Source organism: Erpetoichthys calabaricus, chromosome 1 (assembly GCF_900747795.2).
Source record: "Erpetoichthys calabaricus chromosome 1, fErpCal1.3, whole genome shotgun sequence".
Lineage (NCBI taxonomy): Eukaryota > Metazoa > Chordata > Cladistia > Polypteriformes > Polypteridae > Erpetoichthys > Erpetoichthys calabaricus.
In genome coordinates, this window is record NC_041394.2 from 18,241,930 (window position 1) to 18,314,018 (window position 72,089).

A 72,089-nucleotide genomic window follows, 5' to 3' on the forward strand; every position below is an offset into this window, starting at 1 on the left:
TGCATCGTTTTTGACGGATTATTGTATTGTCATCGATACTGAACACGTATGCAAAATATGAAGAGATTCGCTTCACCAAAAGTGAGTTTAAAATCAGTTGCAAGATTTGACTCAGACAAACCATCAGACAGAGGAGTCAAGTTAAATAAAATCATTTCATAAACGTACCATCAGCTTTAGTGCCACCTACTGGGGAGTCTATAAAAATTTTCTGCCAGACTCAGGGAGAAGCAGAGCATTTTTTTAAGCAGGATGAAAAGACAAGAAGGAAACAAGAAAGAGGCAAGAATTGGAAACTGTGAAGTCAATCATACTGGATTGTTCAGAACCCAAACCTGACATCAAAGGTTTAATAACAGAGTCGATAACTGGAAAAAATCCCAATCTAAATAGCTGTATTTTCTCTGGAAACTCTGATAATAATAATTAAATTATTAAATAACTAGACATTAAGCCCGTAACAATAACGGGCGCTAGAACAGTAGTGCATAAACATTAGTAGGAACAGTCTATATTGAATGGCTGTATATTTACTGGCTTGTATGTGGCTGTAATATGCATCACTTTATTGTGTGCCTTTAATTTTCTCTCGCAGTAATACTGGTTTATATTTCCGTAAAATGCCTTTAATTTTCTCTGACAGTAATACTGGCTTTGATGTCCGTCATATGCGTTTAATTTTCTGTCACAACAGTGGGCAATTAGAGTCTCCCCAGCAACTGATGTAATGTGTGGCGTGCAGCTGATAATCGTGCCTGTGGCGTCTCTCCAGCAAGTACTGTGCAGTTCCCCAGCAAGTATTTTAATGTGTGCTGGCGTGCAGCTGATTATTGCATGTGTGGCGTCTCCCCAGCAACGGATTTTATGTGCACGAAAATAAATCTACTTTTAAAAGTCATCCTATTGTAATATCGTGAAAATTTGTATATTTAGGAAAACCCCTTCAATGACTGACACTTTACCGAGGAAAGCTGACCTCCTCAGAGTGAACACTTGCACAACAACAAACACTAATCCCACCTCTTTGGGGAGCTGGTCTCAGTACCCGATTGGATTTTTTGTGCCTTATGTTTTAGGTCTTACCTCATTTACCGAAATCCGATTGGATCGGCCTCGCGATGTTTTATAGGTCCCACCCTCTCTGTCATGTGTGACGCGTCAGGCGGCCTTTGAAGCATCGCACCGTTCCCCTGCGCATGCGTACTTCACCAGAAGACACACACCCACGGACACTGGACGCACACAGGGGTTTTATTAAAGAAGATAATAACAGCATGATGTGACGTTTATACCAGAGGTTTGGTGTCATCACACGTCACACAATTTTATTTTAAATACCAGCCGGGTAGTGACATCATGTGTGCACGTAGCAGATTAGGCTGCGCCGTAAAATGTGAGGTGGAGTGCGCTTGCAGTAAACACATGTGACATACACATTGGGCAGGTAGCGCAGATCGGGTACTGACCTCCCCATCCAACGTGGCTGCTAGACCTCTGTGATGTCACAATGGCCTCACAGACATTATAAAATATTTTGCACAGACATTAGGAAGTTTTACTTCACACAGATAACTAGTGACACCTGGAATAAGCGACCAAGTAGTGTGGTAGACAGTAGGACTTTAGGGACTTTCAAAACGTGACTTGATGTTTTTTTAGAAGAATTAAGTGGACAGGACTGGCGAGCTTTGTTGAATGGCCTCTTCTCGTTCAGATACTTTTAACGGAGTGCTGGAAAAAAAAGCTTCTGTAAGCTGGCCAGACGCCGAATTTTCGGGAAAAAATTGGACGACAAGATCAGCGGTGAACCCAGCAAATATGATGCCAAACTTCGCTGATCAACACGATTAACTTGTTTCTTGAAGTCAAGGTGATATTGCAGCTTGAGATGGGTCCAGCTGCAGACCTCCTCAGCTTCACGATTCAGTAGCTCTGCTGGACAGCCAATTGGATTGCAGGTTTATGTCACTTGCTTTCTTTGACTTGATTTCAGAAAACTCCACCCCCCAACCCTACTCTTAACCATAGGGTAACCGGGTGTCATTACTGACGTATAACATGAAGCGCCAACCTCCTCAATGGCATGGAGCCCTGGAGGTCCACAGCTGGCGTCTGTTGAGCAGCTCACCTACTGAATCACTGAGCCATTCGTTCTCCGTGGCTTGTGCTGCTCGGCTCCACTCTCGTTCAGGTTGGTGTTTTTTACCTTTGCTTTTACATCAAGACTGATGAACAGTTTCTACCCCAAAACGATTACTACACTAAATTCCATACTGAATAGCTTACCTCATAGAAATAATTGTGAAATGTCGTATTCATCATCGTTATTTATTTGTTATTTTTGCTTTGCGGCCTTCCCTACCATAACCGTCTATCGGGGAGAAGCGAAAGCCTTTGATTCGTCAAAGTTTCGATCTCCAGTTTTTGACGGATCTCAATGCTTTAGGGTCCTCCGATAACGAAAACATCGATAATCTCAATGACGTGTGTCTGTCTGTGTGTCACAGTTTCTTGAGGACGGTCTCGAGCTAAAATGGCTGGACGGAAAAATACCAAACTCAAAACTTATGAGATGACGATGTGCTGATTCGTTTCTGAGCTCTCTAGAGGAACCCTCAAATACCATAATTCTCCAATTAATTATGAATTCTTCTCGTCAATTGCTAACTTAATGATCTATTTTATGATCAGAAAGATCAGAGCGTAAAATAATTGCTGAAATGTTATAGAATAGTTCGGGTAACTTGGTACCTATGACTACAAAGCCTACTGATGCTCACGTCCAAATTTATTTTTTTGATTTATTGTGAAAGTTTTGCCATTTTATACCACATTTTACTTTTTTGAGAATCATTTGTAAAGTTTTGTGATTTGTAAGTGCGTTGTGCTGCACGGAAGTAAAAGTCGCCTTCAGCTGAACTGAAAGTTTACATTTTCAAAGGCTACTGAGCATCAAAGTTAATTCTTCTGTACCGCACTGATCCATATCACCGTTCTAATATGTTGTACGGTAAATAACAAGAAATAAGATATAAAGATAAGACTGTGCAGAGCGGCCCACTCACGTTAGCACACAGAACCCTGCAAATGCTGAAGCCGCATACACTCACTTTGTCAAAGCTTAACAAGGAGTCGGCCATCTGCTCTTTGAAATGCTTCACTACCTGCTACTGTCACACGTGTGCACGAAGTTTTCATTTTTTAGGAACGTCTGGCACTCTTCGGTGTCCTTTATGGTGGTGCAGAGAGAGGAGAGAGAGGGGTTAGGAGCAGACGCTGATACAACGCATTACCGCACCCACCACATGACCCCAGATTAGGACCCGAGTGCGGCCATGCAATGGGTGACACCTCAGCACCACACTAGTTCAGATGGAATGGAACAGTGTGAGGTCTTTAATGGTGGCTGGAGTGCCAATTCTGCCACCAAACCCTAAGTTTTTCCCAGCAGGTTGGAGGGCACTACATGAAGATTAACGTCATACCCAGGACAGAGCAATTACAGGTTAAGGGCCTTGCTCAAGGGCTCAACAGAGTAGAGTCACTTTGGGACTTGAACTGGCAACCTTCTGACTACCAGTGCAGATCCCTAACCTCAGAGCCACCACTCCGCCCTCACTCAGTAGTACAGAATACAATACAATTTATTTTTGTAGAGCCCAAAATCACACAAGAAGTGCCGCAATGGGCTTTAACAGACCCTGCCTCTTGACAGCCCCCCAGTCTTGACTCTCTAAGAAGACAAGGAAAACTCCCCCAAAAAATAGAAGAAATCTCAGGAAAGGCAGTTCAAAGAAAGACTCCTTTCCAGGTAGGATGGGCGTGCAGTGGGTGTCAAAGAGAAGGGGGTCAATACAATACAATACACAGAACAGAACAAATCCTCAATACAGTATAAAAATAAAAATTTTAGAAGTACGGAGTAGAATTTAGCAGTAGATGATATCACATAATAGGATTTGGATTTCAGAACAGAACAAATCCTCAATACAGTATAAAAATAAAAATTTTAGAAGTACGGAGTAGAATTTAGCAGTAGATGATATCACATAATAGGATTTGGATTTCAGAACAGAACAAATCCTCAATACAGTATAAAAATGAAAATTTTAGAAGTACGGAGTAGAATTTAGCAGTAGATGATATCACATAATAGGATTTGGAATTCAGAACAGAACAAATCCTCAATACAGTATAAAAATAAAAATTTTAGAAGTACGGAGTAGAATTTAGCAGTAGATGATATCACATAATATGATTTGGATTTCAGAACAGAACAAATCCTCAATACAGTATAAAAATAAAAATTTTAGAAGTACAGAGTAGAATTTAGCAGTAGATGATATCACATAATAGGATTTGGATTTCAGAACAGAACAAATCCTCAATACAGTATAAAAATAAAAATTTTAGAAGTGCGGAGTAGAATTTAGCAGTAGATGATATCACATAATAGGATTTGGATTTCAGAACAGAACAAATCCTCAATACAGTATAAAAATAAAAATTTTAGAAGTACGGAGTAGAATTTAGCAGTAGATGATATCACTTAATAGGATTTGGATTTCAGAACAGAACAAATCCTCAATACAGTATAAAAATAAAAATTTTAGAAGTACGGAGTAGAATTTAGCAGTAGATGATATCACTTAATAGGATTTGGATTTCAGAACAGAACAAATCCTCAATACAGTATAAAAATAAAAATTTTAGAAGTACGGAGTAGAATTTAGCAGTAGATGATATCACATAATATGATTTTGATTTCAGAACAGAACAAATCATCAATACAGTATAAAAATAAACATTTTAGAAGTACAGAGTAGAATTTAAGAGTAGATGATATCACATAATAGGATTTGGATTTCAGAACAGAACAAATCCTCAATACAGTATAAAAATAAAAATTTTAGAAGTACAGAGTAGAATTTAGCAGTAGGTGATATCACATAATAGGATTTAGAGTCCTGGAGACCTCCACCATCAAGCTACCGCCTCCCTATTGGCCAGTCCACAGCTGAAATAGCACTAATCCGATGAAAGGACCCCTCTTTCCCCACAATTCCTGCGATCCTCCATCAGGGATGACTTTACCTTAGGCAGGCAAAACAACTTGGCAGATGGGCCGTGGCATAAGAAATGCATAAGAAATATGAGGACATGACTTGCTGAGTACTTTGTGCCCACTTTATTATCATTACGAAATCTATGGAAAAGCAGAAAAATACATCAAGTGCAGGTGATTCTTGAGGTCTTCAGACCCCTTCACTATCTACACTCAGTAACCCACTAGGACAGGGGCGTCCAACTCTGGTCCTGGAGGGCCGCAGTGGCTGCAGGTTTTCATTCTAACCATCTTCTTAATTAGTGAGCCCTTTGTGCTGCTGATTGACTCGTTTTGCTTTCGTTTTAATTGACATGACTCAAGACACCACATGAGCAGCTAACCAGAAAATAAAGAAATGTCGGTCTGCTCAGGTCACAAAAACATCTTGACGGTGGTCTTAGAAAAAACAGAATGTGGCAGAATGAGAGCAGCAACAAGTCATGATATTCAATAACGGCTTTAAATAACAGCGAGAATTGGCTTCTCATTAAGAGACTGGTTGGAGTGAAATTGGTTGGAGTTTGTTATCCTAGTTTAGCTGGTCATCTGTCGGCTCGTTTCACGTCTCATTTCTGTTTGGCTGCCATTTAATGAAGAAACAAATCAATTCAGAGGACTGAATCCTTAAAAACAGGGCCATTAAAATGAAGGGAAAAGGAGTTAATTAGCAGTGAAAACTGATTAGGAAAATGGTTAGAATGAAAACCTGCGGCCACTGTGGCCCACCAGGACCGGAGTTGGACACCCCTGCACTAGGACAAAGTGATAACATGTTTTCAGAAAGGTTTGCAAATTTATTTGTATTTTATTGAACTTATTAAAAGCAAGTAACGTTCCATACAAACAAGTCAAACTTCAAACTAAATTCAATTCAATCCACACCCATGAGAAAGTGAGGAAGGCCAACAGCCCAAGTAAAACTTTAACAGCAGAAAAGAGGGAAGGGACTCCTTTTTCCCCAATTTAAATGATTATTCAAAGATATTATTGCAAATTTATCCATCCATCCATTATCCAACCCGCTGAATCCAAATATAGGGTCACGGGGGTCTGCTGGAGCCAATCCCAGCCAACACAGGGCACAAGGCAGGAACCAATCCCGGGCAGGGTGCCAACCCACCGCAGTGCAAATTTATTAAAAATCAAAAGCTGAAATCTCTCATTCCTTTAAGCACTCAGACCCATGTGGTGGGACCCTTCTCCGGCTGGGATGCCTCCATGCTGGAAGGACCCCGGTGAGGACGGGAAGCGTATCCAGAGCGCTGGGTTGCAGTGGTGCCTCAGACTCCTGCAGGGAGTTGGAGTTTGGTGCAGCCCTGTTGGGTTCCATGGGTGCCTATAATAAGTGTATATGTTTAATATGTCACTGTGCTCTGTACAAATATATTTTATAAATCTACTCACATGTACAGCTAGCACAATGCCAGATTTACAACACAGGGGCTCATCATTTGGAGCAAGCATTAGAAGACAAGAAAGGGACAATTGAGATATGGGCATTGTACTATTTCTGTGTGTCAGAGTCAGCATGAAACTGAATCCTCTCCTTGCCTTGTTTGGCATGGCTTGATTCACCTAAGTGGGGGTCTTCACATGAAGAAAGACGGATGGATGGAAGATAACACCATCTGATCCTGAAAATCTTTCCAATGCAGCAACGAAAATGGCAGACTGCACATCAGGCCCCCACTCCTGAAGGTCTTGTCATGGCTTCCTTCGTCTGTTATGCAGTGTAAGCCGTCATTAAGTTATTTCTCCCATGTGATTTCTTACTGCCGTGTCACTAAGGGAGGGGTATCGCCATTTTATATTATATCTATATAGTTTCAGGTTATGTAACATGCTGCAATTACAAAAGAACTCATTCCAGCAAGGGAGCTAACGCCACCTACTGAATACAAATGTGCCTCTGGGTTGATGCTGATAGAGTAATTCAAAAGGGGGAAAACCTGTAGAGGCCTGGGGTACCCCCCCCCCACCCCACCCCCACCCCCGATAGGCAAAAAAGGACGAGGGGGAGTAACTGATCGCAGTTTCTCCCATTGTCGCTGACCACCTTGCATGGTATTTGTTTTAGGGTTTACTTAAACTGCTCCATGAAACTGTCAGTCTGAGGATGGCACACTGCAGTCTGTAAGGGTTTGATCCCAAGTAATTTGGCAATTTCCATGAATGTCTCCGAGGTGAAAGGCATCCCCTGGTCCGTGAGGACTTCTAGATTTGCATTATGTAACACAATTACAAAAGAACTCATTCCAACAAGCTGCTGGATACATTGCTGCCAGAGGGTGCTGCAGCTGCTACTGAGCCCTTGGATGCCGTCACTCCTGGAAGTGCTGCTCGAAGAAGATCAACGAGAACCTGAAGCACTTCCAGGGTGCCTTAGAAAAGGAGCCAGCGGCGAGAACTCCGGGGGCCAGAGGACAAAGAAAGATGGGACAGAGCATTGTGTGCCGTTTGCTGCTGTACTGTACTGTGAGGAGCGAAGGGAGCGCCCCCATGTAAATAAACTCTGTGCTGTGCGGAAAACTTGTGTCCAGCCCGTCTGTGTCAGACATGGCACTCCAAATTGTGGTCCTAATATTGCCTAATCTTATTTTTTTTTCTTTCTTCATCTTGTAAAACACTTTAAGCTACATCAATTGTATGAAAGTGTGCTATAGAAAGAAATGCTGTTGTTGTTGTGGTCCTGTTGGAGGTGCGTTGTGGCCTGCCATCACATGACGATAGTGGACGACGATGCTGACGTCACGTACCTACACTTGAACACACACGCCACCCATTTTTTTGCTGGTATTGCAGCTTGTGCACGCATTCCTTTAATTTCTGACGACATACTCAGAGGATGCGTTGTAGCAGTGCTACCACTTGGTGGCCTCCATTTCCCAGCTGCCCCGAAGGGCATTCCTCCTCATTGGACATCTGAAACGGCTGTAGGGGCCAGGAAACTCCCCAGACCTTAATCCCATTGAGAACTTGTGGGTCAATCCTCAAGAGGCGGGTGGACAAACAAACACCAACCAATTCTGACAAACTCCAAACACTGATTCTGCAAGAATGGGCCGCCATCAGTCGGGATTTGGGACAGAAGTTGATTGACAGCAATGCCAGGGCGAATTGCAGAGGTCTTGAGAAAGAAAGAAGGGACTACTCTGCAAATACATAAACTTCATGTCATTGTCAAAAAAACCTTTGAAACTTATGAAATGTTTGTAATTTTACTTCAGTATACCAGAGAAACATCTGACAAAAAGATCTAAAAACACTGAAGCAGCAAACTTTGTGAAAATTAATATTTGTCAGTCAGTCAGTCAGTCAGTCAGTCAGTCATCATCCAACTCGCTATATCCAAACACAGGGTCACGGGGGCCTGCTGGAGCCAATACCAGCCAGCACAGGGCACAAGGCAGGAACAAACCCTGGGCAAGGTGCCAGCCCACCGCAGAATTAATATTTCTGTCATTCTCAAAAATTTTGGATACGACTGTATATTATACTTATGCCTTCGTTTGTTTATTTTTCATTATTTTTTTATTGTATTATTATTATTGTTATTTTATCATTTTATATAAAAATATGTTTATGTAGGATTTGTATATTAAATCATTGTACCATAAAATGACAATGAAAAGGAATTCAATTCAATTCAGTAGAAGAAAGCGCGTATTTACAGATGATGACGACTGGCTTCTAAGTCAATTTAGATTTCCAAGCGCTATCTTCTTGGAGCTGTGTGCTGTTAGAAGACTAGGATGCATACTTGGTATCATTTTTATGATGAAATTCATTAAAGTTTGCATATTACATTTTACAGATAAATCATTAACTTCTGTTAATGCAGCAGTAGCGATGAGCTGGCGCCCCGTCCAGGGATTGTTCCTGCCTTGCCCTGTATGCTTCCCAGGACTGGTGCGACTCTGCGTGGATGGAATAATTAAACATGTATGACAAAGATTTTTCAATGTTCCATAAAGGTTTTGAAGAATCGGCGTTCTAAGCTTATAGCTGGTTTTACATTTATTACAGAGCTGATTGTGTTGCGATTGGGTACGTGAGGAAAGAAAAGGAAGAACAGGAACTGGGGGTTGGTACGTTTGATAGAGACAGTGTTGATGTAATAAATTATTTCATCGAGGGTCATTTGTGCCACAGCAAGCATCTTGCAGGAGGAAGGAACAATCTCTGGACGGGGCACCAGCTCATTGCTACCACTGTGCCACTGTGTGCCACCATGTTTAATACAAGCATTAATGAAAATGATATCAAGTATACATCTTAGTTTTCTAAAATGTTCAGAGAGCTATAATATTATGAATGTAATGTATTCTGTGTGGAGATCAGTGCCTGTGTGCTCCTGTCGGTGTAAGAGACATTTAAGAAGAACATAGTGATTAATAACTGGGTCAGGGAACACACAGAATATGAAGCATTTAACATGCAACTTTAGTTCCGATGGGATTCGAGAAACTCTAGTCAATTAAACATTGATTTTAAAATGAAGTTGGCAATGTTCTACTTTAAAGACAAAATAAACTACGAAATTTCGAAATTACAGTCAACATTTCAACCTTTATTCTTCACTGAGTGCTACTCCACTGGTTCTCAAACTGTGGGGCGGGACCCCCTAGGGGGCGCGAAGATGTGAAAAAAAGAAAACAAGAATCGAAAATATGAAAAATACATCTATTGAAACCAAAACAAATTAACTTAAACTAGATTCTGATACTAGAAAAATAAATATACAGTTAGATAACTGTCGATAAAAATTAAGTAGGTATAATAAAATAGGCATCTATGATATATCATTAATTAATAAAATTGCTATTAGTGGGCTCCTTTTAAAAAAACGTTAGGGGGGCGCGATTAAAACTGTTATGAAAACTCAGCTCGCAAATACTTAAAGGTTGAGAAACGCTGAGCTACTCCATCAATATCCTTTTGTTGCTCACACCACTGCCTAAGCCACCCAACAGTATATTTTTCCTTGCCTCCACCTCACTGAGTAGGACCTCCTCTTCACATTCTCTGAAGTTTTAATTTCCCCGTGTTTTTCCCATTGTCTTTTCACAAAAGGCTGAATGTAACGGGCTATTTATATTGATTTGCATATTCAAAGGGGGTAATTCAGTGAGCAGTCAGGGTGGGGTGTCAAATATGTGCATGTGCGTTACATTTCACGCTGACCCAGATTTATAGAGCAGAAGTGCGTGTTTTGTGCATCTGTGTACACACATTTCTACTTTGGCCAGTATGCCATGTTTTAGAGTGAATTCTACGCATGGCGTTAGACATGAGACCCCAGGACGCTTCTTTCAGTTTACTCTGTGGCAAAACTGAGTCATCGGATAAAAAGGTGACCAAGAACTCAACGGTCAATCTAACAGAGCTTCTGAAGTCCTCTGCTGAGATGGGAGAACATGTCAGAAGGGCGAGCGTCTTAGCAGCTCTCCACTAATCAGATGGTTATGGCTGAGTGGCTAGATGGGGGACACTCTTGAGTAAAATGTATACAGAACGATGGCATTTAAAAAACTCTGGCAGCACAACGAAAAGATGCCCTGGTCTGATGAGACAAAAACTGAACTCTTTGGGCAGAACTCCAAGCATTAGGTCTGGCAAAGACCGGGCACTGCCCATCCCCTGCCCTAATCCCATCTCTACGGTGAAGTATGCTGGTGGTTTGTGGGTGCTTCTCAGTGGCAGGAGACTGGTCAGAATTGAGAGGAGGATGAAATGAAGCCAAATACAGTGAGGACCTTGAAGGAAACCCGCTGCTGAGTGCACCACCACCTCAGACTGGGACAAACGTTCACATTTCACCACAACAGCGACCTGAAGGCACAGTGTCAGGACAACGCTGGAGTGGCTTCAGGACGTGTCTCCAAGTGCCCTTGAGTGGCCCAGCCAGACTTAAACCCAATGGAGCATCTGAGGAGAGACCTGAAGATGGCTGCTTACAGATGCTAACCATCCAATCTAAGAAGCGCCTCCTGGGGTCTTTTCTGCCAGCTGCCATCAGACAATTCAATGATTCTTGCAGACCTCCCAAATTATAATGGTGATACTCTTTAAGTTTGTTTAGTTATTATTACACAATATACATGTATTATTTGTTAATTATCTATTTATTGATTGACTGGAAATCCTTGGGGGTGGCAGGATTGGCACTCCAGAAAGAGTAAAAACACCTCACACTGTTGTGAAGTAAATGACTGAACACACAAGGAAGGTTTGGGGCAGCCACCCGTATATTTTTTCTGGCTGCAAAAGGCTTTCAGTTGAGTACAATGTGTACAGATTCAAGTCCAAAGTAGAACTGATTGAGTATGAAGGATGAGGGGTTTTTATAGTTGGTTCCCAGGAAGTGACGTCCTCGTGACAGGCAGGATTTCTCGTATGTAGTTTGCGGAGAGAAAAGAGAGAGGTTTAGAGCAACCCGGCCTGGCGTGGGATTGACGTTTTCTGGTCCCTTTGTTTGACTCCCAAGCGCACGTGTGTGACACTCTTCAGTGTGGTGCTGAGGTGTCACCCATTGCACAGCTGCACTCAGATCTTAGTCTGGGTGGTTTGTTTGCCATGTGGTGGCCGTGGCAATGCGCTGGAATGCTTCCAACCTCTCCTCTCCTCCTCTCTGTATTATCTGTCCTGCGAGTCTGTATCCTTGTTTGTTACGTTTCTGTTGCTGTATGTATTGTGGACCACCAGGGGCCGCACCAGCCGCTACACACACACAGATGCAGGACACAAGTTCAGCACACACGTTTTTATTTTTCTTCTTTTCCATGTGGGAAACGCTTCCCCCTGTTTCCCACGTTCACAGCCCAGTCACAAGCACAGGAAACACAGCCTAATTCTCTCCTTTCTTTCTCCTTTCTCTCCATTCAGCTACACCCCTCCTGGTGAGCTTCGTTGCCCTTCCACCCGACTACTGGCTCCTCAAATAACAGCTGCTGGCTCTGTTTATATGGCACCCGGGTGCTTGATGTTCTTCTTCCAGCAGCACTTCTGGGTGCGGTGAAAGTGCTGCAACAAAGGGCCCAACAGTTCCTGCAGTGCCCCCTGGCGATGCCCAAACTCCAGTTCCCAAGGAGCCCTATGGGAGACCAAGGCACCACTGCAAACCGGGGGGGGTAATGTCCTGAGTAACTTCTCTCCCCTGGTCCTTCCACTGTCAAGGTGTCTCGGCCTTCCGCCACAGCATCTAATTATAATCTAATAATAATGAACAATCCAAAGTAGAACATAATGAAAGAAGCCTCATAATGGCTTCTTTGATTTTCATTGGCACAGCTCTTGTCCATAATGTTGAACAATGGCGACTCTAGACTCCAAAGGGTAGAAGCAGGTGGTGGTATCTTATGATGCCAAGAAACACAACTGAGGAAGCACAAACACCTGTGACGCCAATTGGTGCCCTGAAATGAGGGAGACGTGTATATGAAAAGAGTTGTCATTTCTACACGGTGGGCCCGAAAAGTCTGCAATGTGCACTTTGGAATTTTTCAATTTTTAATTTTAAACTGTGAAGCAGAGGGAGAAATCAAGGACCAATGTGTCTTTACCCCAGTCATGGGGGGGCACTGTATTGCGTGCTTGTCCTCAGCTGTCTTAATGATCTCTACGTGCCGTCAATCCCACCGATGACACCAGAAATACCAGCTTGCTTTAACATAACCTCAGGCAGAGAGACACAGTGACAAAATAAGGACACGAAACAGGAGGTCAAGAGTTGGGAATGTTTGGTGGATCCGATGCTCTCGAATCACAGAATGGTTTCTTTGTGCTTTTATGGATGTGTGACAGAAAATACAAATGACAGGGAGGAAATGAAATCAAAGGTGGATGTGACGTTGATGGAAGGAGAAGAGGGGATGGCATCATAATCGGGGGACAGAAATGAAGTCATCAAGATGAGACTGGAAGTGAGGTCATTCAGGGGAGTCCTCTGTATTAACCGGAATGGACGGGCGTCACGTGGGCGTCACGTCAGGTAGGTTTTAGTCTTCCATCTTTCTGTTGAGGAAGGGGAAAAAAAGGCGTTAATGCTCCATTCCAATCCCCTACCTTCCATTCTTTCGCTCTCTTCCGAGCCCTTTGGCTGTCCCCTATTCAAGCGTGTGTGACAACACGTAAATCTGCGTGTTTTACCTCACGCGTTGTAAGGATGTTTAAGATTATACAAGAAATGGTTGGTAGTGACACACCGAGACCATCGCTATTGTTAATCTGCATTATCCTTGTGGCCAAAAGATGTAACGTTATCGAGAGTTTAATCTCGACTGACAGCTCGTGGCTTCTTCATGGAGACGACGCGATCACGCAACGTACAAGACTTGTCACGAACGTTATTCCATCTCCATCATATCGATGTCTTTTTACGAGTTCACAGTGGTCCGGCATTTCCAAAACACCCCACCTTTCTCAAGCTGCGCGTGCCAATCTCTGCCTGAATGCTATCTTCTGGCAGCTCCTAGCGAGTGCTCTCCTCGATCAATAGGGAACTTAGACGTAGCTTTCAAAAATAGGAAAACTGATAAAAATGCTTTCACTCCCAAACAAGAGGACACGCTTTGCGTCGCTCTGAGATTTTTTGAGCCCATTAGGGCCGCCCTCCTTCTCTGAGATGAATGACAAAGGTGGGCACTGATTTAATTTTCATTTTTGAAGCCTGGCTGCGCTTTGTGTGTTGAGAACAGTGGGAGACGCTCACCTGTAAATGATGTACGATTTAATTTTTATTGTGAGCTCACTCTTAAGTGAAGGGGGCAATACAGCAATGAAGTGAACTGAATCGTGTATGGCAGGGGGCTTCAGATTGGCCTGTCTCCTTTTCCTGTGTCTCTCTCCGTTTATAGCTTTTGAGATGTTACTAAGTAAAGACATGTCAGACAGAAACCAGAAAGAATCTATCAAAACAGGAATGGGTGGGCCGGCCACCGACTCTCAGGTATGGCAGTCAGTGTCACTCATTAGGACAGCTGCCATAAGCAAGTGTCCGAGCTTGGCGTGGTGTAAGCGCTACGGCTGACACGTCTCTTCATCAAATGCCCAGTACTTTCAGAAATGCCACAGGGCTGCCATTTGGGGTCTGTGGGTGACCATGAAGAACAAAACACAGAAGCCAAAGCTGTACCCAAACCGAATAAAGTAAATGCACAACCTATTATTATGGCCGTTGTATTGTGTGAAACTATCAGCATTAAACAAATAACAACCCATCATGGCAGACGGCATGAGAACGCCCTCTTTGTTAAACTGGATGGAAGCCAACAGATAAGCCATTTATTGGAAAGCCCCCCGTCTGTCAGGCTTATAGAAGAGCAAGCTGAGGGACAAAATCCGACAGAGAAGAAGACAAAGTAATAAAAACAATTACAGTAGCCATGGAAACACAGATAACTGCCCGTCAATCAAGCTTTATTTGTTTATAGCACCTTTCACGATGAGCATTGACATTAAGCACACCGCACAATGAGCAGCAGTACAGGCCTGTCCAATGCAGTACCATGACAAGGTATTCCCCCCAAAACACCCCTGGGATTTTCCGGATCATTGAAATTCCATATGATCAGATCATGCCTTACAAGAGATAAACAACACCTTGTGGTGGCTGAGCGACACCAAATTCAGATTTTTCAATTGCAGGGACCGCCCTTGAATGGGAGTCCTTCTGTTCCTAGGCCGATGTAAAAATGGCAGACACAAAATATCTGAGCAGCCGAAAGAGAGAAAATGGGCTAAGGTCAAAAGCCAGGAAAGTCATTAAAACCAAAATACTCTTTACAAGAGGACAGGGTTCAAGGAAAAGTGCTGGGGATCAGGGGGATACCCTGCTTGAGGTCTGCTTTGAAATAAGGAACAAAAGAAAGAGGTACAAAAAGAAATTCTGATGTCCTCTGCTGATAGCTCCTCCAGGCTGGTATGAATAAGAAAGGTGCCTTTCAAATCGAATGTCGTCCTCTTAATAGCAACTCTTTAAAAGAACGTTGACTCTCGTGAAGGCAGCAGTTTAAAGACTATGGCAGCCAGGAACCAGAAGTGATGTCAGTCATCTTCGGGTGTTTTGTTCTCCACTCTAAAGGTGAACTAACTGCAGAGGAGACGTTTGGTAAGAATTTAATGAGAATGCCAGAGAGCAAGGCCAGATAAAGACCCCCACAGGCCCCTGGGTGACTTAATAAACAGGGCTCCTCAGCAGAGAGCTGATCATACTTTAAAAATGCAGCACCCTGCCATTTAGTTCACGCAGAGGCTCTAGCGGTAAAGAGGGGCAGGGGGTTTGGCGTGAGAACACCCGATCATTTTACCAAGCAGAGTGACCACCCTTGGTGATTTTGATGCACGGACACCTGATTGTTGACGGAGCCCACCCCCTCCCCCCCCCTTAGTGATTGTGAGTAATGAAAAGACCCCTTGCGGTCACAAGCCCCTGGCTGCACACCTAGACCTCCCTGATGGTAAACCCAGCCAAGCCTGAGAGCAAGGCTGGATGAAGACCCCCAAAGGCCCCTGGATGACTTAATAAACAGAGCTCCTCAGCAGAGAGCTGATCATACTTTAAACCCACGGTTTTCAAACTTTTTTGTACCACTCCGCGAGGACCAGTAAACTGAAGTACCACTGTCAATGAATCGTTAATTTACGCCCATGTTGTTTTGAAGAAAAAGTCACTATAATCACTATAATGACTATAATTATGACGTTAAAGTGATATTAAACTAATTAAGGAAATGGGTACCTGCGCTAGTAAAAGCCGGCTTGGAGTGTTCCACGCATTTACAGTAGTATACTTAAACTATGTATGATTATATGCAACATATTGGCATTCTACCAACATCGATTTGTGGAAAATAAAGGACCACACGAGTACCACTTGGCATGACTTGAAGTACCAGTGGTACGCGTACCACAGTTTGAAAACTGTGGCTTTAAACAATGCAGTTTGGTTTACACCTCACGTTCAGAACGCTTTCACGAACACATCATGGCTGCCACGCATTTCCAGCGTTCTTTTGATGTGTCCTCTGAGCACGTCCTCAGAAAGTACCGTGACACATCCGTGAGTTGCAGCAGCAGCAAAAATTTGGGTGGCGTGTGTGTTCAAGTTTTGGTAACGTGACGTCAGCATCGTTGTTTACTATCGACATGTGATGGCAGACTTGCAGCTCCAATGGGATCAACGTGTGTGCTATGATGTTTGATGAACGGTTCAATGAGGTGAAACAAATCATCAAACTTAACTGCTGACCTGTGAATGTCTTCATGGTGCTTTTCTTCATCCATTTCTCGCATAGGCAATACAAGCATCGCATATTCCCCATTGTAATGACGCAATACATTTAAAGGTCTCACATACCATCTTCTGTGTCGCTGTTGCCATCTTGTTTTTTGCACTTTCTCAACAGCATCAGAATGTAAAGAGTTTTGATTTTTAACATCTTCCTTCCCTGAACTCACATCACAGCTAAAAACAGACGTTGTTTTCTAACGATGATGATTTCTCGCACTGCCACCTGGTGGAATCCTCCAGATTTACTTAAAGTACGCATGCAAATGTAGTCCGTACACTGCTTGTGTAGCAGCAGGGTCCTCAAGCTCACGTGTCACATAGTGTTAAGTATTTCCCCAACCTAACAGTAAAGAGGCACCAAGGCTGTGGTGTGCCAACTCCAGCTGAGGGGTGGAGTCCCCCTTGGTGATTTTGCCACATTGGGGGAGGATTGTGAGTAGTGAAAAGGCCCCTTGCCATCAGACCCCTGGGTGCAAACCCTGGTAGATCAGCTCTTGCCTGAGAGACAAAAACAAAGCTTGGGTAAAAATTTGAAGATAAATCAATTACTAAAGCCAGAAACGCCCACCATAAATCAAGTCTTATTTTAAACCAGTGCTCGTATTGATTAAGTGTCTCCAAGCAGGAAAGCGACCCTAACTGGCTCAAAAGTCTCACAGTGACATACATGTGGTCCTGCAGGTCAATTCAAGTCAGATCAGGCCTGGGAGAGTGCACTGGTACAGAGCGTTGCCACACCCACCACATGACGAAACAGCTCGGGATCCTGGTTTGCAAAAAGCAGACACATGTTCCAGTCCAAGGAGAAATGACCCTCTATCTGCCACAGCCAGGTGTTACGTGGGAGACCCCTTGGCTTGGTCCAGCCACTTGGGTCCTCAACAATGAGGATCCTGTGAGTCACATCACCCTCTGGGAATCACACCACATTGCTGCAGTGCCGTAACGTAAGGTCATGTGCCTCATTCGGGACTCCATGAGCAACACAAAGTCAAACCAACGGTACCCAAGGAACTTCCGGAGAGACACAGTACTAAAGCAGTCCAGTCTTCATCTCAGGTCACTGGATAGCGTCCATGTCTCACAGCCATATAGCAAGACAGGAAGCACCAGGACTCTAAAGACTTGGACCTTCATCCTTTTACATAGATATCGGGAGCGCCACACACCCCTTTCCAGCGACCTCATGACCCCCCATGCTCTCCCAATCCATCTGCTGACTTCATAGGAAGAGTCACCAGAGACAGGGATGTCACTGCCGAGGTAAGTCCTACTCTTAGGAGTAAAAAGCATTTTATCACGTTTCCTAGTTTAGGAAACTACTCTTAACTTTACCAGAAGTTCCAAGGTGTCTAAGGGCAGCCAAGCTGAACTGGAAAGAAGGAAGACTTGTCTTTATGGGAATTAGATGAGGTTACCTTTAGTCCAAAACTTACTAAAGTAAGCAATTGCACAAGCAAGAGACAGACTATACATAAAAGCCACGTGTTTGTCACGCTGACAACGGGAGTTGACTGATCACCAGCGCCTAATAAATGATGACATGTTATGTAAAAATCTGGAAAAGAAAACTGTAGTACCAGAAGGTGTGACCAAGGCAATGACGGAGAGGAACTCCAGAACAAAGAAAGAAAAGCAGAAAAAGCTGACCAGGAAAAGAAGAAATCATCACCTACAGCAAACCATAAGTACACCTACTTTGATTCTGAGAACTATGACTTGTCACTTAATAGTTAGGATAAAGACAGCTAATGTCTTATGGTGTTGGTGCCACTGTAACTGAAATGTAATCACCTTTGTGAAGAACAAGGCTTTAGCTGTTTTATGTTTCCTCCTAAACCTCACACACAGAAACTGGGCGTGAGGGGGAATAAGGCAGTGTAGACCAGCTGGAAGTGAACCGACACCACCTTCACGGTGCACACACTGGGAACCTTATCACCAGCTAAAGAACCTGTCCATCTTGTGAATTTCCCCTTGGGATTAATAAAGTACCTCCCACAGTCCAAAGACATGCAGGTTAGGTGGATTGGCGATTCTAAATTGGCCCTAGTGTGTGCTTGGTGTGTTTGTGTGTGTCCTGCGGTGGGTTGGCACCCTGCCCAGGATTGGTTCCTGCCTTGTGCCCTGTGTTGGCTGGGATTGGCTCCAGCAGACCCCCGTGACCCTGTGTTTGGATTCAGCGGGTTGGATAATGGATGGATGGTTGGATTAATAAAGTATCTATCTATCTATCTATCTTGACCACATGAATTGAAAGATCAGAATTCATAAGTTATCTGCCTTTTCTACAGGAGAGGAAGGGTTCAGCTAAGCTAGCGTACTTTTGTGTTTGTGTTCTTGGTTTTTGTCCTTCATTTACAGTGTGTGTCTGTTGTCACGCATGCACATCTGTTGATCACCTTATCGGCTCAAATCAGGTATACGATTCCACTCTAGGACGAGAGAGGGGGCGCCGACACTAACAGTCTTGTCACTCCCCTCCACAGGCTCCAAGAAGACACCCCTTGAGGACGAATGAATCCAAACCTCCTTCCTCCGAGACACCTTGCCCCTATAATGGTGGCAATTCCCAGGATGTGGCAGGTTAGTCTTGTGGTTCATTGAATCAAGCATGTTCGAGTTATTCATTGAGAGACAATCGATCTCCATGTCCTGACCCCAGAGAAAATGAAAGGTACCATATATACTCACGTTTCATTTTTCCCATGTATAAGTTAGGCATTGATTTTACCTTATAATTTCCAGTATTTTATAATGTCTGTCGTATAAGTCGAATGCGGAAAACTCACGCTATTGGTCCAAGAGATTATGATATGCTAACACACACCTGAGACAGTAACCACGGAGCACACAGCCTTTTTATTCTCTGTGTTGTGCCTACTTGACCAGACGGTGATACCCGAACTATTCTAAAGTGAGTTTGCACTGTTTTGTGTTTTTTGTATCTCACACCCTCATACACCTTTATCGTAAGAGCATCCCTTATCTACGATGGAGCGTTCGATCAGAAGAAAATATGAAGCTTTAAATGAAGTGCGCTGCTGCAACAAAATTCGATGCGTCAGAGAAACTGATGTGAGATTGGAGGAGGCAAGAAGATTTTTGAACGGGCATATAAGTCGGGGTCTGATTTTATAATCTATTTTTTGGGTTTCAAGACCCGACTTATACACGAGTATATACGGCAGTTAATGTAGACTTTTGCCAATTTAGATTTGTAAACTGTAGAGATCTCTTTGTATTTCTGGTGCCCAGGCTGGAAGGTGAAAGCAGAGGATGACATCTCCTAAATGGGGAGATCATGGAAACTCCACACCAGATGAAGTTCAGACCTGGGCTCCTAAAAATGTGAGGCAGCAGGATTGATCACCTCAGGCGTATGGCCGTCTGTCCATTATCGACAGCTTCTTGGGTCACAGCGAACGAAGTTCAGTATGGCAGCACTGGGCGTATGGATGGAATGACAGTCCATCACAGGGTGCACCAGCCTACAATGCATGTCTTGCGAAAGTCCATATTGTCGTGAGTTTGTCAGAAATATCCATATTTTTATATACTGTAGTTTGCTTATCCACTGTAAGTGCCAGATTTTGGCTTCGATATTCACAGCTGCACCCATGTTGTTTACAGTAATGGCTGTCATATCTAAGCCAGGGTTCCTCCTCTGGCTGGGATTTAAGTTCATGTTTGATACGAGCGCTCTTGCTAATTTTTGATTATTTAACTTATACACATAATGTTCATTCGTTATTGTTAGTTTCCTGTTTTATGTACCACGTGTATTAGGGGTGGTTCCCCAAGAGGCGGGTCACCGGCCAATCACAGCCCGGGACTGCCCCACACCCTGTAAACTGGAGGGCCGTCCATCGTTCCTGGTGGTTCAACTTGCGTTTTTCTGTTCTTTGTGCTTTTTGTGATTCCCCGGATTTTTGAACCTGTGCTCTGTTTTTGGGACTGTGCTTGCTGTGGATTGCGTTGCCAAATGTTTTGTCATGCAGACTTTGGAAGGGATTGAATACTTTTGCAGGGCGCTGTAGGTAGATGTGAAAGGCGCTATATAACACATTCCTCTGTTCAGTTTCACGGCACCTCAGCTGCAACACTCCAGCCGCCCTGCCACCTGTTTGAAGTCCCCCACTGCTCTCATGGGGTCCGAGGTGACTCCCCATTTCTTTGCGCCAGTCCATAGCAGACCGGCTGTAGACGTCGCACCAAGACTGATGGATTTTTGCATCTTAACAAGTGTGGTCAGGCGGTGGAAGGACAGACTGGAAGCAGTCGAAAGTTAGGGACACCAAATGGGCCGTCCCTTTTAATCGTCACGAGATGAAAACAAAAAAATAAAAAGTAACGAAAAAATGCGCTAATGCACTGTTCCCGATTGGCGATTCCTCCTTCTTTGAGGTTTATGAGAGTCACGTGCTCCGCCGTGCAGTTTGTTCGGGTCTTTCGCCAAAAGATGCCTTTCTTAATCAGCGAAACTTCCGGAAGGGGCGGGGTTAAGTGCCCTTACTGGGCGGCTTCTCAGAGCTGTGAGGCAAGAAGAAAAACAGGACAAAGTCAGCGGTAGCCCCCCTCTCATCTCGGCGGGTTAGTACCTACCTTTCCCCGGCCCTTAGAGGAGTCCTCCGATGCCCATGCGTGACAGAAGTCTCACCACTTCTTTGCAGCTTCTCTGTCATTTTCTCAGGTCTGCTGCACCAACATTACAACATTTTTAGTTTTAGTAAACATCATTTCTAGAACAATTTTAGACATCCATCTATCCATTCTCCAACGTGCTATATCCTAACTACAGGGTCACGGGGGTCTGCTGGAGCCAATCCCAGCCAACACAGGGCACAAGGCAGGAACAAACCCCAGGCAGGGTGCCAGCCCACCACAGGGCACACACAAACACACACCAAGCACACACACGGGACAATTTAGGATCACCAATGCACCTAACCGGCATGTCTTTGGACTGTGGGAGGAAACCCATGCAGAAACGGGGAGAACATGCAACCTCCAAGCAGGGAGGACCCGAGAAGTGAACCCAGGTCTGCTAACTGTGAGGCAGCAGTGCTACCCACTGCGCCACCCAATTTTATGTGAATTTCCTCTTGGGATTAATAAAGTATCTATCTATCTATCTATTGTGGGAGATGGCCGGCTGTTCATCCCAGCCAATACCCCCAGGCTGCCAGATGGAGCCCTCCCTGTAGCATGGAAGTGCCCCGAAGACCAGCAGGGAATTATGGACAATGGAGTTTTTATTCCCAACCCTGTTGGACACCACGGGGCCCACCAGAGGACGCTGCAGGGAGGCTCAAGGACTTATACGTGCCCTATAACCCGAAAACACGTCATCATCATATGACCAGAGGGAACGACGTGTTTCCGGGTTGAAGAGAAGGACTTTTTATCTGACCCGGAAGTGATAAGAAATCACATGGACTGTAGGTTGGGAAACACTTCCGGGTCAGGGAATATAAAAGGACTGTGGGAAAGCCCAGACGCTGAGCTGAGCTGGGAGGTAGGGTGGCGAAGTGTCTGGGAGTGGAGGATTGTTATTGATTAGTGTACTTATATGTGTAGTGTGGAGTGGAGGGTGCTTTGTGCACATTGTTATTATAAAATAAATAATAATTATAATTTTACCCGGTGTTTGGAGTGGTACCTGAGGGTTCAAGAGGTAGATAAGAGCCTCTACTGCTACACTATCTAGACATTCGTAGACTAATACCGAAGAAGGACGAAGAGAAATGTTAATATTAAATGCCCACCCCACCCGCTACCTGTAGCTCCACCACCGACCCCAACATAAATTCCAAAGTTCTTTTCCATGCATAGCTCTCCATGTTTTATGATGGGATGCGTTTTACATCTTAAAGTAATGCAGGACTTGCATTTTAATGGCCATTTCCAAGTGTTCCTTTTCTCCTGAGTGACAGTCTTGACGTGCCCACCCCTGCCACTGTGCGTCTCACTCGATGTGCCCCCTCACCTGCCGGTCAATAAATGGGCTCTTTGAATTAAATTCTCCTCCACCATTTTGACTTTTTTTTTTAACATGGTGTATAAAAATCAAATGTCATCTCCCGAGATATTTTATTCATTTTTTTTTAAATTGTCATGAGTTGTTGTGAAAGGTGGCCTTGTTTTTATTTTAAGATCCTTTAACTGGGTCTAATGAAGAAAGGCACTATATAAAGCATCCTGACAACCTAAAACAAATAAAATGCGACCAGGAATATGGAAGTAGAATTTATGAAGAATATTTCGAATAGAATTTTATGAAGCCCAACACTTCCCCCCTGAATTTAGCAACTTCTGATCTGCAAAGGGGACATTTTACAGTCATCAGTCGGCCTCCTGGTTAGTTTTTTTTTTTTAATTCATATATGAGTTGACTTTTTTGCTTTCCCTTCATAAATGTTTCAGTTTCCTTTTCAGCGGCGTCTCATGTCAGGGGCACACGTGGGCCGTGTTTCGTTTTGATTCACTTACAGTGCTCACCTGTGTTTGGGGACAACACAGCAGACGGATCAGAGCATGACACAAGATGACATTCACAAAGCCACCTTGTGACCCAGTTTTGGGTGGCATATCAGTAACAGGACATGAGGCAGGAAACAACATGTTGTCACAAGTGTGCACATGGAAGGCAGCTGAAGGGCCTGAATGAGAGTAATTCCATGCCAGACCAGGGGGTGGCGGAGTGTGCGGACTCTTTTTCTTACTTTCTTCCAGACCGTTCACGGGAAATTCCGCCTGGCCCCGATGACACCACTTTCGGTTCTGGGGGCCTTTGATGATGTCACTTCCGGTCCCGAACCTATGGACGAAGGCCCTTCCAGTTCCGGCCCATTTGATGATGTCACGTCCAGGTCTGAGCCTATGAAGGAGAACCCTTCCAGTTCCGCCCTCAGATGACTTCATTTACTTTGCTGGCCTTTTACGCCTCCATCTTTCATCTATACCATCAGTTCTGTCTTGAACTCCGATCTGTGCACATCTGTGCCATAATTCATATCCTTTTGCAGCCAGGGAACAATATATGGGGGGCTCCCCCAAACCATTTTATAATGCTTTGGTCTACTTTGTGTGACAATGGCCAGGCACCAGACCACCACAGGGTCCATAGTCATTCTCACATGGGGGGCCATGTTGGAATAGCCAGTTAACTTAACCTGCATGTTTTTGTGATTGCAGGTGATTGTGGAAACATCCAGGGGCAGGATTTACACCCATGGTGCTGGATCAGTGGGTGGTCTGTGCTGCCCTGCATCATCATCATCATCACCCATCCATCCATTTTCCAACCCGTTGAATCCAAACACAGGGTCACGGGGGTCTGCTGGAGCCAATCCCAGCCAACACAGGGCACAAGGCAGCAACCAATCCTGGGCAGGGTGCCAACCCACCGCAGGACACACACAAACACACCCACACACCAAGCACACACTAGGGACAATTTAGAATCACCAATCCACCTAACCTGCATGTCTTTGGACTGTGGGAGGAAACCCACGCAGACACGGGGAGAACATGCAAACTCCACGCAGGGAGGACCCGGGAAGCGAACCCAGGTCCCCTGGTCTCCCAACGGCGAGGCAGCAGCGCTACCCACTGCGCCACCGTGCCTCCCACCATTATCATCTGCACCTTATTGAACTGATTCCAGGTTTACCAAGGCTTTCTGATTGCCCCCAATACTTTTTTTCCTCCACTCTCCTCAACATCTTTTGGGGTCAAACTCAATCTTTTCATATCATCTGACACCACCTGTAACCACATTGACAAAGCTGAGGAGGAGACCAAAACCAAAGTCATTTTCAGGATTGGCAGAATACGTTGATCAACACGCGTGTGGCACCACCACAGTACCATGATGGAGAAAACTGAATCACAGCAGTCAACAGCACTTCTGATATCCCCAGTTAATTAGGGCAGTACGTGATTAGTGCGCATTTCTCATGTCCTTGCAAGTTATTAATAAACAGACCTTTGGAGTCCGAATGTCTGCTACTTGGGCTTTAGAAGAGTGGGGTCACAAGTCAAAAGGCTTTTAATTAAAATACTTTCTAAGAGTGCTAAGGGCAAAAGCAAACAGTTAAAAGGATCAATATAATCATCAAAGAGAGCTCCATCCCCTCCACCTCCATCTTGGTGCACCTCTTCGACCAGCCATCCTCTGCCTTTTGCTCCACAAACACTAAACACCAACATCTGTTTCTCCTCGGCCGTCATCTTCCCGCGACTCCACGATGCGTCAAACCTCACCCTAATCATACTCTGGCCTCTGATCTTTCAAGATTAGCTTGATGCTCTTCTTTCAGTGGTTCCTCACACAACTTTCAGAACCTTTACTAGAGGTGCTCCTATCGATCATCCGCTGATCAGAATTGGACGATCTTCACTAAAAAAAGACTTGGATTGGTAAAAAGGCCGATCACCAAAAAAGCTTAATGGTAATTTAGTTGTAGTGACCACAGCCTTGTTGTTGCTAGTCTGAAGATCCAGCGTAGGTCCAGTAGGCTACCATCTACTAGGAGAATAAGGCTGGACCATGCCAGACTCCAAGATCAGGCTATTTCTAACAGGTTTGCACAGTTTGTGTGAGGAACTTGCGGATTTGGGTGCGACTGATGATCCTAATGTGATGTGGGAGACCTTCCGTGACAAGACTCTGAAGGTTGCTCAGGACTGTGTTGGTGTTACCGGTGTTCCCAGAAGGAGGTTTTCATCTCACAGGACACCCTGGATATCTTCAAGAATAGTCACAGCGCATGGCTTGATGGCAACTGTACCGGGAACTGAGAAGGACGGCTGCGAGGGCAGAAAAGGAGGTGTTTGTTAGAGGAATCTGTGAGCAAGTGACACACCATCTATGGCCTAGTGCCCCACATCTGGCTTACAGAGGAATCAAAGAATTACACACCTCCGAATCTGTTCTTTGGCTTGTTGCAGTCAGGGCTGGTAATGGAATGGTCCTTAAGGATGACACTGCAGTTGTGACCCACTGGGCTGGCTATTTTAAGCAACTGTTTCAGCTGATCCTCCAGCTAGGACGTTGGATATCTCTGGGACCACGGTTCTTGAGGCTGATCCTTCAGTTAGCTGTGAACCACCCAAATCTCACTGAGATTGCACAGGTGGTGAACCGTCTGAAGGTAGGAAAGGCTGCAGGGATCTGTGGTATCCGGGGTGAACATCTCCAGGTTGGTGTTCAGGCTGTCCTCCTGGCATTGCAAGCAATCTTTGCTTCCACTTGGGAGACTGGCATCATCCCAGCTGACTGGAAAATGGGACTTGTCGTCCCTATCTGGAAAATCTGGTGATCATATGGATTGCAACAACTACAGAGGGATAACACTGCTCTCGGTGGTGGGTAAGGTCCTTGCTAGGGCCATCTTCAATAGGATCCGTAATCGCGTGCTCACCTACCAGCAACTGGAGCAGTCTGGTTTTATGCCTAAGAAGTCTACTGTCAACCACATCCTGGCACTGAGGGTTCTCATGGAGCGCAAACGTGAATATCGGCAGAGTTTCTTTGCAGCCTTTGTCGATTTTCATAACACGTTCCACTCAGTTGATTGAGCTGCCCTGTGGGCCATTCGGAGACTTCCTTCGAGGTTGCTGGATGTCAATGGCCGGCCTGCACACTGGTACTGTGAGTGCTGTGCAGAGTAGAGGCAGAACCTCTGCAGTTTTACCAATTTATTCTGGGGTTTGTCAGGGGTGTGTTCTGTTCCTACTCTGTTCAATGCTTGCATGGACTGGGTTTTTGGCAGGGTTATGGGGTCCAGCAGCTGTGGGACTTTGGTGAAGAGAGATTCACTGATCTTGACTTTGCTGATGATGCTGTGATCTTCGAGGAGTCAATGGAAGCTCTGATCGGGGCGCTCGAGAGACTGAGTGAGGAGTCTGAGTGTCTGGGCTTGCGAGTGTCCTGATAAAAACGAAAGAGCCAGGCCTTTAATGACCTCTTGGGCACAGCCATCAGCAGTGTGTCTGTCTGCGGAGAGAGTGTCGACTTCGTCGAGAGGATTACTCGACTCAGCAGTGACATTCAAATCTCTGGTGACTCTTCCTATGAAGTCAGTAGACAGATTGGAAAAGCATGGGGGGGGGTCATGAGGTCGCTGGAAAGGGGTGTGTGGCGCTCCTGATATCTATGCAAAGGACAATGGTCCAAGTCTTTAGAGTCCTGGTGCTTCCTGTCTTGCTATATGGTTGTGAGACATGGATGCTATCCAGTGACCTGAAATGAAGACTGGACTCATTTGGTACTGTGTCTCTTCAGAGAGTCCTTGGGTACCGCTGGTTGACTTTGTGTCAAATGAGTGGTTGCTCATGGAGTTGCACTGTGAGGAAGCATCAGTTACAGCACTAAGGCCATGTGGTGCGATTGCCGAGGATGATCCAGCTCACAGGACCCTAATCGTTGAGGTCCCAAGTCGCTGGACCAGGCCAAAGGTGATGCTCACATAACATGTGGCTGTGGCAGATAGAGGGTCATTTCTAGAGGGGACGACTGGACCACATGTCTGCCTAGAGAGTTGCCAACCAGGATCCCAAGCTGTTTTGTTGTGTGGTGGGTGCAGCAACGTGCTGTACAAGTGCATGCTCCCCAACCTGGCCCGACCTGTCTCTCACCCATTCACCACTTCACTTCTCATGTGTGGTGAGCGTATTGATGGAATAATGGCTGCCATTGCATCATCCGGGTGAGTGCTACTCATTGGTGGGGATTGAAGTGGCTCCCCTCTATCTGTGTAAAGCATTTTGAGTAGTGAGAACAGTACTATATTAAGGCAATTATTAATACCATAAGCAACTTGACAAAAGACTAGGGAACATTACGTCCATTTGTAACTTGCTTGTTTAGATAATTGCTAAGCTAGGGGTCCTGAACTCCAGTCCTGGAGGGCCACAGTGGCTGCAAGTTTTCATTCTAACCCTTTTCTTAATTGGTGACCCATGGGAGTTAGGGAGACCCGAGCTAAACTATCCCAACATCTCATCCAAATTGTTCTTAAAGGTCCTAGAGGTTTCTGCTACACCTACTGCACTATACGGGTCTCTGCTGTTTGTTCCCAATTCCCATAACTAACTTTTGTGACAGAGGGCACCACCTAGTGGTTGTTAACAAACCCACACAAGCATCAAAAATAAGCTCAGAATACCAGAGAGAGATGAACATCACAACCCCATTTAAAACAGACAGAGTTCAAGGTCTGCTGCTCCACTGGCTTTTGCTTGACAAGCTGACTGTCCAGTGGGAAAGCACACTCACCTTGCCACTTTTGAAATACAATATATATGTATGAGACATAGAAAGCTGGAGAAAAGGAGGAAGTATACAGTATATCAGAAGTTCTCAAGTTGAGGCCTGGAGCTGTAGCTTTCACAAATCAATGGGTGGCTATTTCTTGTAATTGATGTAATTGTTTAATTAGCCTTAACCTCCTCCATGCCAGTCATTTCCATCTTCTAGGGACAAGTAAGGACTTTTAAAACCTACCATGGAGTTTCATGTCTAGGTCAGTCCTTGGAGTCACTTCAAAAGTAATGTTTCCGCATTTGTCTACCATTACTGACCTGTAGAGGTTCCAGAAAACAATGCACTCCACATAAATGGACAACCGTTATGTGGAAAGAAGGATTGCATGGCTTCCCAGTTGGGGGTTCTTCTGCTGTCTTTTGGGCATCAAGACCCGAGAGTGAGAGGAACCTGCGGTGATGTCTTCTCCCCTATTGCCTCCAAGACAGACCTGCCACAGGAGTAAAATCAATGTCTATGACGCCAAAATGGAAGTTTCATTACTTAAAACTCAGTCAAGATTTAGAGAAGATTGGACCCGGAAGTCGAAGTTCAGTTGGAGAGCCCACAACTGGCCCCTCTTGTACTTCTTTCAGAAAATACTTTGGTCTTCACATTATTTTTTTGTTTGCATTGGAACAACACAAAAAAAGAGAAGTCAAATCTACTCTCATTCCACATAGAGCTCCTGAAATGTACCGGACACAATGATTGAGCCCCTCAACTTAATATTTAGTAGCAAACCCTTTGAAAACAAGAGCTGAAATCGGAATGAGTTTTGTACGCCTCTGGACTGGAATTTTGGACCACTCTTTGCTCCAGGTTGCTCAGATTTGAAGGGGTCTTCTCTCGGTTGCTGTTTTGAGGTCTTTCTATAGGTGTTCTATGGGATTTAAATGTGGACTCATTGCTGTTCACTTTAGTATTGTCCAGTATTTTCTCTTAAATCAGTTCTGGCCAATTTTTGAAGATTGGGCCATTGTCCTGCTAGAAGACCCTCAACCTCTGATGGAGACCCAGCTTTCTGACACTGAGCCCTACACTGCACTCCACAATTCTTTGGTAGTCTTCAGATTTTCAGTGCCAGACACAGAAATGCAACCCCAAAATATCTGTGAATCTCCGCCATGTTTAAACCATAGGCATTGTGTTCTTTTCTTTGAAGGCCTCATTTTCTTTTCTATCAATGGTTAAGATGATGTGTTTTACCACAAATGTCCATTTTGGTCTCATCTGCCCACAGGGCCCTGTCCCAGAAGGATGATGGCTTTTTCCTACGACTCCAGTCTGCCTTTTTTTGTGTCTCTGTGTCGGCAGTGCGGTCTCCTACCATAGCGTCCCATTTCATTCAGATGGTGACGGAGAGTGTAAGCCAACATTGTGGTAGCCTTTGTCTACGGCTTCAATTTCTTTAGAAGCTTATTGAGGGCTTGGGAAAGGCACTATATAAATAAAATGTATTATTAGCATTTTTCACCATACCAACAATCCTTCGTCTTTCCCAATAGCAAGTAAAGCACGATTTTAGTTCCCACTCCATTTGGCGACACATCTTTCTTTATCATTTTGGGCTATGAAACTTTCACTCACAAAAAAAAATGTAGACAGTCAATATTGTCTTCTTTGGCGACTTACAAAATTTGAATGGAAAAGCACAAAACATAAACTCGACATTTCTGTGCATCCGATTTTTTTTTTTTATTTAGTAAAAGTGGGAAGGCAGCACCCTCTGGTGCTCCAAAGGCATTACTGCAGATTGGGACTTCTTTAAAAAGTTAGTTGGTCTGATTCTGTTTAGGGCCAACTTACTTAACTCCACTTGAACACCGAACGAACCTCAATTTCCAATTTGGACAATTATGAGAAAAGAACGTTAACTGAAAAATCACCGAGCTGTGATGTACCTTAGTCTGTTGTATCAAATAGAAAATATTACCTGGACAGCCAACAATGGCTTTTTTTTTGTGGTTGAATTGCATTTGAAGCAAAGTGACACACATTTACGATGAGTTGCATGCGTCTTGTGACTGCTGTTGCCACGGGACACAGCAGCCCTTCAGAAACCCCCTCTTAAAACAGTTTTTCAATGGGAAACAAACTCTTTGCGGGATCACAACCTAACATTTAAAAAGACCGAGCCGTGGCCATCCTGCGCCCTCTCTCTCTCACTCTCCTGTCTCACCCCAGACTCCCTAAGTGCTACCATCCCACTGCTTCCCCTTGACAAAGATGACCGTGTTCTTTTGAGCAGGAGTCAGGGCCAATGTGTCAAGTCTGACAGTTGTTGCTTATGAGGCCGAAATCACCTCTGTAAGAGAGTTGTGTTTGTAATTGGCAGAACAGTAATAAAGTTTGTACTCCTTGGAAAACCTTCTGAACTCTCCTGCGTAACTTTGTGACCCAAGCTTGACAGTCTGCATAGGAAGCGTTGATGGGGCTCTGGTCTGGTTCACCCATCAGCCCAAATGCCTGTGGGGTCGCAGTTCGTAACACTGAAATCTTTCTCAACCTGCAAACAGCGGAAATAGTCCAGAGATGAACCCTGATGGAACATCTGGTTCTGCCCCAGAGGTCTCACCTCATGGGTGCTTATTTAAGAAACAGAGGTGCCGGAAGTGGGTGTTCAACATGGTGCTCCACAGAGGAAACCTCAAGGAAAGAAAGTCTCCACACGCTCCTAGACATTTGTTAAATAGGATACGAGGTGTCCGCCATTTTGGACCATTTACTCTTTTCATTTTCTGGTCTATCAATCGGGGTGCCCTGTTGGTTACAGACCCTTCATTATCTCTCTCTCTCTCCATTTCTTTTCTTAAATTTAGATTTTTTTTCATTTTCCATTAAAAAAACAAAAATACAATTCATTTTTAATTGCTTTTTTTTTTTTGCATAATTCATCTAAATTAAACCACTTTTTTTTTTTTTTTTTTTTTTTTTTTAAAATCGAAGAATGGTTATTATTTGCAGAACGGTAAAATTAAGGGCCAAAAAATTATTTAGCAAATTAATAATTTTAATACACAATAATGTTATGATCACTGATCATCTACCATATATTCATACTCACATTCCATGGTGTCTGCTATTAAAGCTACTCTGAGAAAAGGCTTTCAAGCAAAGCGGCACCCAATCGCTTGTGAGGACCTCTCTTGTCTCGTCACTCGCAGTTTCCAATAATTAAACTCTGCCGTCAAGTTGCTGAAAACACATGTGGGGCCTTAGTTTGTAGACGGCACCTTAGAATGGCCATTCTGGATGTTCTGAGGACTGCTAGACAAAAGTTTTAAAACATTTTGGTTCTTGAAAATGAACAGTAAGTCACACCATAATACTCTGGCCAGGGTTCAAATACATGTTCCGGTGTCGTCCTTCAAGATTTGTGGTTAACAGCAACTGGATCTGACAGTTTTTGAGCTTCAAGATCCCGGACCAGGTTTTCGGCAAAAAGTTTAAACAGTGGAACTGGTTCCTGTAAGTGACAAAAGGAAAATAGCAATGAGATCAAAACAATTCCTCAAAAGGAGGCATCAACAGGAAAACTAGCTTAAGGACAGCAAGAAATACCGATGATGATGCAAATCGTTAATAGGGTGTTGACAGTTAAGCAAATCAATGTCTTCCACAAAGCTCAATATCCACCTAACATAACATGCTCAATTACACCTAATTCTATTTAGAGTCACATGGGGCCGGAAGCACTGCAGGACTCACTCAAAACAGAGGGTCGCACTTTGGAAATGCCCACCTAATCATCCCCGGTGTCTGCTTGGCTAATTGTCTCTCACCCCTTCACCACCTAACAGCTAATGTGTGGTGAGCATACTGGTGCAAAAATGTCTGCCGTCACGTCATCCAGGCGAATGCTACACATTAGTGGTGGATGAAGTGGCTCCCCTCTCACTGAAGTGCTTTGAGTAGTGAGAAAAGCACTATAAAATTGGAAAGAATTATTAAATTGCCAATTCACCTAACCTGCACCTTCGGAGAAATGGAGAGAAAACCCACATGCATAAACAGATGAAAGGCAGGTAATCTCTGCACAGGATCTGAACCCAAACCTTTTAAGAGGTTCTAACTGCTTTGCCATAGTTAAAGTAATACACTATTGTGTTTCTGACAAGGGGCGGCATGGTGGTACAGTGGTAGCGCTGCTTCTTCACAGTAAGGAGACCAGGGTTCCTGACCCAGGTCATCCCTACATGGAGTTTGCATGTTCTCACTGTGTCTGCATGGTTTTTCTCCAGGTGCTCAGATTTCTTTCCACAGTCCAAAGACACGCAGGTTAGGTGGATTAGCAATGCTATACTGTCCCTAATGTGTGGTTGGAGTGTGTCTGTGTCCTGTGATGGACTGGTGCCCCGTCCAGGGTTTGATTTTGCCTTGAGGCTCCAGCAGACTCCATGAGACCCAGTTCAGGACTAAGCAGGTTCGACGACGACAATGGCAATTTCTATCAAGGCAAGTGGTATGGAAAGGGTGACCAATGACATTTTGTTTCCTGCAATTAACCTTGTAAAGATGCTGACTTATCAAAGGGTGCAGGGTAAAATGCTAGCAGTTGCTAATAAGGGATAATAAAAACATGTCAGTAATGTAAGCCAACCACAAAGCTTCAAAGACAAGGAAACGTTAACTCTCTTCTGCCAGCAAACTACTTTTATCCCTAAAATGGCAATATTAGGTCTTGTTGCAATAAGTCCTTTCCTAGAATTGTGCTTTATAATGTTTTGCCGAGTACAATTGATGAACACTTTTATTGTTTATGGTCCATGGGTTGTCCCTACTTTGTGCCCAGAGGTTGCTGGGATAGGCACCTGCTATCCCACAATGCTAATTCTGGATGAGAGAGTTAAGAAACTTGATAGACGAATGGATGGATAGCTTTGGCTCAGCATGGCTCAGTTTTGTCTCCTTGTAACTTTATCTGCGAGTCATTTTAAATGGCTTTGTAACATGCACCATTAGACTTGGGAGTGTCTGCCAAAATTTCATTGAGGCTGTGCTACTATCCCTACTTTATTTAAAAACTATAAAACGCATGAAACATAAAAAGGGACTAGGCCCAATTAATTTTATGCAATATTTTGCAGTGGATGTTACAACAGTTCATTTGCTTTTCTCCCTTTATGTCAATCTGCTCAGCCTCAAACTCTGGAAAAAATATTAATGATGTGCAATAACCACTTTTCATTTGCTAACATTTACTCTACTCTGGCCGGTCACCCTAGTGATGCCAGATCTGATCCTCATTCCCTGCCTAAAAAGGATAACATGACAGCTTTTATTTTTTTTATTTTCAGGCAGAACCTGACCAGGCTAAAATGGATCAGCAAGCATCTCAGCTTTCCTTAATTAACACCAATTCCAGTCCTGAAGGGAAGATCCAGGAAACAATGCAGACATTGTATTGCTAAAATTGGGAATGCCCCGTGGAGGAGTTGGAAGAAGTTTCTAGGCATAAGCGTATGACGTACCTGTTCAACTACACTTGGTATGTGCGAAAACAGGAACAGGAAGGGTCTCTCTTAAAGGGACACTTGTACCACTGGCCATGACATTTATTACAAAACTGTAGCGGCCAGTAAATTATTTGCCTTTTTGCACGTGTATGCAGCATTCAAACTGTACAAAATGCAATTTAGATGCATATGTTACCGCTAAAGCTCGAAAGCCGTTAATGTGCACATTACCTAGCTAATCTGCAGATTAACTGATTTGCTCTGTTAACGTGCGGAATCAAGAGTTTTCCGCATTTTACCTAGGTAATGTGGCACATTAACGGCTTCCGTATCGTTAAAGTTCAGAAGTTTGTTTCTCTCATTTCCTTTCCCTACTCCTTCCCCCTCTCCCTCCACTTTTAGTTTGGTTTCGCCAGTGTCTTGTCATCGCTGGTTGTTTTTATTGCAAGCAAAGAAAATGTTAGTTTCTAATGCAAAGCACCCAAATGTCGATGAAGGTGTCACTGTGAGAATTAAAGTACCCAAAGTAGACACAGCAAAAACTGATGGCCGCTCAATTTTAGCTGTGGTTCTTAGTAAAACAGAGGATGGCTTTTATAAACTTGGTACTAAAATGGGTATTTTAAAACAATTGTATGCAAAATCTGAATTCAGTGTTTGCAAAGAGAGATTTTTAACGAAAGAAAATGTCCCTGCTGTAGAAATATCTTTACATCAAACAGCAATAAAACAATCCCTTGGTACTGGGCAGGGTTTCAGAAAATGTGACTTCAAATCTAAATGTACCACAAATAGGTGTGCCTGTTGTAAAAACCAATTGCTATGTAATTCAAAGTGTCACCAATCTTTAGATTGCACTAATAAGCAAGCATAATTTTATCATATGTTTTGCAAATTCATTTCCTTAATTGTAATAATATTTTAAACCGTTTGATTCTTTGTATTATAGTTTTTTAATTGATTGATGATTGATTCTATCAACTAATTTGTTGATTGTTTGATTGTATGAACTTGATTCTTTAGATATCGAAAAATAAATAACATTATGTTAATTTAAGCATACAGAAACGTTGCTGTTGTTCCAGCAAAGATCTTATTTTCACTTTAACGAGTGCCTAGTAGGTAATGTGCAGATTACCTAGGTAATTTGAGAAATTAAACAATTTTCGGCACTTTAACGGATCACCCTAGTTAATCTGCACATTACCTAGATAATCTGTAGAATAACTGATTTCTGCACTTTAGCGGTAACACATACATGAAAGCAACCTTTGCTGCACCAACTCCTCTATGTCCACTATTTTAGAATATGGTTTTCTTCCATGATGAGCAGTATCCAATCAGTGGAAGGGGTCGCATAATAAACATGAACCAATCAGAGCGCAATTAGAGTTTGTGTTTCCAAAACTCTTCATCGTCAGCCATCCACTCTACAATGGCAAGTTCGTGTTTTCAGAAATGTACAGCTTTGAATACACTTTTCACAAGTCTCAGGGGTTAAAAACACTAGGGTAGTGTGGATGAAAGGCAAAAAACAGAGATGAATGGCTGCATTTTTAAACACAACACGCCGTAATGTGAACACAGCCTAAGTGTCGCCACTGACCTCCTCATCAGGAAAAGAAGAATGACTGGCTAAAAGATTACTTTTACGACTGCACACGAGCCTGACTCAACATCTCCAGCATTCTGACAGTCTGCTTTTTTTATTTGAGTATCAATAATCTTATCATTGTAATAAACATTCAAAGTAAATCAGGAAAAAAAAATTCTACCTCACATAAGGAACTGGTGTGCAATAAAGTTAATGTGTGCAGACATACAGTGCATCCGGAAAGTATTCACAGCGCATCACTTTTTCCACATTTTTTTTTATATTACAGCCTTATTCCAAAATGGATTAAATTCATTTTTTTCCTCAGAATTCTACACACAACACCCCATAATGACAACGTGAAAAAAGTTTGAGATTTTTGCAAATTTATTAAAAATAAAAAAATTGAGAAAGCACATGTACATAAGTATTCACAGCCTTTGCCGTGAAGCTCGAAACTGAGCTCAGGTGCATCCTGTTTCCCCTGATCATCCTTGAGATGTTTCTGCAGCTTCACTGGAGTCCACCTGTGGTAAATTCAGTTGGTTGCACATGATTTGGAAAGGCACACACCTGTCTATATAAGGTCCCACAGTTGACAGTTCATGTCAGAGCACAAACCAAGCATGAAGTCAAAGGAATTGTCTGTAGACCTCCGAGACGGGATTGTCTCAAGGCACATATCTGGGGAAGGTTACAGAAAAATTTTGCTGCTTTGAAGTTCCCAATGAGCACAGTGTCCTCCATCATTCGTAAGTGGAAGAAGTTCGAAACCACCAGGACTCTTCCTAGAGCTGGCTGGCCATCTAAACTGAGCGATCGGGGGAGAAGGGCCTTAGTCAGGGAGGTGACCAAGAACCCGATGGTCACTCTGTCAGAGCTCCAGAGGTCCTCTGTGGAGAGAGGAGAACCTTCCAGAAGGACAACCGTCTCTGCAGCAATCCACCAATCAGGCCTGTATGGTAGAGTGGCTAGACGGAAGCCACTCCTTAGCAAAAGGCACATGGCAGCCCACCTGGAGTTTGCCAAAAGGCACCTGAAGGAGTCTCAGACCATGAGAAAGAAAATTCTCTGGTCTGATGAGACAAAGATTGAACTCTTTGGTGTTAATGCCAGGCGTCACGTTTGGAGGAAATCTGGCACCATCCCTACAGTGAAGCATGGTGGTGGTAGCATCATGCTGTGGGGATGTTTTTCAGCGGCAGGAACTGGGAGACTAGTCAGGATAAAGGGAAAGATGACTGCAGCAATGTACAGATACATCCTGCATGAAAACCTGCTCCAGAGCGCTCTTGACCTCAGACTGGGGCGACGGTTCATCTTTCAGCAGGACAACGACCCTAAGCACACAGCCAAGATATCAAAGGAGTGGCTTCAGGACAACTCTGTGAATGTCCTTGAGTGGCCAAGCCAGAGCCTAGACTTGAATCCGATTGAACATCTCTGGAGAGATCTTAAAATGGCTGTGCACCGACGCTTCCCATCCAACCTGATGGAGCTTGAGAGGTGCTGCAAAGAGGAATGGGCGAAACTGGCCAAGGATAGGTGTGCCAAGCTTGTGGCATCATATTCAACAAGACTTGAGGCTGTAATTGCTGCCAAAGGTGCATCGACAAAGTATTGAGCAAAGGCTGTGAATACTTATGTACATGTGATTTCTCAATTTTTTTATTTTTAATAAATTTGCAAAAACCTCAAGTAAATTTTTTTCATGTTGTCATTATGGAGTGTTGTGTGCAGAATTATGAGGAAAAAAATGAATTTAATCCATTTTGGAATAAGGCTGTAACATAACAAAAGGTGGAAAAAGTGATGCGCTGGGAATACTTTCTAGATGCACTGTATGACTAAATGGGTATAGAGGGCCTTGGACAACATACAGGCTTGAGCAGATCTGTGGCAGATGAAATTTAATGCCAGTAAATATAAAGTGTTACATGTAGGAAATAAAAATGTGAGGTTTGAATACACAATAGGAGGTCTGGAAATCAAAAGTACACCTTATGAGAGGGATATAGGAGTCGTAGTGGACTCAGCATTATCATCTATCAACCAGACAGTGTTCGAAAGCCATTAAGAAGGCTAACAGAATGTCAGGTTATATAACGCCTTGATGGGTGGAGTACAAGTCACAGGAGGGTCTGTTCAACCATTATAACACACTGGTGAGGCCTCACGTGGAGTACGGTGTGCAGTTTGGGTCTGCAGGCTACAAAAAGAACATAACAGCGCTAGAAAAAGTCCAGAGAAGTGCAACAAGACTGATTCCAGTGCTACAGGGGATGAATTATAAGGAAAGATTAAGAGAGCTGAGCCTTTACAGTTTATCAAAAAGGAGAGTAAGCGGAGACCCGACTGTAGTGTTTAAAATTAAGAAGGGAATTAGTCCATTGGATCAAGACTGTGACTTTAAAATTAGTTCATCACAAACACAGGGACACAGTTGGAAACTTGTTAAAGGTAAAATTCTCATTAGGAAGTTTTCTATACACAAGAGATCCATGGACACATGGAATAAGCGACCAAGTAATGTGGAAGACGTTAGGACTTTGGAGACCATCAAAACTCGATTTGATGTTATTTTAGAAGAATTAAGTGGATAGGACTGGCAAGCTTTGTTGGGATGAATGGCGTGTTCTTTCCTAAATTGTTCTAATGTTCTAACAAAAACAGAGTTGTAGTATATACAAATACAGCAGGGTGCAGCCATTTTATGTATTAAATGTTAGCAGCATTATTTGTAACAGTTTAATTTTCAAAACATTACTGAATTACAAGTGGACATTATATACTGTATCCTCTAACCTCCTTTTCCAAGAGCCTCTGTTTCTCCGCAGCTTCTTCTAGGCTGAGGCCTACCCACTCTGCTTCGTCCTCTGGAATAACAAACTCCTAAAACAATAAGAGAGAGACTTGATTATTGAGAACAGACAAAAAATAAACACACAAAAACTATTTTATCTACTCTATTCATTCTATCTACTCTCAATGCGAGCAGATGAGACGCAAAGTGGCTGGCGCATAGCGCAGGCTGAGCCAATCGAGCGGGGGGGAACCCTCTAGTTTAGATATAAGGGATGGAATAAGAAATGTTTTATATATCTATATCACACATATACTGCCTCAAAAGATCTACTAAACTCCAAACTGGCCAGATGTTATTGTGTGGAGGTGAGCCCTGGGTTGTCCGAAGCTGCTGAAATAGGCATCTTTGCTCTGCAACCCCAAATTGAAAAGAGAGATTTGAGGATTGTTATGGTACACATACACATATGATGCCTTGCTATATGGAAAGAATCTCCCTCAAGTAATCATAAAGTGTACATTTCATGTTCCTCCTAAACACTCATAAATTAATAAACAATTATCATTCTGGTTTATCCATCCATTATCCAACCTGCTATATCCTAACTACAGGGTCACGGGGGGGGGGGTCTGCTGGAGCCAATCCCAGCCAACACAGGGTGCAAGGCAGGAAACAAACCCAGGGCAGGGCGCCAGCCCACCGCATCATTCTTGTTTACTCTCAGAGAAATCCAAAAATTAGAAAAAGCAAAATAAATTAGAAGCCTAAAAAGTACATTCTTACACAAAAGAAATCCATCTTCCTGCCATGTGTCCCTGAAATTAAATGAAACTAAACAGTGTGACATTCACCTTGTATCTGGAATAAACAGCCTCCTTCTTCACTGGATCCTCTGGGTACAAATCAGTGTCCTTGCGTGCCAATCTTAAAAGCATTGCTCGTTTCAGATCCATTCCAAATTTTGAGTTTAAGTCTTGTTTTGGAGTCTTAAAAATAAAAAAAATAAAATAAAAAGGATTTTAATACCCAAGTTGAAGAAAACTTTTCATAGTGTAAGGTGAATAATTCCACCACCATTGCTATTCGAATTACAGCCCGTTTAATTCACACTCTCCATCTTTTTCTATTGGTATAACTTTATTTCATTTATGAGGTATACATATCATTTCTGTTTTAATACTCTGAATACTAAATACTTTTATTCACCTCATTTAATATAATAATAATAATAACAACAACAACAACAGGCCTCTTCCACACAACCTCTGACTGGCAGCTGTAGGCTGACTTGGGAAAGCAGCTGAAGTTGCCGCAGCAAATCGTGAAAGCCACCACTCCGGCCAGACATGATCATTACTTCGGAGGCCTCAGAACAGCTGATCATGTTGGAACTGAGAGTGCCCTGGGAAGAGCATATCGAAGAAGCGAACGTGCCAAGTACCAGGAGCTGGTGGAGCAGTGCAGAGACAGAGGCTGGAGGGTACTGTATGAGCCCATAGAAGTTGGCTGCAGAGGATTTGCAGGACGCTCACTCTGCAGAGTCCTCACACGGCTGGGCATTACAGGAGCAGCCAAAAAGAGGGCCATTAAATCCGCAAGCGAAGCCACAGAGAAAGCCTCAAGGTGACTTTGGATAAAAAGGGCTGATCTTTGGATTGCTATTGGGACACAAGTAGGGGATTGATCAACCCAAGATGAGTCGCCTGAGCGAGGGTGCATGATGATGCGAGACCCAAAACACCCAATGACCTCAGGATACATCACTGATGATGTGTCCCAGTGCATCCAGGGGAGGTTTCTTATATAGTCACATTCTTCTTAATTCATGTAATTAGAATGGCCTACTTCTTTCTTGAGGACAGCTCAGTGGTTATACACAGGTTTTGAGTCCTTCTTCTGGTGGCGTGTGCTATTTGTGTGCAGTCTGCACTCAGGCTGTCAAATTAGCCAAAATAAAACAAGTATTGAATATTCATATTAAAAATAAGTAAATGTTATATATATACTGTGGGCGGCACGGTGGCGCAGTGGTAGCGCTGTTGCCTCGCAGTTAGGAGACCCGGGTTCGCTTCCCGGGTCCACCCTGCGTGGAGTTTGCATGTTCTCCCCGTGTCTGCGTGGGTTTCCTCCGGGTGCTCCGGTTTCCTCCCACAGTCCAAAGACATGCAGGTTAGGTGGATTGGTGATTCTAAATTGGCCCTAGTATGTGCTTGATGTGTGTGTGTTTGTGTGTGCCCTGCAGTGGGTTGGCACCCTGCCCGGGATTGGTTCCCTGCCTTGTGCCCGGTGTTGGCTGGGATTGGCTCCAGCAGACCCCCGTGACCCTATGTTTGGATTCAGCGGGTTGGAAAATGGATGGATGGATATATATACTGTATATTAATAGGGTCTTTTTTTATACTTTAATATTAATGGTAACAGCCTCACTGCCAGCCAGCGCAAGAACGAATGTCATCATCAAAAAAAATAGATATATATCCCAGTAGCGCTGCTGCCTCGCAGTAAGGAGACCTGGGTTCGCTTCCGGGGTCCTCCGTGTGTGGAGTTTGCATGTTCTCCCCGTGTCTGCGTGAGTTTCCTCCGGGTGCTCCGGTTTCCTCCCACAGTGCAAAGACATGCCGGTTAGGTGCAGTGGTGATTCTAAATTGTCCCTAGTGTGTGCTTGGTGTGTGATAAAAAGATAATCACTTTTTAGATCATGTCACGTTGTGAGCAAGGATGGATCTGAAGACAACCTTATGTCCAAAACATTAGTGAATTTAAGAGACATTCAGGAATGTGAAGTGGGTTATATTAAATATTCCTGTACCAAGCTGGTAGCACTGCGATTACTGCCGCCAAAGGAGCCTTCTCACACCGTATATGAGGAGCAGCTTGCCTGAGGATGGCAAGGATAAACGAAACAATTCAAAACTGGCCACCTTCGATCACTTTTGAGGCTGAAACAACTATCACATTTCAAGTTAAGGCACTGTGACATTTTTTTTTTTGACACCCACTGCACGCCCAACATAACTGTAAAGGGGTCTCTCTTTGAATTTCCTTTTCCAATGTTTCCTCCAAGGGTTTTGTTGGGAGTTTTTCCTTGTCTTCTTAGAGAGTAAAGGCTGGGGGCTGTCAAAAGGCAGGGCCTGTTAAAGCCTATTATGGAACTCCTTGTGTGATTTTGGGCTTTACAAAAATAAATTGTATTGTAACCAGCTTATACCTCCTTTTTCAGATGCTATTTAATATTGGACAAGTTACACCTACTGTAATACGATCAGATGGGAGTAGACCGAGCAAGAGGGGGTCTGGAGGAGGCATATCACAATTAAAGCTGAAATGTGTGATCCACACTATAAAATACAATTTGAATTTGTCCACAGATCTGACTAGGAAGAGGTTGCACCACCCTGTTGATGCTTATTTTTAAATTCTGCAACAGAAATGGCTTACTCCATTGTGAACGTTCTAAAGTGGAGTCATTCTGAACACAGTCATTCAACCAGGCAATTTTGGACAGAACAGACTTCTAAACGGCAGGTTCCTCTTGTAGACACAGCAAGCTCAACCAACAGTATTCAAATATCAATGCCTTTAAATGTAAACCCATGGTACATCTGGACTGATCTGGCCGTCTCACTGCCACTTACAGGCCTGTTAATTAACAGCAGCAGCTTCATTATCCAAGCCAGACGTTTTTATGTCTGTTTGGGGGGGAGCTGTTGCATGTTTATTATAATACTTTTGATCCACTGTGGTAACGCCTAACAGGAGCAGCCGAAAGAAGTAGACGACATATTATAGTAATCATAATATAAAAGTAAATGACATAGATAGATAAGTCAGTCATTTTCCAACCCGCTATATCCTAACACAGGGTCACAGGGGTCTACTGGAGCCAATCCCAGCCAACACAGGGTGCAAGGCAGGACCAAATCCCAGGCAGGGCGCCAGCCCACCACAGACAGACAGATAGACAGATAGATTAGGTAGAAAAAATATACATAAAATATCAAGAACTCGTGTCCTGCGAGACGAGATTTTGTGCCAAGAGCTTTAACCACCACCGGGACCGGAAATAAAAGATGACAAAGACAGCTGCTGTACAGGCTTTTATATGTTCGAAGTGCCATGCGAGATGCAGATCATGAGGCACAGCATAGCAGCAGCAAGCCAGCTGCTGACTGAGCAAAGAGTACATATTCGTTTCCCATTGTATCACCATTTAGGAGGGGATGTCGGAGGACTGACCGTGTCACTTCGGGGTGCGTTCAGCCCCCCTCTTCACAATGCGAGCGGCAAAGACGCAAAGTGGCTGGTGCGTGAAGCAAGCAGAGGGTAAGCCCTACAGACAAACAGACATTAGTGATGTGCGAGTCCCTGTCTTGCACCCCAAAACATGAGGCCGAGTCTCAGTACTTTAGTAAAACCAGCTTTATTCAACATGAAACAGGAACAGCACAGTTATTTATTGTAGCGGGATCTACCAGTCTCCCATACATAGACACAAGTGGGCAGGTTAGTGGCCAAGTAGATAGATATTTATTGTCACTGTCACTTTTACAAAGGAACAACGAAATTGAAGGAATACTGTTCCCTGCATTTATGATGTTTCTTGCATCACCCATTGATGGTAGGCACTTATAGCGCGACTGCGTTTGGCTCAGATTTGCTTTTGCTGCGAGATGCTACAGCACTGGGAGTCTGCAGATATGAGTCGATCACGGTCGCGCTATAAGTGCTTGCAGTAAATGGGTGATGCAAGGAACATTATAAATGTAGGCAACAGTATTACTTGGTCACTAATCTGGGAACGATCCTGCCCGATTGCTGTGTCTGTGTATAGGAGACTGGTAGATCCCGCCACAATAAATAACCGTGCTGTTCCTGTTTCATGTTGAATAAAGCTGGTTTTACTAAAGTACTGAGACTCGGCCTCATGTTTTGGCGTGCAAGACAGGGACTAACACGTCATTATATATTTTTCTTTTTCTTTTCTTGAGCTTCTATAAACTTTTAATTTACCCTTGGAGACAAAGTATTATCTAATCTAATCCAATTGTGTCTTACTTTTCTTGATCAGAACTGCAGAGTTATCAACTACAGCACAGTCACTTGCATTGAGTCAATTTAGAAGTGTGAATCAAACCAACAAGTAGTCTTTGGAACATACCAGGAAAATAGGATTACTTAATGTAAACAGTTTTATTTTAGTTTTGTTTTTTTTAAAACACACCACACTTGGCAGTATTGATTTTTAAAGAGGGGCTCACCTTGAGAATGTAGTAATCAAAACCATAAACTGCGTCAATCAGATCAAGGGTTCGACTGGTCACAGTAATGCTAAACTTGGTGTTGAGAATTTCACTGTACAGCTCCCGGGTAAAAAGCTGAGGCTTCCAGACCTTTTTCACTCGAGCAGACAGCTGCACAATATTAAACACAAAAAAAACAATCTGAATAATATTACAGCATCAGTCTAATAGAACACTGATTTATAGATAAGTACTGCTTCAAGCAATTCACCTTGTAGAAACAAGTATTTGCAAATAGATATTAGAAATACTTATGTTTATGTATGCACACACCTATGCATTTTTTTTTTGCTCTGATGCACTTTATTAGTCCCCGAGGGGAAATTGTCTTTTCACATGAATTTTGGGAGTCACAGCACAGGGTCAGCCATTGTACAGTAACCCTGGAGCAATTTTCAGGTTAAGGGTCTTGGCTCACGGGCCTAACAAAGTAGGATCCCTTCTGGTAATAATGGAATTTGAATGGCAACCTTCCAACTTTTAAAAGTTAGCCAAGTAATTCAATTACTTGTGACAGTCCAAATCTCAATCAGATTCCATGAACAGGACATTGAGATCAGTTGATCCCAGTGGCCTGTACAGACCTCACATCTCAATCCACATCACAGGAGTTTCACAGTACAAATGTGTGGCAGGAAAGTCAGCAGGAACTGCATGATGCTATCAGGTCAGCATGCGTTAAAAAATCCCTAAAGAATGTTTCAGGCACTTTGCTGAATCCATGCCTTGGAAAACCCTGAAGGAAAAATGCATCATATTTGGTACAAGATGGGTGGACTGAAGTGACCTGAGGAGTGCACTGGACCACTCATGCTAGTGATTACATACTAAATTAAATCCAATCATCTTTTTTTGTAAACAAAAAGGTGGCGGTTGTGGAAGAATAATTTTAGGGTATTCATATTAAAGAAATAGCATAAAGGGTTAATAAATGTGGGAAACCAAATAAAGGTCAAGTGAATAACAAAATGTACACTGAAATATAAAATTTGGTTTAGGAAAAATACTGAGATGGTCAAGTAAATAAAGAATGTACCAGAAGAAAGGCTGATGTAATATATAAAATATACTGAAGGATGACTAAGAAAATCAGCAGATGTACAATAAGTAACAAAAATGGACAATTGTTATATGCACAGCAATTTCAAGGGTGGTGGCTCAACTCAAAGGTATAAGAACCACCAGAATATAACATACTTTTATTTTATATAAATCATTTGGCTGTAAACCAATGAACCAAGCAGAGTAAAATGTATGTATTGATTGAATTTACATAACAGTGTCAACAATTTATAAAATGAACCTCTCTTCTTTGTTTCTCTGACCATTCTGTAACAGACTGCTTTTGATGAATGCTCCCTCCAAGGCATTTTGCCGAAGAGTAATTAAAAGATACGATGAATAACTTTTCTCCCCTCCTGATAACTGATTTGTCCTGTTAGAGGATGTTTCTTTCTTTAATAAGATGTTAAATTTCGATCACACAGTACTCATACGCTGTATTTGGATCAAGTCTGAGGTACTGTGAAGGTACATGGCGGCCAAGAGTTCTAGCGCTACGTACTTTGTTTATTTGGTAAAAAATAATGTTTAAAATTTGAAATTGACAAATTGCTGAGTGTACTGTACTACATATTATGGTGCTTCACAGTTTAAAAATTACAAACACAGAATATCCAAAATTGAAGAATATCAACCACAAGTTAATAACAAGCTTTGTAATCTACAAAAACTTTGTTATAGTCCGGCAAGGCAATCACTGCTTAAATTGGCTGAGTGTTAATAAAATTCCAAACTTTTTGCATGTTTTCACCAATGAATTTCAAGTACTTAGCAACTAAAAAAAACAAAAAAAAAAACAACTAAATTAGTAATTGCACGTTATTTTGGATTTAACTATTAAGTTTCTATTACAATGACTGTTGACAACACTGCCACATAAATAACAACAGTGATGCAGTGATGTCACCATGAAATTATTAAGCAGGAGTAGTGTTTTAATAAAACCAAAAAAGGACCAAGGCCATTAAGCAATATACAGGAATGCAGTACATACCAGAACCAGTTAACACACAACGTAGAGTGACGGGTAAAAATATACAAATTTTGGACATCACACAATCGATTATAGAGTCATTTAATATGTAGGCGCATACTATCACGAAAAAGACGAGTGTATAGATTTATAGGACTTACAGGGTACAGTGAAGTTCTTGCACATGCTAGTCAGCATGCAACTCAGGTTGATCATTTCGAAGTAATGAGCAACACCGTGAGGGCAATAACTGCATGTCATTTAAAATCTAACCAATGCTGCCCCCTGCTGTGCTGCAGTAAGTAACAAAAAAAAAAAAAAAAATAGTGAAATTCAAGATCAGTTATGCTCACCTTGTCATTGTTGGAATATCTGTATCCCTGTATCCAACCTTCACCTCCCCACAAACCCTTCTGAGACTCTGGCGGGTAGTAAACAGGAATTGGTACATCCTGGACTCGCTCTCTTTCACCTGTCTTGGCATTTACTTTGTATTTAACCCCATGGGGTTTCCAGTGGACAGGCGTGGGTGAGTGGCTTTCCTGTAGTGTACGGAGGTAGTGTTCAGGCAGCCGGGCATAAATCCCCTGTTTTAACTTCAGAGAATCCCAAATGCGGGGAGGGTATTTGTGAAGTGGCATCTTTTAAAGGAAAACCTAAAATATAGAAAACAAAAACACACAAAAGCAAACAAATGTAAGCGTGGAAACCCTACTAGGAGGGGACTAAGAGTCGAGATTTTTAAACCTTAAAATATTAAACAGCTTTAATTAAAATTCCATTTGTTTATTTTTAGGACTGCATTTCTTTATTAAATGTTTAAACCCAATATTTGTCTTTTGCCAAAGTCAAACACAAGCATGTATGATATACTCAATCAAATATGAGCTAATCGAGTAAGTGCATCTGGGTAGTTCTGTTCACATATGGTCTATACTATTATCATGCATCTATCTTTTTTTTATATTATATTATATTATATCATATATATATAAAAATCCATCTCTCTGCCTGTCCGCTTTTCGTGAGAGAAGTATTTAACAGATTTAGATTGGGTTCTCTTCTACAGTTTGCTTGAACATTCCAGTTGATTTTGCGACTTCTCTCATTGCTCCAAGTATCATAGTTCGCTTACAGTACCAATTTATTCGTGCAAATCTGAGAGAGATGCTGTGGGCCGAGGGGAGGGGGCCACGACTTCAGGAGTAGGGAGCTGGGCGGGGCCATCCTCACTCCCAGGCCAGCCTCCATTCGAGTCGCTGTACCTCTCACCATGTGTTGCAGCATACCTTAGCTCTGCTTAGCTAGCGATACCCGTTTGTTCAGCAGACATTATCATACACAGTGCATCCGGAAAGTATTCACAGCACATCACTTTTTCCACATTTTGTTATATTACAGCCTTATTCCAAAATGGATTCAATTCATTTTTTTCCTCAGAATTCTACACACAACACCCCATAATAACATCGTGAAAAAAGTTTACTTCAGGTTTTTGCAAATTTATTAAAAATAAAAAAATTGAGAAAGCACATGTACATAAGTATTCACAGCATTTGCCATGAAGCTCAAAATTGAGCTCAGGTGCATCCTGTTTCCCCTGATCATCCTTGAGATGTTTCTGCAGCTTCATTGGAGTCCACCTGTGGTAAATTCAGTTGACTGGACATGATTTGGAAAGGCACACACCTGTCTATATAAGGTCCCACAGTTGACAGTTCATGTCAGACCACAAACCAAGTATGAAGTCAAAGGAATTGTCTGTAGACCTCCGAGACAGGATTGTCTCGAGGCACAAATCTGGGGAAGGTTACACAAAAATTTGAAGGTCCCAATGAGCACAGTGGCCTCCATCATCCGTAAGTGGAAGAAGTTCGAAACCACCAGGACTCTTCCTTGAGCTAGCCGGCCATCTAAACTGAGCGATCAGGGGAGAAGGGCCTTAGTCAGGGAGGTGACCAAGAACCCGATGGTCACTCTGTCAGAGCTCCAGAGGTCCTCTGTGGAGAGAGGAGAACCTTCCAGAAGGACAACCATCTCTGCAGCAATCCACCAATCAGGCCTGTATGGAAGAGTGGCCAGATGGAAGCCACTCCTTAGTAAAAGGCACATGGCAGCCCGTCTGGAGTTTGCCAAAAGGCACCTGAAGGACTCTCAGACCATGAGAAAGAAAATTCTCTAGTCTGATGAGACAAAGATTGAAGTTTTTGGTGTGAATGCCAGGCGTCACGTTTGGAGGAAACCTGGCACTGCTCATCACCAGGCCAATACCATCCCTACAGTGAAGCATGGTGCTGGCAGCATCATGCTGTGCGGATGTTTTTCAATGGCAGGGACTGGGAGACTAGTCAGGATAAAGGGGAAGATGACTGCAGCAATGTACAGAGACATCCTGGATGAAAACCTGCTCCAGAGAGCTCTTGACCTCAGACTGGGGCGACGGTTCATCTTTCAGGAGGACAACGACCCTAAGCACACAGCCAAGATATCAAAGGAGTGGCTTCAGGACAACTCTGTGAATGTCCTTGAGTGGCTCAGCCAGAGCCCAGACTTGAATCCGATTGAACATCTCTGGAGAGATCTTAAAATGGCTGTGCACCGACGCTTCCCATCCAACCTGATGGAGTTTGAGAGGTGCTGCAAAGAGGAATGGGTGAAACTGGCCAAGGATAGGTGTGCCAAGCTTGTGGCATCATATTCAAAAAGACTTGAGGCTGTAATTGCTGCCAAAGGTGCATCGACAAAGTATTGAGCAAAGGCTGTGAATACTTATGTACATGGGATTTCTCAGTTTTTTTTATTTTTAATAAATTTGCAAAAACCTCATGTCATTTTGTTACAGCCTATCAAGGACTTGCTGATCATGTTTTCTTGACTCAATATATATGGGCTTTTCAATCAGCGCGGGCGCAAGCATTCATCTCGGATGATTAGATCCAGCTCGACTAATCTACTACGCGGCTGCGTTTGAAAAACCGACACCGGCATTAACTCATCCAAGATGAGGCATCTGATCTCAGATGATTTAAGTGACGTACGGAAAATACCCCCCTGGACTATAACTTGGCCACTCCAGGATATTCACATTGGCATTTTGAAGCTATTCCTGTGTAGCTGTGATTTTATGTTTGAGCTCGTTGTCTTGCTGGATAACAAACCTTCTCACAAAGCAGTGGTTTCTTGTAGGCTGCATCAGGTTTTCCTCCAGAATGTTTCCCTCACTAACTTTCCCGATCCTGCCACCGAGAAGAAATCTTCATAACATAATGCGGGCACAACCCTGCTTCAAAGTTTTTGATAACTTGCAGTGTAACATGGCGTTTAGTCAGACAGCCAAGAAACTCAATTTTGCTCCAAGCAGACCACAGAATACTTCTTACAACTCACTTCACTCTCCCCCATGTGCCTTCTGGTAAAATTTTAAGCCAAGATGTCCTGTGTTTTTTTTTTTTTTCCTTGACAATCTCCCATAAAGCTCTGACTGCTGAAGCACCTGAGCAACAGTTGACGTCTACAGTGTCTCGGCCACTCATTCACAGTTCTCAGAGGTCTTTTGATGGCCTTCCTTACTGATGTTGTTCTTCTTGCACCATCAGTTTTTGTGTACTGGGCAGATTTACACCTGTGCCATACTCTCCCTATTCCCTTCACAATGGAGTTAATCGGAGATACTCAACAAGGGATATATCTGAAGAATATATTTAACAAGGGATATTCAGTGACTTGGACATTTCCTCACATTCACTTTTTTATTTGGCTCGAGTTTGGCTAGTTTGCTACCAAACTAATGAATGTCCGTTACATTATTTAATCAAAAATTACAGTACTGGAGTGTTGTACCATGTTAGCCATTATGAATGCAGTGAGAAGTCAAGCAAAATGACACCTTTGATTAGCTAACTAAAAAGATTACAATATGCCAGCTTTTGAGGCAACTCAGGTACATCTTGCCTGAAGAAGGGGTCAAAAACTATAAGAATGTAAAACTTCACTCTTCTTCAAAACCTTTTTCCACATTCATGAGGGGTTGCTGTAATTCACCGGCCTTCTCCATTCTCTTCAGTTGTACACTTCCTTCCTCACCCAATACCCCTTTCTCCCTTAGCTCTCCTAAGCACATCCACATTTTCTTACATCATCCTCTTCTCCTCCTCCAACCAGACACCATTTCCATGATTCTTCTTCCCACATTGTTAACCTCTCTCCTCATGACAAGGCCTGTACCACTTTAACCTTCTTTTGTGTGTTTTCTTAAGAGATGTCCACAACTGGAACTGTTTTTCTGATTCTCTCAAGCTTTGCTACTCCACACATCCATCTCAACATCATCATTTCGGTAGCATTCAGTTTCCTTACATGCACCTTTTTAACTGCCCATATTTCTGATCCATACAACAAAGCTGGCCTGATCACTATTTCATACACGTTACCCTTCGCTTTTGCACTAATTCTTAGGTCACATAACACCACTGACACATTTTTTTTAAAGGTATTTCCAACACCATTGCATTTTATCGGTTATTTCGAGACCCAGCTCTTCATCCTCTGTTATTGTTGATCCTAGACATTTCAACCCTTTCAAGTCTGAAGGTTAACTAATTGGTCTCATTCTTCTCCCTTAAAATCTCAGATGTTTTGGTTTTTCTTATAAACCTTAAGGCCTCCATCCTCCACACCACTTCTCCATTCAGTTTTCTTTCCATGGTATTCATAGTGGTGCCACATTGCACATCATCCACAAAGCGCATACACCAAGGGAACTAATCTACTATCCCCCCAGCAATAACTTCCACAACTAAAGTAAAAATACATGAGCTTAATGATGATTCTTGATATACGCCAACCTTACCAGAAAATCTGTTAAAAACATTAGAACAATCAAGACAAGAAGAGATCATTCAGCCCAACAGAGCTAGTCAGTCCTGTCCATTCAATTCTTCCAAAATAACGAAGGTTCGTAAGTCCTACAGTCTACCACACTATTTGGAAATTTATTCCAAGTGTTATTCTTACAGTGGGTATAGAAAAGAATCCCCCTCCCCCTTCGAAATAGTCTCATCTTTTTTTGGTTTACAGCCTTAAATGAAAACACACAAACTAATATTGTTTTCCAGCTTTACTTATTCAATGCAATCTATAACATCCAAGTTAAAGATATCCCAGCTACAGTTCAGAAGAATTTTTAAAAATAAAAAACAAATCCTGAGATGAATAAAGGATCACCCCCCTCCTAAACTCAATCAGGTGTAAGTGCCCACCATTTCCATTGTGGTTACTGGCTTCCTTCCACCTGTGATCAGTTGTAATCAGTGTGATTAGTGAAGCTGTTCCTGGCACATTCATTCCCTTGCTTGGTAGAGCAACTGACAGCAAACACTTTCAAAAGATCTCAGGGATAGAGTGGTGGACAGACATAAGGCAGGAGATGGAGACAAAAACATCTCAAAAGGCTTTATCAATCCCAAGGAGCTCAGTAATGTCCATAATAAAGAAGTGGCAAGTGTTTGGTACTACTAGGACCTTCCCTGGATCTGGCCATCCCTCCAAAACTGGATGGAAGAGTAAGGAGGAAACTGGTAAGAGAGACTACCAAGAGGCCAATGGGCCACCTTGACAACTATTTGCCATAAAATCCTGTAACTCTTCCATTGTGTGCAGGTGACAACAATTTCACAAGCAGTCCACAATTGTGGCTTGTTCAGGAGGGTCGCAAGGAAAAAGCCACTTCTCAAGAAAGGCCACATTAAGGCTCGTTTGAGCTTTGCCACACTGCACCTTGAAGATTCTGATGCCAAGTGGAAAAAGGTCTTATGGTCAGATGAGACCAAAATCAAACTATTTGGCCTCAATACCAAACTGTACACCTGGCAGAACTCCAATGCAGATCACCATCCACAACACACCACACCTACAGTAAAGCGTGGAGGTGGCAGAATCCTGCAGTGGGGGTGATTCTCTGCTGCAGGGCCTGGGGCTCTCGTTAGGGTTGAAGGAAAAATGGATGGGGCAAAATACCATCAAATTCTTGAGAAAACCTGCTATCCTCTTCCAGAAAGTTGAAGATGGGAAGAATGTTCAACTTTCAAAACGACAACAACCCAAAGCACACAGCAAAATTGACCACACAGAGACTGAAGGAGAAAAAAGTGAATGTCCTTGTGTGGCCAGTCAGAGCCCAGACCTAAATCTCATTGAAAATCTGTGGAAAGATATGAAGATAGCAGACCACCAACACTCACCATCCAATTTGACCGAACTTGAACAGTTCTGTAAAGAAGAGTTGGTAAATATTACTCAATCTAGAGGTGCAAAGCTGATAGAGAAGTGTCCCAACAGACTCAAGGTGTCATTAAAGCACAAGGGGGTTCAACAAAATGACATTGACATTGGGGGTGATCCTTTATTAATCTCAGGATTTCTTGTTTTTGATTTTTTTTAAATTCTTCTGAACTGTAGCTGTGATATCTTTCACTTGGATGTTTTAGGTTGCATTGAGTAAGTAAAGCTGGGAAAAAATATCTTTTGTGTGCGTTTTCATTTAAGGCTGTAAAGCAAAAAAAAATGGGAATATTTCGAAGGGGGAGGAATTCTTTTCTATACACACTGTATATTAATTCTCTTTTTTGTGTAGGCCCCCTCATATAAAGTCTTAAATGGCCAAGGTTCGGCTTACTTGGCTGAACTTATCATGACTTGCAAACCAGAGCGCACATTAAGATCTCAAGATGCCGGTCTGCTTATGATTCCAAGGATTAATAAAGTAACAGTGGGAGGTCGAGCTTTTAGTCACAGGGCCCCTAAACTGTGGAATGGTCTGCCTGCTACTATAAGAGATGCCCCTTCAGTCTCAGCTTTCAAATCCCAGCTGAAGACTCACTACTTCAGTTTAGCACACCCTGACTACAGCTGCTGATCGACTGTACAGACTGCATCTCTGTTGTTGGTCATTATAATAATAATAATTCATAAGCACTAGAACATAAGTAATATGATCATTATAATTTGTTACTAATCCTCACTTATTCGGTTTCTCTTCTTGGTATTCAAATGTGGCATTTGGTGCCACGGCCCACCTGCCAATTTCTGCTTGCCTAAGGAAAAGTCATCTCTGATGGAGGATTGCAAGGATAGTCGGGTAGAGGGTTCCTTTCATCGGATTGGCTGGCCCAGCGCGGACTCGGCTGTAGAATGGACAATAGGGGGAGGCAGCTTGATGGCCGAGGTCTCTAGGACTCTGAACAAAACCAAATCCTATTATGTGAGATCATCTACTGTTAAATTCTGCTCTGTACTTTTAATATTTCTATTGCACTATTATATTGAGGATTACTTGTGTTCTGTGTATTGAATTGTATTGTATTGTATTGTATTGACCCCCTTCTTTAAGACACTCAATACATGCCCAACTTGCCTGGAAAGGGGTCTCTCTTTGAAATGTCTTTTCCAAAGTTCTTCCATTTTTTCCCTACTATGGTTTATTTGGGAGTTTTTCCCTTGTCTTCTTAGAGAGTCAAGGCTTTGGGGGGGGAGTGGGTGTCAAAAGGCAGGGCCTGTTAAAGCCCATTGTGGCACTTCTTGTGTGATTTTGGGCTATACAAAAATAAATTATATAGCATACATATCCTTGACAGTCCTTTACAAACCTGTGGAGGGCACTGTATGTACATTTTTCCTTGATTTACTCCTCTGCTCCGCAGTTTAAAAATACAAATCACACAATTTGACATCAAAATTAAAGTGCACATTGCAGACTCATTTAAGAGTGTTTGCATATATTCTGGTCCCACCATGTGGAAATGACAACACTTTATCTACATGATCCCCCCCATTTCAAGGCACCGTAATGTTTGTGACACAGCAATGGCGAGTCTATTAAAGCCGTTGTCATATTTAGTCCTTTATCGCACATCTCTCACATGCAATGACTGCTTGAAGTCTACGATTCACAGACATCACCAGGTGCTGAGGGTCTTCTCTGGTGAAGAACTGCCAAGCCTCTAATGCAGCCATCTTCAGCTCCTGCTTGATTTGGGGGGCTTGTCCCCTTAAGTTTTACCACTTCAGCATTTGGAAGGCCTGCTCAATTGGATTTAAATCCGGTGACTGGCTTGGCCTTTCAGGAATTTTCTATTTTTTAGCTTTCTATAACTCCTATGTGGCTTCAGCAGTATGTTTGTATCATCATCTTGTTGTAGGTTGAAGTACCGTCCATTGAGTTTGGTAACACTGACTGGGACTTGAGCAGATCAGATGTGTCTGCCATCAGCAGTTCTATCATCAATGAAGAGAAGTGTGCCAGGACCTGTGGCAGCCATACCCAAGTCATAACACCCCTAGCACCATATTTAACAGAAGAGGCGGTCTGCTTTGGATCTTGGGCAGCTCCTTTTTGACTCCACACTTTGCACTCGCCATCACTCTGGTCAGGTTCATCTTTGTCTCGTCTGTCCACAACACCCTTTTCCCAGAATTCTACAGGCTTTTTGAATTCCCTTTTCTCAATCTGTAATCTGGCCATCCGGTTTCTGTGGTGTTCATCTTGCAGTGTGTGTCTTCTGTATTTCTGTTCATGAAGTCTTCTGCTGATAGTCGTCTCTGAAACATCCACGTCGGCCCCCTGAAGACTGTGAATGATCTGTCAGACAGACATTTGTTGTTTTTTCTTTACCACAGTGAGGATTCTTCTGACATCAGCCATGAATGTCTTCTTTGGCCTACAAGCTCCTTTGCGATTACCGAGCCCACCAGCGTGTTCTTTCTTCTTGATGATATTCCAGGGGTGTCGAACTCCAGGGCTGGAGGGCCGCAGTAGTTACAGGTTTTAGTTCTAGCCCGTTTCCTAATCGGTGCCCAGTTTTTACTGCTAATTAACTCCTTTTCCCTTCATTTTAATAGCCCTGTTTTTAAGGATTCAGTCCTCTGAATTGATTTGTTTCTTCATTAAATGGCAGCCAAACAGAAATGAGACATTAAACGAGCCAACAGATGAGCAGCTAAACTGGGATTTCAAACCAATTTCACTCCAAACAGTCTGTTAATGAGAAGCTGATTCTTGCTGTTAATTAAACCCGTTATTTAATTTAATGGCTTGTTGCTGCTCTCATTCTGCCACAGCAGACATTTCCAAATTTGTTGATTTTTCTGTTATTTCAAAGAACACCGTCAAAATGTTTTGGTGACCTGAGAGATCAACCTTACTGAGACCTTCACCTTTCTTTATTTTCAGATATTGTGTGGTGGGCACAGGGGAGCTGGTCATGTGGTGGCTTGTTTGTCTCATTATTGTTTGGCTACTAATTAAGGAAAAACAGACAATTAAGGGGCCTGAGTCAAGTTAATTAAAACTAAAGCAAAAGAAGTTAATTAGCAGTAAAAAAAGGCTCACTAATGAAGAAGATGGTTAGAATGAAAACCTGCAGCCACTGCGGCCCTCGAGGACCGGAGTCCGACACTTGTGTTCTAGAAAGTTGATTTCAGTTGATTTTTCCGATGTCTCCAATGGTTTTATTCTTGTTTGTTAGCCTCATAATGGCTTCTTTGACTTTCATTGGCACAGCTCTTGTCCTCATGTTCAACAATGGCAACTACAGGCTCCATAGGGTAGAAGCAGGCCGAGGTATCTCATGACGCCGCGAAACCCACCTGAGGAATCATAAACATTTGTGACGCCAATTGTCCCAAACAATATGGTGCTCTAAATTGGGGAGACTATGTAGAAAAAGTGTTGTCATTTCTCCATGGTGTGACCCAAATGTCTGCAAATCCCCTTAAATGAAAGTCTGAAATGTGGACTTTAATCACAATGTCTGAATTGTTTCATTTGTCATTTTAAACTGTAGATCAAATCAAGGGAAAACTGTGTCTTTGTCTCTGCTGTTATGCACCTAAAATCTGGAATAGCCTGTCAATAGGAATTTGCCAGGCTAATACAGTGGAGCACTTTAAACAACGGCTAAAAACACCTTACTTTAACATGGCTTTCTCATAGCTTCATTTTAGTTTAATCCGATGCTCTGAACATTCAATTAATTATCATTATTATTCATGGTGGCTCCAAAATCCATACTAATCCCTACTCTCTCTTCTGTTCTTTTTCCGGTTTCTATAATGGCGATCTGCACCACCACCACCTGATCAAAGCACCGTGATTTCCCTACATTGATGGATTAAAGACCAGAAGTCCACATGACCGTCATCATCTAGTCCTTCCATGACAATCCTGAATACAATGAGGACTGACGGAGGTAATTTATGTTAGGTAGAATGCCTAGAGGGGGCTGGGTGGTCTCGTGGCCTCAGAACCCCTGCAGATTTTATTTTTTTCTCCAGCCATCTGGAGTTTTTTTGATTTTTCTGTCCTCCCTGGCCATCGGACCTTACTTTTATCCATCCATCCATTTTCCAAACCGCTGAATCCAAACACAGGGTCACGGGGGTCTGCTGGAGCCAATCCCAGCCAACACAGGGCACAAGGCAGGAACCAATCCCGGGCAGGGTGCCAACCCACCGCAGACCTTACTTTTATTCTATGTTAATTAGTGTTCTCTTATTTCAATTCTTTTGTCTTTCTTCATCATGTAAAGCACTTTGAGCTACATTATTTGTATGAAAATGTGCTATAGAAATAAATGTTGTTGTTGTTTGTCTCAAACATTATGGAGGACGCTGTACTTCTCCGGTACTCCCTTCTCTGTCTAAATCTCCACATTTCTTCTCTATCACACACTTTCTGCAAATCTACAAACACCATCCTTTCTGTTTCTCTTTATTTTCCTGTAAATCTGTGTCATGGAGAAATCATATCGTGCATAAACCCAAACTCTTGTTCCCCTATCACTGTCTCTCTTTTCAGCCTTTAATCGATTATCCTTTCCCATATTTTCATTGTATGTGGCATCGGCCTTCAACTCCTATAATCCCCCCCCCCCCCCCCCCCCCTTAGACGTCCACAAACTCCTTATCTATAAGAACCAACATACTATTTCTCCACTGATCCAGAGAAAATAAAAAAACAAAAGTTCATTATCTTTCATTAAATTTCTTAATTAAACATTTTATACAACTGTGTTGTTGCCCTTTCTTTTCTATAATAGTGAAAGACAAACGTAAGCCTATTTGTTTCATTTTCATACAAGAGAAATTCTAACAACTCAGGGGAAAAAAACAAAATCAAGACAGTTGCAATTATGAGTAACTGAAGAATACCCAATGGTTGTAAAAATGACCCATTTTAAATAATCCGAATTAATGAATTTGAAATATAACGAAACAAGACAAACATTTGTATTTGTCGTTGCTAAAAAAAAAACTGCCTCGCTCACTCGCAAACCCTTTTCATTCTCCACATTTTCCATTCATTTATTACTACTGTGGTGCTTAATTGTGCAATCTGTCAGAACATCCCGTTTCCCCTGGTCTCACAAATGACTTTTGCACGCTCGCTCTCTTCTTTAATGGTAGTTTTTTGCTTTGTATAATGAACAGGACTCAAGTCGCTAGCAGTCTTTTCTGCTTCTTACACGCACGTGCCTGTTCTAAAAGCAATACTAGGAGAGAACGGAAATATGCCGCCTTTACTGGGTGTCCATAAAAATGTGGCAAATCTAAAAGCAGGTTACCACACTGAAAGATGGATATTGAATGGAGCCGGTGCCCTTGTTATTATTTATTGAAAAGTATTTTTGAGATTTGTGTGTTAAGTCCATCCATCCACGTTGTAAACCGTATTATTCTGTGCAGAGTCACCGAGAGTTCTAATCAAGCAGTGGGCGCAGGGCAGGAACAGTGAGCCTGTTCATTAATGGGTGGGTATATATATATATATATATTATATAAAAGAGAGAGAGAGAGAGAGTCACCAATCAACCTAACCTGCATGACTATGATGGGTGGTAAACATGTAAACACCAAAATAAAAATAACTCAATCTTGCTTGTTTCCATACTCTATAACGTTGCTGTCATTAGAACCACAATCTCATATGGAACAACATTCTGTCTCTTTAACTTGTTTAAATTCTCGGAAACTCAAGGTAAATAGAGCCAAGGTGACCTGTTGCAATAGCACGTGCAAAGAACTGACAGCCCGTATCCAGTAACCCCGAGGCGACCGACAACATCCGTATGAAATAATTCTACATTTGTCCATTAATGATAGCTCTAGAAATGCAAACGACTAATAACAAAGCATACAGACTCACCTGCAAACGCAGCTTTACATTATTGCATCCCGTTTCCAATTCAATAACGGCGGAAACAGTTCCGTCTTCCGCCTCTTTTGGCAACTAAGGCGGTACTAATGTAAAACGTTTCGACTTTCTTGGCGCCGGTTGGGCAATTTCCATGTCAGTATTTTCATTGTCCAATGAGTGATTTAGTTCCTCACTCACTTCCTACACAGCAATTGGACAATTCCCGTGTCAGTACATTCGTTTTCAAATAAGTGGTTTGATTTCCGTTCGGCCTCCAAAACGCAATAGCATATTGATTGGAGGAGAGGCGGGGTAATGTCGTTGAGCTGGCTTCCGCTTCAATTTTAGGGGAGTCTCTACTGCAGTTCTGGGTAGAATGTGTAAACAGAGATTTCTATTATTATTATTATATATTATTATTATTATTATATATTATTATATATATATCCATCCATCCATTTTCCAACCCGCTGAATCCGAACACAGGGTCACGGGGGTCTGCTGGAGCCAATCCCAGCCAACACAGGGTACAAGGCAAGAACCAATCCCAGGCAGGGTGCCAACCCCACCGCGGGACACACACAAGCACACACTAGGGCCAACTCAGAATCGCCAATCCACCTAACCTGCATGTCTTTGGACTGTGGGAGGAAACCGGAGCGCCCGGAGGAAACCCACGCAGACACGGGGAGAACATGCAAACTCCACACAGGGAGGACCCGGGAAGCGAACCTACGTCCCCAGGACTCCCAACTGCGAGGCAGCAGCGCTACCCACTGCGCCACCATATATATATATATTTGAATTATACAATACATTATCAGCAAATGTACAATTTATACATTTCCTTTTTGTAGAGAACTTAATAATGTGACGTCTTCTGCACCCTTAACCTGCAATTGCTTTGTCCTGGGTATGACGTTAACCTACATCCAGCCCTGCAGCAGGGAAAACTCGGGGGTTGGTGGCAGGATTGGCACTCCAGCCACTGTAAAAAAAAATCTCACACTTTCCAGTGTGGTGCTGAAGTGTCACCCGTTGCACAGCTGCACTCGGGTCCCAATCCGGTTGGTTCGTCGTGTGGTGGGTGCGGCAACGCGTTGTAATCAGCGCATTCTCCCAACCTCTCTACTCATCTCTTCTGCATCGACAGTACAAGGCATTTTTATTAATAAAAACCATTATATGTTTTCGAAGTCTCAGAACATCCATTCATAATGCAACGTTTAGTTCTTGGATAAAATGGGGAAAAAAGTATTTTAAGTTCTGTACAAAATGTGAAGAAGATAGAAAGTGAGGTGTTTCTCAGGTAACAAACAACAACTGTTTCAATTTCGTGGTCCATTTTTTCCATTTAAAAATAAACTTCTTTCATTTCGTACCTTTGTAATCAACAATTCAATTATTTCAAACATGTTGTTTCTCGCCCGAAAGGTGGAATTGAACCACTCTGCCGCTAGGCAGCTACAGGTTTGAAGCCTGCACCCCGGACCACCGAGGTTCATCCGGGCAAATAACTAGAGTCCTTTACATGCTATATATAGCTCTCCTCTGGTAGTATATTTTCCTATGTGGTGTATCAATAATAAATTCGGTCGTGATAAAGTAATAAGGATTATTAAAATAAAAACGTGCAGAAATTTACGAGTATCACTACATCTTTTAAAATTCTGACTTTATCTGAGACAAAAAAGAACAATATTTAAACAAACTTAAGTCGAAATGCGGCGTTTGTGACACTGTGACGTCAAATGCAAATTAACTAAAATTCGATTGGCCATTATGGAACAATGTTTAACTGTTTATTCGCTGAGTATTATAGAAGTATGGGAGCTTGTGACAGCGGACCTCGGAGCTATTCCACGAAGCGAGTTAAGTCTCGTTTAAATCTGCAAGTTTGAGTTTGTTTCAGTTCTGCTAGATAGGCTCAGAACATGTCACGCTTGATGAGGAAGGCAACTAATTTCATTGGCGTAGGGTTGTGGATTGAGAGTTCGTAAAACTCATGTTCGATGAGAAACAAAGTCCCAGAGATGAGTTCCGAAAATGTTTTTTGTGCAAGTCTAATGTTGCTGTATTCTCAAAAGGTTTATTTGTCACATGCAAAAAAGAGAGTATAAGATCAGTGATTGTTGTTCTTCCTAGAAGACCCCGGAATGTGCCGTAACTAACCCATGCCACAAGTACAACATAGCAACAACGGAAAAAAATAATAATAGTAAATACGAAAATAGCAACAACTGAAAAATATAACAATATCAAAAACAAAAAGAATCTAATAATGTTGTTGACTTAACAATCTGATGGCAAATGGACAGCAGCTCGTACAGAATCTTTCAGTCCGAGTCTGTTTTCTGCAGAGTCGTCAGCCTGATTCCAGCAGCTTAAAGAGTTTGTTCCTCGGCTAGGACGTGGCTGAAGTTGGCTCCTTATTCGCAGCTCCTTGTTCGCTTTCAGCCAGCTGTTTATTCACATACCTTGTGCGAACGAAGCAGTTACGTTTTCAACATTAACAGAAAGAGAGATGTCTGTGACAACTGACGATTGAGTTTTGCCCGGTCGAATGCGGGTACCTGGGTCAAAAGAAATGGCAAAGCTGGCACACTCCCATATTTCATGAATGAGATTCATTGTGATGTTTAAATGGCACTATAAAGGGTTAAATGTCATTTGGCCACAATTTTAAGAAAAGAAAGATGTCTTTGTGAAATTCTAGATGAGTTTTGACCAGCCGAACGCAAATACCTGGGTCAAATGGGCTGGCAAAGTTGGCACATATCCATATCTAATGAATAAGATTTACTGTGATGTTTAATGGGCGCTGTAAAGAGTTAAATGTCCTTCGATTCCCACAGTGGTCCCGGTTTTGAGGAAAGAGAGATGCCTTTGTTACGTTGTATTTGAATTGTTCCCGACCCATTGCGGGTACCTGGATCAAATGCACTGGCAAAGTTCACACACACACTCATAACTAATGATTAGGATTTACTGTGATGCTTATAGGACACTGAAGGGTTAAATGTCTTTCGGACACCCCGATTTTCACAGTTTCCAAAAAAAAAAAAAAAAAACGACAAATGAGTATTTTAAGTTGCAGTTTTTTGCCCAGCCCAACATGGGTAACTACGTCAAATAGGTTGGCAAAGTTGGCACAGAAGTCATGCGAGTGTAATAAACTGGATTTACTATGATGTTTTAGGGGCACTTTAAGCGGTTAAAAAGCGTTGGCCCACCCCGATCTTCACAGTTTCAAGGAAAAAAAAGTACACAGTAAATCTTATTCATTAGATATGGGTGTGTGCCAGCTTTGTCAGCCCATTTGACCCAGGTGTTCGCATTGGATTGGACAAGACTCAACTGGCACTTCACAGGGGCATCTTTCTTTTCTCAAAAGCGTAAAACTCAGAGTACCCAACGACATTTAAACCTTTATAGCGCCCTTTATACATCACAGTGAACCCCATTCATTAGATATAGGAGTGTGCCAGATTTGCCAGTTCTTTTGACCCAGGTACCCACGTTGGGTCTGGCAAAACTGAACTGTTACTTATCAGATAGGCATCTGTCTTTCTATTGACGTTGAACACGTAACAGCTTTGTACAAGTTATGTGAATGAGCAGCTGGCTGGAAGCGAACAGAGGGCTGCGACTACGGAGCCGACTTCAGCCTAGTGTTTCACGGATGACGACAGTCCTTGGATATCCTGGGAGCCCTGACCAAAACCTTGGGGAGAAGCGTCCACAAAATACATTTCTAGAGGCAACGGTTTGAGCAATCACATTATTTCTTCCCCCGGCTGAAATAATCTGACTCAATATTTCAGAAATCGCTAAATTGATGTTGATTAGCCGAACGTACAGTTCTAAACTCAGCAACACCATCTCGAGAGCAGTAAGTGACACGTTAAAAGTGACTCGCATTAAATAGTTCGATTGTTTTTAACAAGTAACCTAACACAACACTCATCTCTCTATAAATCTTGTAAGGAGACAAAACGTGATTTTCTCGGAAAAACACTTACAGTATACTTCCCGCGAGACGAGTCCACGCCCGGGGCCGGTAATAAAGGATAAAGAGTAGATGGCAAAGTAGAACGTCGTAAAGAATTCCAAAATGTTGGCGCGATACACATACAGAGCAGGTCAGAGATAATGGAAGCACGACATTTCGAAAGTCTCAAAAAAATGATAGTAAAGATCGCATTAGCACAAACAAACGGAAATTATCACTCAGTGAAATAACGGAACAGCAAAAAGAGATTGAATATATTGTTCGGATTTAAACTTTAAGTCGGAGACTTGTAGATCGTCTAATTCGTGTTGCCAGCGAGAATTAAGCTTCCAAACACGTGAAGTGGCGGCACTGTGGCTCAGTGGGTAGCGCTGCTGCCTCGCAGTTGGGACACCTGGGGACCTGGGTTCGATTCCCGGGTCCTCCTTGCGTGGAGTTTGCATGTTCTCCCCGTGTCTGCGTGGGTTTCCTCCCCACAGTCCAAAGACATGCAGGTTAGGTGGATTGGCGATTCTAAATTGGCCCTAGTGTGTGCTGGTGGTGTGTGTTTGTGTGTGTCCTGCGGTGGGTTGGCACCCTGCCCAGGATTGGTTCCTGCCTTGTGCCCTGGGATTGGCTCCAGCAGACCCCTGTGTTCGGATTCAGCGGGTTGGAAAATGGATGGATGGATGGAAAACGTGAAGTTCCGTGAGACCACTTATAATATTTTCAAACAAGTCATCTAACCTCAGTCGTGTGAATGCTTTTGTCAGACACACTTCCTGCTCTTTCAGCTCTTACACATTTTATCAGGACAATAGTTCTAGATGACACGTCGACTAAGCCAGCATTTCTCAAACTTTAAATATTTGCGACCCGAGTTTTCATAACAGTTTTAATCGCGCTAACTTTTTTTTTTTTTTGAAAGGAGCCCACTAATACCAATTAGTTCTTTTTAATTAATGATATATCATAGATGCATATTTTATGATACCTACTTTTATCGACATTTATCTAACTCTATATTTATTTTTCTAGTATCAGAATGTAGTTTAAGTTAATTTGTTTTGGTTTCAATAGATGTATTTTTCAGATTTTCGATTCTTGTTTTCTTTGTTTCACATCTTCGCGCCCCCCTAGGGAGGCCCGCCCCACAGTTTGAGAACCACTGGACTAAGCAATAAATGAAAGCGCATGCACAGACATTCGAGAAACTCGTTTTATTTATCAGAGCGAAAGAAACGATATTCACTCAGAGGCAGTTATATGTTGCGTTGTCACGATGTAAATCCAAACACGGAATCAAAATTCAATGTGATCTTGAAGAAAGGTAAGTCAGTCAGTCAGCCATTATCCAACCCGCTATATCCTAACACAGGGTCACGGGGGTCTGCTGGAGCCAATCCCAGCCAGCACAGGGCGCAAGACAGGAACAAATCCCCAGGCAGAGTGCCAGCCCACCGCAGGGCACACACACCCACACACACCCACACACCAAGGACAATTTAGGATCGCCAATGCACCTCACCTGCATGTCTTTGGACTGTGGGTGGAAACCGGAGCACCCGGAGGAAACCCACGCAGACACGGATTCCATATATTGTTTTAACTAAAGTTTTAAAGTAAAAGTGAAAATATGCATATGTAACAATTCCCATGAAAATAACAATCTCTTAAAATTGTATATCCAGTTAACCAAACCAGGGGGTTGGTGAGCCCACTAGTCTTACTGAAGTAAAAATACCTGAGTTACAATTCTAGCAGCTCTGGGTGCGAGTCAAGCATGGCGGTCCTTTACAGGGCTCAGTCGCCCAGCCAAACAGAAAAGAGTTTGGGGCATACAATCCAGTAACAAAAACCTATAAATGAAGTGTTATTTTTACTAAACACGTTTATAAAAAACAAGAAAATGATCACAGACATTAGGCTTATTTGCGAATTCACATTGGCTGATGATGCCATTTAGTTCTTTTTTTTGTTTTTTTTTTGCACAATTTAATGACATCGGAGCGTTTCACTAAAGAAGAACTCCAAATTAACACTTGCGCAGGTAAACGTGGATTATTACCAAACTCAGGGGTTTCCAACTCCGGGCCTGGAGGGCCACAGCTGCTGCAGGTTTTCATTCTCACCCTTTTCTTAATCACTGACCAGTTTTCACTGCTAATTAACTCCTTTCCCCTTCATTTTAATAGCCCTGTTTTCAAGGATTCAGTCCTCTGAATTAATTTGTTTCTTCATTAAATGGCAGCCAAACAGAAATGAGACGTGAAACGAGCTGACAGATGACCAGCTAAACTGGGGCTTCAGACTCCAAATAATTTCACTCCAACCAGTTCCTTAATGAGAAGCAAATTCTTGCTGTTAATTAAACCATCCATCCATTTTCCAACCCGCTGAATCCAAACACAGGGTCACGGGGGTCTGTTAATTAAACCTATTATTCAATTCCATGTCTTGTTGGCGCTCTCATTCTGCCACAGCAGACATTTCTAAAAGTGATAATTATAAGAGGAGAGTTAGGATTCTTCCAATTTAACAAAATAAGTCTGCGTGCCAAAAGTGTAGTGAATGCAATCACCGTTTGCTTGTCCTTCTCCAATTCAAGTCCGTCTGGAAGAACACCGAACACAGCTGTTAGTGGGTTAGGAGGGATTGTGATACCAAGGCTGTCTGAGAGGCACTTAAAAATTATGGTCCAAAATGGTGTTAATTTGGTGCAGGTCCAGAACATGTGACCCAGTGAGGCAGGAGCTTGGTTGCAGTGTTCGCAGGTTGGATCCTGCCCTGGAAACATTTTGAACAGTTTTAAGCGAGTCAGATGAGCTCGATATATAATTTTTAGTTGAATAATTCTATGCTTTGCGCATATAGAACTCGAGTGAATTCTCTGCTTTGCTGCCTTCCACTCCTTTTCTGATATATTGATTAAGAGATCTTCTTCCCAATGTCCTCTTGGATCTTTGAAAGGTAGGGACTCTATTTTTTTCTAAGAACACCCATCAAAATGTTTTGGTGACCTGAGCACATCAACCTTACTGAGACTTGCACTTTTCTTTATGTACAGATATGGTGTGATGGACGTAGTTTAGTTTATCATGTTTTGGCTCATTTTGTGTCTCATTATTGTTTGGCTGCTAATTAAGGAACAAGAAACGCTTCAGGTGTCTGGGTCAAGTCAATTAAAGTTAAGGGAAATTAGCAGCAAAAAGTGGTCACCAATTGAGAAGATGGTTAGAATGAAAACCTGCAGCCACTTCGGGCCACCAGGACCGGAGTTGGACACCCCTGCCTTAACCAGATTATTCCAACTCGATTAATGGTGTGCATGTGAACGCACTGAGTGACTGTGTTTGGTCAGTTGCAAAGCTGATAATGTCTCAGCTGAGGATGTGAGACTCTGCTGTTAGAAGAAGAATTGTGTCTGCCATTACTGACTTTTAGGGCCAGTTTATACTTCACGTTCAGAACGTGTGCGTGCACACTTTATGGCTGCCATGCATGGTCCCCCTTCTTAAAGAGGGGGACCAGAGGGTGTGTTCCAACTACAGAGGGATCACACTCCTCAGCCTCCCTGGAAAAGTCTATTCAGGGGTCCTGGAGAGGAGGGTCCGTCGGATAGTCGAGCCTCGGATTCAGGAGGAACAGTGTGGTTTTCGTCCTGGTCGCGGAACAGTGGACCAGCTCTACACCATTAGCAGGGTCCTGGAGGGTGCATGGGAGTTTGCCCAACCAGTCTACATGTTTTGTGGACTTGGAAAAGGCATTCGACAGTGTCCCTCAGGGAATCCTGTGGGGGGTACTCCAAGAGTATGGGGTACCGGTCCCCCTGATAAGGGTTGTTCAGTCCCTGTACGATCGGTGCCAGAGCTTGATCCGCATTGCCGGCAGTAAGTTGAACCCGTTTCCAGTGAGAGTTGGACTCCGCCAGGGCTGCCCTTTGTCACCGATTCTGTTCATAACTTTTATGGACAGAATTTCTAGGCGCAGCGAGGGCGTTGAGGGGGTCCGGTTTGGTGGGCTCAGGATTGGGTCACTGCTTTTTGCAGATGATGTTGTCCTGTTTGCTTCATCAGGCTGTGATCTTCAGCTCTCTCTGGATCGGTTCGCAGCTGAGTGTGAAGCGGCTGGGATGAGAATCAGCACCTCCAAATCCGAGACCATGGTCCTCAGCCGGAAAAGGGTGGAGGTGCCCTCTCAGGGTTGGTAGCGAGATCCTGCCCCAAGTGGAGGAGTTCAAGTATCTCGGGATCTTGTTCACGAGTGAGGGAAGAATGGAGCGTGAGATCGATAGGCGGATCGGTGCGGCATCCACAGTAATGCGGGCTCTGCATCAGTCTGTCGTGGTGAAAAAAGGAGCTGAGCCGCAAGGCAAAGCTCTCAATTTACCAGTCAATCTATGTTCTTACCCTCACCTATGGTCATGAACTATGGGTAGTGACCGAAAGAACGAGATCGCGAATACAAGCGGCTGAAATGAGTTTCCTCCGCAGGGTGTCTGGGCTCTCCCTTAAAGATAGGGTGAGAAGCTCAGTCATCCGGGAGGGGCTCAGAGTAGAGCCGCTGCTCCTCCGCATCGAGAGGAGTCAGATGAGGTGGCTCGGGCATCTGATCAGGATGCCTCCTGGACGCCTCCCTGGTGAGGTGTTCCGGCACGTCTAACCGGGAGGAGCCCCGGGGAAGACCCAGGACACGCTGGAGGGACTATGTCTCTCGACTGGCCTGGGAACACCTTGGGATTCTCCCGGAAGAGCTAGAAGAAGTGGCCGGGGAGAGGGAAGTCTGGGCCTCTCTGCTCAAGCTGCTGCCCTCGCGACCTGACCTCGGATAAGCGGGAGACAATGGATGGATGGATTGATGGATGAAAAAAGTTTACTTGAGGTTTTTTCAAATTTATTAAAAATAAAAACATTGAGATAGCACATGTACATAAGTATTCACAGCCTTTGCTATGAAGCTCAAAATTGAGCTCAGGTGCATCCTGTTTCCCCTGATCATCCTTGAGATGTTTCTGCAGCTTCATTGGAGTCCACCTGTGGTAAATTCAGTTGACTGGACATGATTTGGAAAGGCACACACCTGTCTATATAAGGTCCCACAGTTGACAGTTCATGTCAGAGCACAAACCAAGCATGACATCAAAGGAATTGTCTGTAGACCTCCGAGACAGGATTGTCTCGAGGCACAAATCTGGGGAAGGTTATAGAAAAGTTTCTGCTGCTTTGAAGGTCCCAATGAGCACAGTGGCCTCCATCATCCGTAAGTGGAAGAAGTTCGAAACCACCAGGACTCTTCCTAGAGCTGGCCGGCCATCTAAACTGAGTGGTCTGATGAGACAAAGATTGAACTCTTTGGTGTGAATGCCAGGCATCACGTTTGGAGGAAACCAGGCACCGCTCATCACCAGGCCAATACCATCCCTACAGTGAAGCATGGTGGTGGCATCATCATGCTGTGGGGATGTTTTTCAGTGGCAGGGACTGGGAGACTAGTCAGGATAAAGGGAAAGATGACTGCAGCAATGTACAGAGACATCCTGCATGAAAATCTGCTCCAGAGCGCTCTTGACCTCAGACTGGGGTGACGGTTCATCGTTTAGCAGGACAACGACCCTAAGCACACAGCCAAGATATCAAAGGAGTGGCTTCAGGACAACTCTGTGAATGTCCTTGAGTGGCCCAGCCAGAGCCCAGACTTGAATCCGATTGAACATCTCTGGAGAGATCTTAAAATGGCTGTGCACCGACGCTTCCCATCCAACCTGATGGAGCTTAAGAGGTGCTGCAAAGAGGAATGGGCGAAACTGGCCAAGGATAGGTGTGCCAAGCTTGTGGCATCATATTCAACAAGACTTGAGGCTGGAATTGCTGCCAAAGGGGCATCGACAAAGTATTGAGCAAACGCTGTGAATACTTATGTACATGTGATTTCTCAGTTTTTTTATTTTTAATAAATTTGCAAAAACCTCAAGTAAACCTTTTTCACATTGTCATTATGGGGTGTTGTGTGCAGAATTATAAGGAAAAAAATGAATTTAATCCATTTTGGAATAAGGCTGTAACATAACAAAATGTGGAAAAAGTGATGCGCTGTGAATACTTTCTGGATGCACTGTATAAAATCACTAAGAAGAATTTAAATATTTTTCTTCAATAAAGTGCACAAAGCATCACACACTCCACAGTTCTCCAATAACAATAATTAATACTAATACAATAACAATAATCCTCCACTCCCAGCAGCTTCGTCACCCAACCTCCCAACTCCGGCTCAGCTTGCTGGGTCTCCAACAGTTTTTTATATATTCCATGACCCGGAAATGTTTCTCCTCTTCTTCCAGGGCTTCTGTTTTTGTGACTCCGAAGTGTGGAGGATTTTAAACAACAGTTTACTCCCTGAGTCTGCGTGGGTTTCCTCCCACAGTCCAAAGACATGCAGGTTAGGTGGATTGGCGATCCTAAATTGTCCCCGGTGTGTGCTTGGTGTGTGTGTGTCCTGCGGTTGGCTGGTGCCTTGCCCAGGGTTTGTTTCCTGCCTTGCGCCCTGTGTTAGCTGGGATTGGCTCCAGCAGACCCCCGTGACCCTGTAGTTAGAATATAGTGGGTTGGTAAATGGATGGATGGATGGAATTACCCAGAAATGATGAATAGATACAAACAACTACTCACCTACATCCGGAGTGCTGTCACAAGGAACTATTCAGAGAAATCTATTAAATCTAATTAATTAAATCTAGGAATTCTTTGAAACAATGGCAGAAGCACTAAAAGATGCAAAAAGTGACAGATTATGGTTTAAAACAAACACCAAGGTATTGCCTTTCTTCAGCACTTCACAGCTTCCTATTAAAACAAAAGTTTGTTCGAGAAGGTTTGGTTAACCAACCTTATCTCCACTGTACACACTTTTTCATGTGCAGCTTATTGGATTGTTTTGATATGTAGTTTCTATGAGTAGCTGGCAAAAATACATTCGAATGATGGATATATTTTTACAGGACCTGGATGAAAATGGAGTACAGCTCTTAATTGACATTTTATGCTTTTGGCCATTAAGAAAAAAAAATATATACAGTACTGTGCAAAAGTTTTAGGCAGGTGTGAAAAAATGCTGTAAACAAAGAATGCTTTCAGAAATATAAATAATGATTGTTTATTGTTATCAATTTATAAAATGCACAGTGAGCGAACAAAAGAAAAATCTAAATCAAATCAATATTTGGTGTTACTACCTTTTGCCTTCAAACCAGCATCAATTCTTATCGGTCCACTTGCACAAAGTCAGGGATTTTGTAGGATTCTAGTTAGGTGTCTGATCAACCAATTCTACCAGACAGGTGCTAATGATCATCAATGTCACACGTAGGTTGAAACACAGCCATTAACTGAAACAGAAACAGCTGTGTAGGAGGCTTAAAACTGGGTGAAGAACAGCCAAACTCTGCTACCAAGTTGAGGTTGTGGAAGACAGTTTCATGTCATGGAGCACAGCAACAAGACACAAGGTAGTTCTACTGCATCAGCAAGGTCTCTCCCAGATAAAGATTGCAAAGCAGACTGAGGTTTCAAGATGTGCTGTTCAAGCTCTTTTGAAGAAGCACAAAGAAACGGGCAACGTTGAGGATCCTAGACGCAGTGGTCGGCCAAGGAAACTTAGTGCAGCAGATGAAAGACACATCAAGCTTATTACCCTTCGAAATCAGAAGATGTCCAGCAGTGCCATCAGCTCAGAACTGGCAGAAACCAGTGGGACCCAGGTACACCCATCTACTGTCTGGAGAAGTCTGTCCAGAAGTGGTCTTCTTGGAAGAGATGCAGCCAAAAAGCCATACCTCCGACGTGAAAACAAGGCCAAGCGACTCAAGTATGCATGAAAACATAGGAACTGGGGTGCAGAAAAACGGCAGCAGGTGCTCTGGACTGATGAGTCAAAATTTGAAATATTTGGCTGTAGCAGAAGGCAGTTTGTTCGTTGAAGGGCTGGAGAGCGGTACAATAATGAGTGTCTGCAGGCAACAGTGAAGCATGGTGGAGGTTCCTTGAACGTTTGGGGCTGCATTTCTGCAAATGGAGTTGGAGATTTGATCAGGATTAATGGTGTTCTCAATGCTGAGAAATACAGGCAGATAATTATCCATCATGCAGTACCATCAGGGAGACATATGATTGGCCCCAAATTTATTCTGCAGCAGGACAACGACCCCAAACGTACAGCTAAAGTCATTAAGAACTATCTTCAGCGTAAAGAAGAACAAGAAGTCCTGGAATTGATGGTATGGCCCCCACAGAGCCCTGATCTCAACATCATCGAGTGTGTCTGGGATTACATGAAGAGACAGAAGGATGTGAGGAAGCCTACATTCACAGAAGATCTGTGGTTAGTTCTCCAAGATGTTTGGAACAACCTACCAGCCGAGTTCCTTCAAAAACTGTGTGCAAGTGTACCTAGAAGAATTGATGCTGTTTTGAAGGCAAAGGGTTGTCACACCAAATATTGATTTGATTTAGATTTCTCTTTTGTTCATTCACTGCATTTTGTTGATTGATGAAAATAAATGATTAACACTTCCATTTTTGAAAGCATTCTTTGTTTACAACATTTTTTCACACCTGCCTAAAACTTTTGCACAGTACTATATATGTATTGTGGCGAGTGGCTGGGGGTGGTACCCAGCCGGGATGCCCCAAAGGACCGGAGGAAGGCTTACGTCCCCTCCAGACCATGACGGGGCGACCACCCTGGTGGCTTTGGGGACCACGAGAACAGAGCTTTGAAGCTTAGCCCTGTTGGGGCCTGTGGTCACCGCCAGGGGGCATCCCAATGCCTGAGGAGCCCTTGCCCTCAGCACTTCCGCCACACCTGGAAGTGCTGGGGGGAAGAAGACCAGGGACACCCGGAGTGCTTCCGGGTGTGCAGCCGGTACTTCCGCCACACTGGGGAGTGCCAGCGGAAGATTATCAGGTGGCACTTGGAGCACGTCCGGGTGGGCATAAAAGGGGCCGCCTCCCTCCATTCGATGGCTGGAGTCGGGAGCGGAGAAGGACAGAGCTCGGGAGGAGAGAAGTGGAGGAGGACCTGAAGAGGCAAAGGCATTGTGAGGCCTGGGGACTTTGGGGAAGTTTTAGGGTTGTGTGGCACTTTATTGTTGTAAATATTGTAAATAAACGTGTGTTGGGTGTACTAACGATGTCTGCCTGTCTTTGTCCGGGCCATGTTCCACAATATAAAAAAAAAAATGAATGTCTGTGCCTAATCTGTACGACTGATGCACCCCTGGTGTTATTGTGGTCTTAGAGACTTCCATCTTTCTGCTTGATGAGAACATCGACTGTAGCTGCACTGTCAACAGTGCTTAGGGAGTGTAGATGTTAGGGTTCACTGTTGCCCCTTTCAACCCAACAGACAGATGCCCAGGACACAATGAGAAGTATTTTAATGTTTTTCTTCTCCTTAATAGTGCCCAAAGCCACAATAGATGGGCAATTCAATAATAATAATAAACCACACAAATCACTACAATTCTCTCCTGCACACCTCCCACCAAGCTCTGTACTACTCCTTCTGACACCCGCTCACTTGCTGGGTCTTCAGCAGTCCTTTATATAGTTCTTGACCCAGAAGTGCTTCTACTCTTCCGTCCATGTGACTTGCTAGAACTTCCGGGTCAGGCAGAGAATTTAAAATTCTTTAATCAGCCTGGAAATACTTCAGGGCTCCCGTCCACATGACTTGGTAGTACTTCCGGGCTATGGATGAGGCGTGACTCCTCCGGTTCTCTCACAGCTAGTCCTGGCGGCACCCACGGTACCAAATAGGGCTGAGCAACCGAACTCCAAGTCCCAAAATGCCCAGCAGGAATCTGGGGCAACGTTACACTCCAGGGGAGCTGCCACCTAGCGTCTCTTACAGGGGCTAACGTCTTTCTTGACCTTCCACTTGATTTCAATAATTTTCCCTTTTTTTGCCACAAAGCTACATGTTTATTCTTCACGAAATGGCTTGTAATAACAATGAAGCTCCGTAGGACCACAAAAGACAAAAAAGCAGTCACTCATAACAACTAAAGGCAATCCAAAGTAAAAAAAAAATAATACAGATAAACAAAGAATCATTAAAATACAGAGCACAGGGTCGAAAATAAATCTAATAAATCAAATGAACGCAAGTAAACTCAGCACTCCCAGGCACGTTCAAAGTGAACCACCAGGCACTGTGGGAGACCTTCCAGATTTAAAGGGAAGAGGGCAGTTCCTGGTGGTGATTGACAGGTGGCCCCGCCTCTCGGTGGGACCACCCACAAAACAAACAAAACAAAAATCAAAATCAAAGAATAACAAACATAATCTACAAAAGTAACATTAACATAATCAAAATAAACCAAAGGATCCAAAATGAACAAAAGTGACATGAAACAAGAATTTGAACCTCAGCCCGTGGTGTGACATTCATGTCTCTGGTGACTCTTCCTATGAAGTCAGTAGACGGATTGGGAGAGCATGGGGGGCCATGAGGTCGCTGGAAAGGGGTGTGTGATGCTCCCGATATCTCTGCAAAAAGATGAAGGTCCAAGTCTTTAGAGTCCTGGTGTTTCCTGTCTTACTATATGGTTGTGAGACATAGACCCGAGACGAAGACTGGACTCTTTTGGTACTGTGTCTCTCCGGAAAATCCTTGTGCTCAAGAGACTGAGTGAGGAGTCTGAGTGTCTAGGCTTGCGAGTGTCCTGATAAAAACGAAAGAGCCAAGCCTTTAATGACCTCTTGGGCACGGCCATCAGCAGTGTGTCTGTCTACGGAGAGAGTGTCGACCTCGTCATTGAGAGGTTTACTTACCTTGGCAGTGACATTCATGTCTCTGGTGACTCTTCCTATGAAGTCCGTAGACGGATTTGGAGAGCATGGAGGGTCATGAGGTCGCTGGAAAGGGGTGTGTGGCGCTCCCAAAAGGACGAAGGTCCAAGTCTTTAGAGTCCTGGTGCTCACTGTTTGTGAGATACAAGGGGGCTC

At 43.2% G+C, this 72,089-nt stretch overlaps 1 protein-coding gene and 1 non-coding gene across 2 annotated transcripts; both read right to left on the bottom strand.

Annotated features, from left to right (window-relative positions):
- Positions 1 to 30,700: 30,700 nt before the first annotated feature.
- mrpl28 (mitochondrial ribosomal protein L28) lies at positions 30,701 to 57,216 on the bottom strand. The gene is made up of 6 exons (XM_028790957.2): positions 57,102 to 57,216; positions 45,256 to 45,558; positions 42,826 to 42,978; positions 38,419 to 38,553; positions 37,567 to 37,653; positions 30,701 to 31,177 (listed from the first exon to the last, which is right to left on the bottom strand). Exons 2-6 carry the CDS (start codon positions 45,541 to 45,543, stop codon positions 31,079 to 31,081), a joined length of 762 nt encoding a protein of 253 aa, XP_028646790.1. The 5' UTR covers positions 45,544 to 45,558; positions 57,102 to 57,216; the 3' UTR covers positions 30,701 to 31,078.
- Positions 57,217 to 58,516: 1,300 nt separating this feature from the next.
- Positions 58,517 to 58,603, bottom strand: trnastop-uca (transfer RNA opal suppressor (anticodon UCA)). Its single transcript has one exon. It is a non-coding gene; the product is annotated as a tRNA-Sec (tRNA).
- Positions 58,604 to 72,089: the final 13,486 nt, after the last annotated feature.

What these genes read in the sequence shown, in the direction of transcription:
- mrpl28 (XM_028790957.2), bottom strand. Translation starts at nt 45,543, where the DNA reads ATGCCACTTCACAAATACCCTCCCCGCATTTGGGATTCTCTGAAGTTA. An exon ending in GATATTCCAACAATGACAAG is followed by an intron (nt 42,979 to 45,255) that starts GTGAGCATAACT and finishes AATATTGTGCAG; the next exon opens with CTGTCTGCTCGAGTGAAAAA. An exon ending in TTGATTACTACATTCTCAAG is followed by an intron (nt 38,554 to 42,825) that starts GTGAGCCCCTCT and finishes TTTATTTTTAAG; the next exon opens with ACTCCAAAACAAGACTTAAA.